We start from the raw sequence: 72,089 nt of genomic DNA on the forward strand, positions 1-72,089 counted from the left end.
TCCAAGCTCATAAAACGTAATCATAGGCTGCTCCGGCTTACACCATTGACCTACATAATTGCAAACAACTTCTATAAATGGAAAAGCTGTTAGTTAAAGTATCTAGACAGGAACGTTTTTTCCCCCCCTCTTCACAACATCTGCGTCCAGAGGGAAAGAAAAGCTATGTTTGGACTGGCCTTTTTCCATAAAAGAAAAAAAATCTGTCTAAGGCGAAGCGAGTTACAAGTTACATAAACATTTTTTCTCTTTTCATAAATTGGCTGCAGTCTCTGAACAATAAGGTTACTGTGGAGGGAAAACCGCAGACACATCCCACATCTGCTGGACAAGCAGCAAATCTCAACTGTGGAATCATTCTTTGAAAACGCCAGAAAGGAAGTCCAGGGTCTTAAGGCGAGACCTTTCTATGTTATAGTTGGAGGAGGTCCCCGCTCTGCTTTCTGTGTAGCTGCTTATAATATTAACAGCCTTTATGGAGAAGAGTATTCCCAGGATGCCGATGCAAGTGAAGAGATCTCTCACTGCTTCCCTATCTGGAAATGTTCTGCAGGATTGAAAATTCCACGGATTTCACTTAGCATAGAAAGAAAATAAGACAATAAATTGTTGATGGAGCCATATTGCATGCATTGGGTTGTAAATGGCTTATGTATGTGATTATAATAGGCATGTCTGTTGTATAGACAGGTAATACAGGGCCTATACTGCACCTCTGTGAACGTCTTAGGCCTCATGTCCACGGGCAGATCGGATTCCGCATGCATGGTCAAGGACACTGTGGGTCTTCTGCTTACCCATCCAGGTCTTCTGTCTTCTTCACTGTGCATGTGTGTGGAAGCGCTGGCTTGTGCTGCCGCTGCCGCGCATGGGCAGTGGGTTTTAAAAAAAATTTTTAAACTCCTGCTTTCCCACAGAATCTGTGGCCCGTCCATAATTCAATTGTGGACAGGCCACAGATTGGACATTAAAGTCAGTGGAAGCCATCCATGTGGGATCAGCAATGAAATGGAGCATGCTGTGATTTGTTTTCTGTACCGAAAGGTCTGCAAATCAAATCTGCATGATTTATTTAATTTGCGGACGCCCATGTTTGCTTATGGGTAGTTTGATTTGCGCAAATCAACCCCGCCTGTGGACATTGGCCCATACTGGATATGGACACACCAGCAGCTTTTCTTTCATAGCTCCCTTATGAGGAGCAAGTGAGCGATTCTTGCTGAACGCAACGATGAGTCTGCCTGCCTAAACAGGCATTTACAGTCATTCCGCGGATTTCTCCCGATCGAGCAGCCGCCCGTGTGAACGGCAGAAAATACGCGGCTAAAGTTCAGGACTCGATTGCGGCAATTCTTCATTCATGTGATTTTACGGCACATATGTCTGACCATAAAAACGCATACGGTTGTGTGAAAGAGCCCTGAAATGAATGAAATCCACGGTGAAAGTCCAAGGCATACCGGCAACTGTTAGGGCTCATTCACATGGGTGTATGCAGTTTTGGTCTGTAAGAAATGCACTATTTTTTGCTGTGTAGGTGCGGGATTTTATGTCCATGTGGCATCCGTGCGGCATCTGTTTTTCACCCGCAAAAAAAAAATGTAGGGAGGCCCAAGTGATGTCAGTTTTGTCACAACCCTCGGAAAATCTATCTATCTTTACCTACTTAAGCCGAGGCCGACTCTCGGACACTTTATAGATCAGTACGGTCTGCGTGGTTCTGTTTTGTACGGCCTCTTTCATTTTGATCATTTCCACGTTGGTGTCGGCTTTGATAGTATCAAGCCAGTGCGTTCTTTGCCAGTCAGGTCTTCTTTTGCCGCTGACCACTCCAAGCATTATGGTTGTTTCTAATGAATTAGCTCATATTGTGTGACTGGAAAATATACCCATGTGAATGAGTCCTTAGAGCAGGCGGGCACAATATGCAGCCCAGCAGAGGATTCCTAGCGGCCCACAAACTGTGAAACAACTAGGCTAGTCGCTAACCTCTTGACATCATAGTGATGTCACAGTCCACACCACAGTCATGTCATCCTAGCCGCTGCTAGCGGTAAAGCCTAAACTTTACAGCTAGTGTCTAGCGCAGTCAAAACGCTACGGTAATCGCAGTGAAAACCGCTTGTTTGAGAGCCGGCTAAGAGGTTCATGTTGGTAACTATGTGAATGACATGTGCAGAGGAATGGAATACATATTTATGTTTGGCGCATGTGTCAGAACATCTTCTGCCTTTCACTGATTGTTTCTGGCCTTTTTAGCTCAGTTTGTTTCTTGAACTGCTGTATAAAAACTCATAGCAACATGTAGTTGTCATCATTACTTTGCTGTCCCTACTTATAACGCCTTTTTTCATATGTGCCAGAATAGCCCATTGGCCTTATGCTCCATCTTATGGCCCATGGTGGTTGTGCCGCTATCCTGGAGGCATTTCTAAGCTTCCTGTTTTCCCCCCTTGAAGGTGATTATTTGCAGAACAAGAAAATGCTGCAGTCATTATGTCATGCAGTAACAAGGCGACTCTGATAAATGTACACGTTTATCTTCGTTTGCAGTACAGCTATGTGGTGTTTTACTGTGTAACCTGCAAATAAGGGGGAGATGGAACAATACCTCTGCAGCGCCACCTATTGGAAGGCAAGAATAGGTGGCGCTGCAGAGGTATTGTTCCATCTCCCTTATTTGCATATCACCCAGAGGAGCATGAATGGCCTTATAAGTCTCCTCACTCACTCAACTTCTAGGTGCTCTCCCTAAGGAGAGATAGCGTTCCTGACTGTGTAACCTGGGATGTCATCTATACTGCTGCCACCAATGTACATTGACACAAAGAGGAACATTGTGAGACATATGTAGGGAAATGTTACTTCTTGAGAGGCAATATAGTCAGGGTCTAGTTAAAGTTGATGGGCAGAGGTACAACATGAAACTGCTGGGTCCCAAAATCTGTAACATGCTCCCCCCAACTATAATGCTTCATTTATAGTACTGGTCTCATTATATGGTGGAGAGAAACTTTATAGGCCCCAATGCTCCATGGCCTGAGTGCAACTTCAAGTAGGGATCCCAGAGGTGAGCAGTATATACACTACCCATATATAATATATGCCTGCAGCATAACTAGAAAATACTGGGCAGATACATGGAGGTATCTGGTGGAGGCCTCAGGGTACATGCCACACATATCCTCCTTATAATCTGGTCCTGGCTGTTCAAGTCACTGAAGAAACCTGGACAAAACCATGTATAGGATCCCCCATCCTGCCTGCTGCAGGAAAAAATAAGTGCACCTCTTGGAATTACTTGGATTTATGTCTTTAACCCTATCAAAATGATGTGGCATTTTTGTAAAGAGGGCTGTGAAAACAAGGCATCCTAGAAATATTGAAAAACTGAAACACATTACTAGAGGGAAATCTGACCATTGGCAACATCTGCATGGAGCTTGTATGTTCTGTGTTTGTGTAGGTTTGCTCCCACACTTCAAAAACATAGCAATAGGTGAATTTAAACAGTGAGCCACCATAGGGACAGGTGAGTGATGACTTGGCTGTGTTTACGCTGAACGATTCAAATTCGTTATCGTTCAAATTCGAATCATCCAGCGATTTTTTTGAATGATAATTCGTTCCATATAAAAACACCATATAAAAGGGGCCCCTAGGTGGCGAGGGCTGGTGGCAATATAAGATTTACTCAACTCTGAGAGGGAATTTTTGTGTTTCAGTTTATCAATATTTCTAGGATGCCTTGCTTTCACAGCCCTCTTTACAAAAATGCCACATCATTTTGATAGGGTTAAGGACATAAATCCAAGTAATTCCGAGCCCCTAGGTGGCGAGGGCTTGTGGCAATAGTTCACTTTGTTGGTGCATACTGAAATTCTAACGAACAGCAAGCAAGATAACACTTACCAGCCAACTTCATAATATACTAGCAATATAGCCACAATACCATGCGGTGGAGGTTGAGAAGGATCACACACCTTCTTCTGTAGGGTGTACTGTTTTTGCTTTATGAGTAACACTCTTGTTTCAGAACATATGAGTTGACTTTTATCCCGTTGTCGGTGAATAAGCTAACCAGGACTCAATATATGGTTGGACTCTCATAAAAAAGAACCCTTTATTCAGACCTTTGGGATAAACCCCAAAAACTAGCTAACCATTCCTTTAAGTATCTGCAAAGGTTAAATTAGGTTTCAATCATTTTGACTGCCAGATTTCATGCCTGCCCACTCTTTAGTCCAACTTTCCGACCTCTGAGTCACTGTCTGAAATCAAAACAAGCAGCTGGACCTCATAGAAGTTAGCGCTGTGAGAAAGTATGGCTCAAAAATGGCTCCCATTGTTCAGGCGTAATTTTATACAGCGTGCTTAATATCCTCAGCAATTCACAGAATTCTCAGAATTGTGCTGCTCCGTCAACCCTGGGAAACACAAAACCCAATGTACATAGTAAGAGAAAGTGTTGCAAAGGAAAACGTGAATTGGCCATTGTACACATGCCTACACTAGATGGGACGGATGACCGAGGATATCTGTATCATATCTATACTATATGAGGAGTCGATAAATTTTAAAGTGACCTGACAGATTATGCCAAAAACTTGCCTCCTCGAACTAGAATATTGCCCTCTTGGGGCAGATGGATGGTACATAATGGCGTGGCAGCTATACATGGAAATGGAGGCAGACCATTTTTTCCAAAAACAAATTCTACTGAACGAAACTTTAAATGATTTCGCTCTATAGAGAGCTCCATATATCTAAACATTCTTGAATTTGGCAGCAGTTAGATATCTGATATACTTAAAAGCGCCCAAAACCTGCCTCATTATCTGCACCTAGACCTGTAACACCCCATTGGATGAAGGTTCTTACACCCAGGTTGACATGATGTAGTAGACGTCAATACTTACCAAGGACTCACATGCTACCCTACTTTCTCCTCTACATCAGGGGTCTTGCCGGGCCATTACATCCAACATATATAATTAATCAACAATTTCTATGTTCTCTCAATGCATTACGCTACTGACTACAATTGGCTAAACATCATAACTTGAGAATTACGTTGACCTCATAACCCTAGGGAATCTACCTGTCCATGTTCGAGCCAGCACTCAGTCCAATACAACAGGAGGTCTCCTGGGATAGTTTAGTCCTATGTCTCCTGCTATAAACCCTACAGCAGGCCTGTGGGTGACTATTTCTGGGATTTCTTGTGTGCACAGCACTCTTCAGGTCAGAGGCATAACTGAAAGCTCCTGGGCCCCAATGCAAACCTGTAACATGGCCCCCAAGTATAATGCTTTATTCATAGTACTGGGCTCCCTATATGAAGAAGAGAGGCCTTATGGGCCCCCTAAGGCTCCTGGGCCCAGGTGCAACCGCATCCCCTGCATCCTCTCTAGTTACGCCCCTGCTTCAGGTCATACAATACCATCTTGATATGGTTAAGCTCATAAATACAGCTAATTTCAAATTATTCTGTTCCGTTGAAAGGAACATAGGGGGACATTTATCTAAGACCCGTATTTTGCACGGGAGCAATGATCACTCAGTCAATGGAGGCGGAGCGGACAGGAGATCGCTTCCGCCCTCCTACCTCCATTCATAGTAAACAGACTGATCGTCATTTGATTTTTACGCTGCTGAAACTGAATGATGAATAAAAAGCAAACAAATTATTGTTTGTCATTCACTCACTGGCAGCATTTACTCTAAATGATTATTCCACAGCTTCACCCGATCCAGCAAGAATCTGAACGATAATCGTTTCATGTAAAAGGGCCCTAAGATGCGCCAAAATTAATAAGAGGCGCATCTTGTAGCAACTGTGCACCACTCTCTGAAATCCATGTCAGATCAAACTTGCCATAGATTTCCACTATAATTAGAATAAATTATAGTGAATTTGACCAGTTATGCCCCTCCAACCAAGCTCCACTCACTTTTTACAAGTGTATAAAAAATCCAAAAAGTTGCACATTTTTGTACAAGTGGGAATCTGCAACTATTCTACTCTAGAATTCTGGTATAAGCACTTTCATGCAGCCCCCCTATAGCCAGGAAACGCACTGCCTACACATTGCAGCCAGTATTACATTGTTCACTAGACAGTGCGTTATCTAAAGACTTACCCATCAAGTAATAAGTCTCTATGGCTAACTGCCAAACTAAGCCTGAGCCAAGAGCAGGAACCATCTGGCGCTATTCAAGCTACTTAGTCCCAGAGTCCTTAGGGTATTGACTACTTAGATGCCTATCGAAAAATTAAATGCATTCCACGAGAAGCTCTGCATTTCCAGATGTAGTAAAAAATGACAGTAGAGTGCATACGGCATAGTGCCATGGCTTCCATTGCAGTTGTGAACAAAGCCTTGGTAGTTTTGATTCTTGACTATATAAAAACCCATCATTATAAAATAATGAGTCGTTTTGCACAAGCCCATAGTGTTGAAATGGTTAAGCTCACTAAATGAAACCAAATCCTACGCTGGACTTGATGCTCTGAGACCCAAGATGAGCTTGTTCCATCTGGCCCAGCGCAGCAGGGTGTGGTGGAACATTCCTGTGGTCTATGAGCAACTGATTCTGTCCTCCTGGATTGTGCAAACTTTATTCCTAGAATTAACCAGTCACTTTTATGACATTAAATCAACATTTTGGTGGTGATCGTGAAAGATATCTTCAGTCTAAGAACTACCATATAAACCAAGTAGACAGGTGCCTGGCAGTTATGGGACCAATGGATTTTGGTGATCTTCAGTCCTCTTTTAGATACAGGAAGAGATGAAATTCCTGGAAAATGAACAGCATATACAGGGAAATGTATGTTATCCTCATCATGATAGCATTCTAAAATTGTAAAAAAGAGCCTTGTAGGCATCCTTAAAGAGGTGGAGATTAGAGATGAGCGAACCTACTCGACCACGCCGCTTTTTCGCCCGAGCACCGCGATTTTCTAGTACTTCCGTACTCAGGTGAAGAGATTCGTGGGGCGCCATGGGTGAGTGGGGGGTTGCAGCGGGGAGTGGGGGGAGAGGGAGAGAGAGGGCTCCCCCTGTTCCCCGCTGCTACCCCCCGCTCCGCCATGCCTCCCCCCGCCCCCCGGCACCCCCCGAATCTTTTCACCCGAGTACGGAAGTACTCGAAAATCGCGGTGCTCGATCGAGTAATTACTCGAAACGAGTATATTCGCTCATCTCTAGTGGAGATCTATTGTTGCACAGACCGTAGGAGGATCTGGAAATCTACTTGGTAACGACTTGTGACAGGACCATGCGGGAATGGTGTGTACATTTTTTTGGGTGTTGCTACGGTTCCTGAATGGATATTACTTTTTAAAGGGTAATGAAAATTTCAAAAAAGTTTTGACATGTCATAGTGCCTAGGTAGAAGTTTTGATCGGGGGGGGGGTTTCAGTAAAACATAGTGGCAGAAGCACTCATTGGAGCACTGTGTCTGATCATCTCTTTTTGGATCTCATCGGAGGGGTTTATGAACTCAGTAAAAAGCCTAGGAGTCCGTGTACTGCTCACCGATTAAACCCCTTGGTGATTTCAGTAATTATGGCATGTGACTGCTGAGGTGAGTGCATGGCTGCAACGGTCCCATGAGGTTAAAGCCAGTGTGTGTGCACCAGAGAGGCTCCGACAGCAGAGTGGCTGGCAATAGACGGTAAGAATACCCTGTCCGACGTCTTCTGACATTGCAGCTGTACAAGCTTCGATCAGAATGTAGGAAGATGTCAGATAGTGGATTGGAAAGGGGTAATGTTAAGGAGTATTTATTATCTCTTCTTAGAAAGTGTGAGAGTCTACAAGGATTGGACCTGCCCCTCTATTTGGACCGGGAGTGTCAGGTTTGCATTCCCGTGGTGTTTAACTGTAAGGGACTGATATACATTTTAAGTTGCTTAAAGCGCTAATAGTGCAGTTGTAGTATTATATTATTTGATAGAGCCTTGCTTCCCCATCACAGTTCCCTACACACACGGAACATGTCTAATCCAGCACAATCTTGTCCCCTGCATAGAACCATGTCTCCTCCATTACAATCTACCGCACGGAGCCTTTTCTCCCACATCACAATCTCCCTCTACAGAACAATATCTCTCAATTCTAGAATCCCCCTCACAGAGCAATGTCTCCTCCTAACAGAATCCACACAGAATTATGTCTCCCCATTATAAAAAATCCCCAATAGATGTCTGCCCATCATAAAATCTCCCACACAGAGACCATGTCTCCCTATAACAATCCCACCACCCAGCTATGTCAGCCCTCCCACATCACAATCTTAGCCCATAACACAAACTTTGCCCATACAGCCGTCTCCTCCATTCCAGCATATTGTTTACTGAGCTCTGTAGGTCAATGAGCACTCATTGGTTCCCAGTGTTTCCAAACTCCAGTCTTCATGGATGCCCACAGGCATAGGTGTAATTACAGGCAGGGGTGTAACTATAGGGGATGCGGTTGCAACCGGGCCCAGGAGCCTTAAGGGGCCCATAAGGCCTCTCTTCTCCATACAGGGATCAAAGTACTATGAATAAAGCATTATATTTGGGGGCCCCATTACAGATTTTGCATTGGGTCCGAGACGTGTCAACGTACGCCTCTGATAGGGGACGTAGAGTTACACCCGGGCCCAGGAGCCTTAGGGGGCCCATAAGGCCTCTCTTCTCCATATAGGGAGCCCAGTACTATGACTAAAGCATTATAGTTGGGAGCCACATTACAGATTTTGCATTGGGGCCCAGAAGCTTCTAGTTACACCTCTTCCACAGGTCAGGTTTTCTGGATTTCCTCAGTATTGCATAGGTGATGTAATTATTGGCGATGCCTCAGACATTGCCACAGGTGTTCTTACTATATGAGATCCTGAAAACATGACCATTCCTTCTAACTGTAGGCTCACAGTGAAGAGCAAAATGAATGGAGCGGTGGTCATGCAATATAAAGCACTTGGCTATTTCTGTCAATGAATGGAGTGGAGTGACGTCACTGCAGGTGGGAGAAGCCACCCGGGAGTGAGGAAGAATGAAGAAATGGAACCCCCTGTTTTCTGGATTGCTGGGTGTTTTAGCAATCGGTCGCCTACCAATGTATCAGAAAACTTGATAAGAAGCCCGTCTCTGGAATACCCCTTTAAACACCAATACATATACTTTGTAGAGTCCAGTATTAAGAATCTTCTTAAAAACACAAGTTTATTGAATTTCTAAACCATATAAAGAACCTGTCTGGGAAAGAAGCTACGCGTTTCAGGCATGCCATGAGAAAATACCGTGCCATGTGGTTCTGAAACGCGTAGCTTCTTTTTCAGACATGTTCTTGTAAATGGTTTAGATATTCCATAAACTTGTGTTTTTTAAGACGCTTCATGGTGCTGGTACTACTACTACGCTGATTGTATAAAATGATGTAGGTGAGCTGCTTCATACCTTCTCTCAGATTTGTTACTACATCTACATCCGAGGCTGTGGGCCTTTTCTGGCAATGGGCCATTGGGTACTAGCCTACAGCCCCTGCCCACTGTTAATTCATATTCCTTTTCTTTTTGGTCTCTTGTGGCGAAAAATGGCAAACTGAACCCGTTATATGTCCATTAACAAACACTGCAGGATCTGTGGAGAAGGATAGTCCTGCTAATGTTCAGACCACCCAAATGGAAAAAATAAGGAAGTCCAATTTCTCTGTGGACCCCCTGTATTTGATCAGTGATGATTTGACCAAGCGTGGGATATTGCCCTAAAATTGCAGTAACCCCGCAGACTCTTGGTTTCAGACAAGTTAATGGCTCACGCTGTTGGACACCATGAAAAATTATCTATGACTTTTCTATGCAGCTACTGTGTCCCCATGAACTCCGGAAATATGACGCTGCTAGCGAGAAAGAGATTCAATAGTTTCAGTAATAGACCTGATGTTTCATTATGTTCGGTCTGTGGGATTAGACTAACAACTGCTTTGCATTCAGTGAAGACAATGAAATAGCTGAAAACCATTTAAAAATCTAATTATTTTTTGCTTTACTTTTTTTCCGGTTCCTGCAGCTGCTGGATGGTCACGCTCCGAAATTGACATATTTCACATGTGTATATTCAGTCTGGACTGTGGGCAAAAAAAGACATCTGTCCAAAGGGCACTACAAGACATAGCTTTTAGTTAAAAGGAGTATTACCGGTACCTTACCCTACCTTAAAGGGCTTATCTGCTCACAGAAAATGTAATGGTAAATGTGGGTGACCAGCTGTAAATTATTGAAGGTCTATTTATAGGATAGGTCATCAAGAGTAGGTCAGCAGGGGGTCCACTGCTCAGGATCCCCATCGATCAGCTGTTTGTCAGACCAGTGCAGTCAATAAACTGTGCTGATTTCTGCCAGAAGCAGACTGCTCCGTTCTCATTGCAGTGGTCAAGCTAGGTATTGCATGCCTGTCGTAGTAAGAGTGGTCACTGCAGTGGGAACAGAGCTGTCTGCTTGCTGCATAAATCACCTCAATGTATTGACTGCACCGGTGGGGGTCCTGGGTGGCAGACTTCCCCCAATCTACTACTGATGACCTACTCCGCAGAGTTTACTTAGACCGGCATGTTAAATGCTGGCCTAAGTAAATAACGCCCACTGACAATTTTGTTTTTGAGTTGACAACACCTTTAAGGTTAGACATCTGACTTAACCCTTTCCAATCCAATTTGTATCCTGGTTTTCCTAGGGGGTTTACTCTTTTTCTGCCGTTATACAACAGCGCTATATGCTGGCTGAAGCCAGTACTGCATGAAGTGACACATTGGATAGGCTCCGACAGCAGAGAGGCTGGCAATATACAGTAAGAGAACCCAGACGGATGTCTTCCAAGATCGGAGCTGTACAGCCTTAAATCATAATGTCTTCAGAGGTCAGACAGTGGATTGGAAAGGGTTAAAATAACGTACAAACAATTAACAAGCAATATGGCTGGCTGAGGAGATTAGGATGTTAAACGGGTTCCTAGACATTAAGCTGATCACAAAGTATTCCCCCAACTGGAAGCCCCCTGCGATCAGCTGTAATTTGTGGGGAAACGTGGTAGTAGGTGTTCAGTTTCCCTGCAGCGCCACCACAGGGCAAACACAGCATTACACAGTGTCCAATCACATCAATGTGTATAACGCAAGGCAGGACAGGTCCTCCAGAGAAAGAGGAATGCTTTTGGTAATGCATCTCCACTCTGGCCTAGAGATTAGGACCCTGAACAGAGAAATCCCCTCTAGTAAAAGAGAATTAGGATGAAAATGAATTTTCTAACCTTGACATCCCATTTAATTTACCTCTTGGATGAGGCCTGAAGCACGGACTACTGCTTATGAGGTATTAAAGAGATCCTCTGGTTTTAGGACAAGATTCCGTACTGGGACAAGGGGGCAGAAAGGAGTATATTACCTGCAATCATTCTTCTCTGCTGCCCCTCTGACCTGACAGCTTTGAGCCATGTTTTTGGCCATTTAAGACTGCTCTCTGATTGGCCAGTTCAGCTCTGGCCAATCAGAGAGCAGGTATAGTGCAATAGTAGTCTAACACTACCAATACACTGTGAGGATTAGGTAGTCTGAAGATTTTGTTGGCAATCTTGGATGGCAGAAAACAGGATCTGGAACCAGAAAGGATAGCATAGCAGAACAACTGCAGGTACTATACCACTCTACCCCTTCAGTCTCAAGATCCCCAAACCAGAGGGTCACTTTAAGTATTCTTAACTTTTTCTTTTTTAAACAACAATCAGGTATTCATGCCTGATTTTATTTAAAGGAACCCCCCTTTAATTTTCACCCCAGTCATGGCAATATAATTAAATCCAGTTTACCTATGTGAGTATAACAAGCTACCTTGGAAAGTGGTAATAGAATTAGCTTTTATCCTTTTCCAAGGCCATACATACCACATTTCCTGTCACCACTCTACATAACTAATACAAAACACGTGTTCGAATGAAGACAGGCTCTAGAGGTTCCCAAAACCTTGCATCTGGATTAAGTTTTGTAATCTGAGGACATAAATGAGAAAAAGATGCAGCAAAACGCCTAGAAAACCCTTTCAGCACCAGAATCTGTGTGAACTCTGATGAGTGCTCAGAATGGTCTACAAACTTGTGGCTCTTTAAGCTGTTGCAAAACTACTACCCCTAGCATGTGAGCATCAGGCCAAGCTGGGGGACGAAAGCCGAAGAGCCACAGGTTGGAGATCACAGGCTAGTAGATAGTCTTTACCGAGTTCCTGGAAAGTATCCATGAGCCATAAGTTGCAGCATCTATGATGGTCTGGTAGGACTTTAGATCGACATGTAAAATTTTCCATCTCATCTTGTTTTTTGCCTTGGAGTAAGATGAATCATGGAATAGGTTAAGGATCAAGGAGCTGCCTAAGACTTTACTGCTCTCTATATAAATCACCACCCACCAGATGGATCGTGTTCCAAAACAGGTCTTTTGTGCTTTTCCAATAAGGTTACGCTTTATGATATTATCTAGGGATGACGGGGCCCAGAGCAAGGAGCAATGAAGTCTCTGCAGGTCACTTGTGAAGTGTATTGAGGAGGAGAATAATGGCTTTGCTATTTTGTGGCTTGGTCTTTGCCTTGATTTGCTCAAATGTGGCTTGAGGTCCACCAGTCTCACTTGACTTCACCCTAGATCAGTCACTATGTTATAATATGTAGGGCCTGTAATATACGGGGTGGACTTGTGTATGTCCCCTTTGGATTTTAAGGAAGAAAATTGAAAGAATTTTATCAGAAGCTGTAATACTCATTATTGCTCTCAGGGGCGTAACTATAGAGGATGCAGGAGATGCGGTTGAACCCAGGCCCAGGAGCCTTAGGGGGCCCATAAGGCTTCTCTTCTCCATATAGGAAGCCCAGTACTATGAATAAAGCATTATAGTTGGGGGCCCTGTTACAGTTGTGCATTGGGGCCCAGAAGCTTCAAGTTACGCCTCTGCTCCAGACCGTAATATTATTTTCTATATAGGGGTGCATTCACACGTAGCGGATTTGGTGCAGATTTTCCACAGCAGAAAATCTGCAGTAAATTCTGAATATAAATCCATACCATTGGTGCAGATTTTGATGTGGATCCACAGTAGACTTCACCCGTTCAATTACAAAGGTGAAATCTGAACTGAGAATTTTGACATGGATTTTGGTGCGTTTCTGAATCAAAATCTGTCACATGTGAATGCATCCTTAGAGAATCTGCAAGTTTTGAGGGCCTTTATGGTGTACATATCATGAAAGAACAATCCCAACCACTCTCATATTTGTGTATCAGGTAGAGATGAGCGAACGCGTTCGTCCGAGCTTGATATTCGTGCGAATATTAGGGTGTTCGGGATGTTCGTTATTCGTAACGAACACCATGCGGTGTTCTGGTTACTTTCACTTCCTTCCCTGAGACGTTAGCGCGCTTTTCTGGCCAATTGAAAGACAGGGAAGGCATTACAACTTCCCCCTGCAACGTTTAAGCCCTATACCACCCCCCTGCTGTGAGTGGCTGGCGAGATCAGGTGTTCGCCTAATATAAAAGTCGGCCCCTCCCGCGGCTCGCCTCAGATGCGGTGTGAGTTAGATGAGGGACAGTGCTGTTTATACCGGAGCTGCTGTAGGGAAAGAATTGGTAGTTAGTGTAGGCTTCAAGACCCCCCAAAGGTCCTTATTAGGGCCACTGATAGCTGTGTGTTGGCTGCTGTTAGCAGTGGCATTTTTTTTTTCTCAAAATCGGCTCTGCAGAGCGTTGCACCTGGCATTAGGGACAGAAGTGCTGCATAGGCAGGGAGAGTGTTAGGAGTGAGTGTAGCCTTCAAGAACCTCAACGGTCCTTTCTAGGGCCATATTTATCCGTGTGCAGTACTGTCCAGGCTGCTGTTAGCTGTGCTGCATTTTTTTTGGGCTTCTCAAAATCGCCTCTGCAGAGCATTCCACCCTCCATTGATACTGCAGGGAAAGAATTGTATAGGCAGGGCCACAACACAGTTATTATTCATAGAATATACGCAGTGCTGCCTTTTGGTGGAAAAACAAGTGAAAACAAATCTATTTGTCCAGCCTCTGTCCGTCCTAAGGGCTGTGGACATGTGTGAGCTGCGTGAAAAACATTGCTAAATCATACGCACCCAGCTACGCTTTACTGCTGGCTTCGCCATTTGCTTTCCTTAATTGGGAAAAAAAATACCTGCTCTGCCAGAGTTATAATAACTCTGCTACCCTCACGTTCTGTGACACATTAGCAGGGACACAGCACAGTTATTAAACTTCTCATGTTCATTGAATATACGCAGTGCTGCCTTTTGGTGGAAAAACAAGTGGAAACAAATCTATTTGTCCAGCCTCTGTCCGTCCTTACGGGCGGTGGACACGTGTGAGCTGCGTGAAAAACATTGCTAAATCATACGCACCCAGCTACGCTTTACTGCTGGCTTCGCCATTTGCTTTCCTTAATTGGTAAAAAAAATACCTGCTCTGCCAGAGTTATAATAACTCTGCTACCCTCACGTTCTGTGACACATTAGCAGGGACACAGCACAGTTATTAAACTTCTCATGTTCATTGAATATACGCAGTGCTGCCTTTTGGTGGAAAAACAAGTGGAAACAAATCTATTTGTCCAGCCTCTGTCCGTCCTTACGGGCGGTGGACACGTGTGAGCTGCGTGAAAAACATTGCTAAATCATACGCACCCAGCTACGCTTTACTGCTGGCTTCGCCATTTGCTTTCCTTAATTGGGAAAAAAAATACCTGCTCTGCCAGAGTTATAATAACTCTGCTACCCTCACGGTCTGTGACACATTAGCAGGGACACAGCACAGTTATTAAACTTCTCATGTTCATTGAATATACGCAGTGCTGCCTTTTGGTGGAAAAACAAGTGGAAACAAATCTATTTGTCCAGCCTCTGTCCGTCCTTACGGGCGGTGGACACGTGTGAGCTGCGTGAAAAACATTGCTAAATCATACGCACCCAGCTACGCTTTACTGCTGGCTTCGCCATTTGCTTTCCTTAATTGGGAAAAAAAATACCTGCTCTGCCAGAGTTATAATAACTCTGCTACCCTCACGTTCTGTGACACATTAGCAGGGACACAGCACAGTTATTAAACTTCTCCTGTTCATTGAATATACGCAGTGCTGCCTTTTGGTGGAAAAACAAGTGAAAACAAATCTATTTGTCCAGCCTCTGTCCGTCCTTACGGGCGGTGGACACGTGTGAGCTGCGTGAAAAACATTGCTAAATCATACGCACCCAGCTACGCTTTACTGCTGGCTTCGCCATTTGCTTTCCTTAATTGGGAAAAAAAATACCTGCTCTGCCAGAGTTATAATAACTCTGCTACCCTCACGTTCTGTGACACATTATCAGGGACACAGCACAGTTATTAAACTTCTCATGTTCATTGAATATACGCAGTGCTGCCTTTTGGTGGAAAAACAAGTGAAAACAAATCTATTTGTCCAGCCTCTGTCCGTCCTTACGGGCGGTGGACACGTGTGAGCTGCGTGAAAAACATTGCTAAATCATACGCACCCAGCTACGCTTTACTGCTGGCTTCGCCATTTGCTTTCCTTAATTGGGAAAAAAAATACCTGCTCTGCCAGAGTTATAATAACTCTGCTACCCTCACGTTCTGTGACACATTAGCAGGGACACAGCACAGTTATTAAACTTCTCATGTTCATTGAATATACGCAGTGCTGCCTTTTGGTGGAAAAACAAGTGAAAACAAATCTATTTGTCCAGCCTCTGTCCGTCCTTACGGGCGGTGGACACGTGTGAGCTGCGTGAAAAACATTGCTAAATCATACGCACCCAGCTACGCTTTACTGCTGGCTTCGCCATTTGCTTTCCTTAATTGGGAAAAAAAATACCTGCTCTGCCAGAGTTATAATAACTCTGCTACCCTCACGTTCTGTGACACATTAGCAGGGACACAGCACAGTTATTAAACTTAGATTATTCATTCACTAGAGGCAGTGGGGCCTTTCGTTTTCCAAAAAGGGAAAAAATTATATTTGGCCTGCAGTCTTGCGCCAATTTATTTCCTGCCTGTGAAATCAAATCACTGGTAATACAGCATGCTGAGGGGTAGGGGTAGGCCTAGAGGACGTGGATGCGGCCGAGGACGCGGAGGGCCAAGTCAGGGTGTGGGCACAGGCCGAGCTCCTGATCCCGGTGTGTCGCAGCCGACTGCTGCGCGATTAGGAGAGAGGCACGTTTCTGGCGTCCCCACATTCATCGCCCAATTAATGGGTCCACGCGGGAGACGGTTATTAGAAAATGAGCAGTGTGAGCAGGTCCTGTCCTGGATGGCAGAAAGTGCTTCGAGCAACCTATCGTCAACACGCAGTTCTGCGCCGTCCACTGCTGCAAATCCGAATCCTCTGTCTGCTGCTCCTCCTTCCTCCCAGCCTCCTCACTCCACTACAATGACACCTGCTCAGGAGCGGGAACACTCCCAGGAACTGTTCTCGGGCCCCTGCTTAGATTGGGCAGCAGCGGTTCCTCTCCCACCAGAGGAGTTTATCGTCACTGATGCCCAACCATTCGAAAGTTCCCGGGGTCCGAGGGAAGAGGCTGGGGACTTCCGCCAACTGTCTCAACAACTTTCTGTGGGTGAGGAGGACGATGACGATCAGACACAGTTGTCTTGCAGTGAGGTAGTAGTAAGGGCAGTAAGTCCAAGGGAGCAGCGCACAGAGGATTCGGAGGAAGAGCAGCAGGACGATGAGGTGACTGACCCCACCTGGTGTGCAACGCTTACTCAGGAGGACAGGTCTTCAGAGGGGGAGTCAAGGGCATCAGCAGGGCAGGTTGCAAGAGGCAGTGCGGTGGCCAGGGCCAGGGGTAGAGGCAGGGCCAGACCGAATAATCCACCAAGTGTTTCCCAAAGCGCCCCCTCGCGCCATGCCACCCTGCAGAGGCCGAGGTGCTCTAAGGTCTGGCAGTTTTTCACAGAGACGCCTGACGACCGACGAACAGTGGTGTGCAACCTTTGTTGCGCAAAGCTCAGCCGGGGAGCCAACACCAACAGCCTCACCACCACCACCATGCGCAGACATATGATGGCCAAGCACCCCACAAGGTGGGACGAAGGCCGTTCACCGCCTCCGGTTTGCACCCCTGCCTCTCCCCCTGTGCCCCAACCTGCCACTGAGATGCAACCCCCCTCTCAGGACACAGGCACTACCGCCTCATGGCCTGCACCCACACCCTCATCTCCGCTGTCCTCGGCCCCATCCAGCAGTGTAGTTCAGCGCACCGTTCAGCCGTCGCTTGCGCAAGTGTTCGAGCGCAAGCGCAAGTACGCCGCCACGCACCCGCACGCTCAAACGTTAACCGTCCGCATAGCAAAATTCATCAGCCTTGAGATGCTGCCGTATAGGGTTGTGGAAACTGAGTCCTTCAAAAGTATCATGGAGGCGGCGGCCCCGCGCTACTCAGTTCCCAGTCCCCACTACTTTTCCCGATGTGCCGTCCCAGCCCTGCACGACCACGTCTCCCGCAACATTGTGCGCGCCCTCACCAACGCGGTTACTGCCACGGTCCACTTAACTACGGACACGTGGACAAGCACAGGCGGGCAGGGCCACTACATCTCCCTGACGGCACATTGGGTGAATTTAGTGGAGGCTGGGACAGAGTCAGAGCCTGGGACCGCTCACGTCCTACCCACCCCCAGAATTGCGGGCCCCAGCTCGGTGCTGGTATCTGCGGAGGTGTATGCTTCCTCCACTAAAGCACCCTCCTCCTCCTCCTCCTCCTCTGTCTCGCAATCAAGATGTGTTAGCAGCAGCATGTCGCCAGCAGTCGGTGTCGCGCGGTGTGGCAGCACAGCGGTGGGCAAGCGTCAGCAGGCCGTGCTGAAACTACTCAGCTTAGGCGATAAGAGGCACACGGCCCACGAACTGCTGCAGGGTCTGACAGAGCAGACCGACCGCTGGCTTGCGCCGCTGAGCCTCCAACCGGACATGGTCGTGTGTGACAACGGGCGTAACCTGGTGGCGGCTCTGCAGCTTGGCAGCCTCACGCACGTGCCATGCCTGGCCCACGTCTTTAATTTGGTGGTTCAGCGCTTTCTGAAAAGCTACCCACGCTTGTCAGACCTGCTCGTAAAGGCGCGCCGGCTCTGCGCACATTTCCGCAAGTCCCACACGGACGCTGCCACCCTGCGCACCCTGCAACATCACTTTAAGCTGCCAGTGCACCGACTGCTGTGCGACGTGCCCACACTGTGGAACTCTACGCTCCACATGTTGGCCAGGCTCTATGAACAACGTAGAGCTATAGTCGAATACCAACTCCAACATGGGCGGCGCAGTGGGAGTCAGCCTCCTCAATTCCTTTCAGAAGAGTGGGCCTGGTTGGCAGACATCTGCCATGTCCTTGGTAATTTTGAGGAGTCTACCCAGGTGGTGAGCGGCGATGCTACAATCATTAGCGTCACCATTCCTCTGCTATGCATCTTGAGAAATTCCCTGCAAACCATAAAGGCAGCTGCTTTGCGCTCGGAAACGGGGGCGGGGGAAGACAGTATGCCGCTGGATAGTCAGGGCACCCTCCTGTCTATTTCTCAGCGCGTACAGGAGGAGGAGGAGGAGCATGAGGAGGATGAGGAGGAGGGGGAAGAGACAGCTTGGGCCGCTGCTGACGGTACACCGGCTGATTGCCTGTCATCCTTTCAGCGTGTATGGCCTGAGGAGGAGGAGGAGGAGGATCCTGAAAGTGATCTTCCTAGTGAAGACAGCCATGTGTTGCGTACAGGTACCCTGGCACACATGGCTGACTTCATGTTAGGATGCCTTTCTCGTGACCCTCGCGTTGCACGCATTCTGGCCACTACGGATTACTGGGTGTACACACTGCTCGATCCACGGTATAAGGAGAACCTGCCCACTCTGATTCCCGAAGAGGAAAGGGGTTCGAGAGTGTTGCTATACCACAGGACCCTTGCGGACAAGCTGATGGTAAAATTCCCAGCCGACAGCGCTAGTGGCAGAAGGCGCAGTACCGAGGGCAAGGTAGCAGGGGAGGTGCGAAGATCGAGCAGCATGTACATCCCAGGCAATGCAACAGTCTTTAAGGGCCTGGCCAGCTTTATGGCTCCCCACCAAGACTGTGTCACCGCTCCCCAGTCACGGCTGAGTCGGCGGGAGCACTGTAAAAGGATGGTGAGGGAGTACGTAGCGGATCGCACGACCATCCTTGGTGACGCCTCTGCCCCCTACAACTACTGGGTGTCGAAGCTGGACATGTGGCCTGAACTAGCGCTGTATGCCCTGGAGGTGCTTGCTTGTCCTGCGGCTAGTGTGTTGTCGGAGAGGGTGTTTAGTGCGGCTGGGGGAATCATCACAGATAAGCGTAGCCGCTTGTCAACCGACAGTGCCGACAGGCTAACACTCATCAAGATGAACAAAGGCTGGATTTCCCCAGACTTCTGTTCTCCACCAGCGGACAGCAGCGATACGTAAGCAATACGTAGGCTGCACCCGCGGATGGAAGCTACGTTCTCTCTCACCATCCAAAACGGGGACATTTCTGCTTCATCAATCTGTGTCTAATATTCCTCCTCCTCCTCCTCCTGCTCCTCCTCCTGAAACCTCACGTAATCACGCTGAACGGGCAATTTTTCTTAGGGCCACAAGGCTCACTCAAATAATTTTTCAGAACAATTTTTATAAGTTTCAATGCGCTTAAAAGCATTGGAACTTTAACTTGAACCAATTTTTCGTTACACTGGGCTGCCTCCAGGCCTAGTTACCACTTAAGCCACATTAACCAAAGCGATTAATGGGTTTCACCTGCCCTCTTGGCTGGCCATGGCCAATTTTTGGGATGTACATTAGTACTGTTGATACAGCAATTTTTGTGGGCCCTCGCCTACAGTGTAATCAAATTAATTTTTAGCCCACCTGCATTACAGCTGACGTTACCTCAGCTGTGTTGGGCAATGCAATGGGATATTTTTATGTACCGCCGGTGGGTTCCAGGGAGCCACCCATGCTGTAGGTGAACACTGAGTTTTTAATACATCTGTACACTTCTAAAGAACCCGTCTGACTGCGGCATGCAGTGTGGGCCGAAGCCCACCTGTATTACGCACGACATTACTACCTCAGCTGTGTTGGGCAATGCAATGGGATATTTCTATGTACCGCCGGTGGCTTCCTGGCACCCACCCAGGCAGTGGGTCCACAGGGAGTTTAACCTACATGTGTCCACTTGTAAAGAACCCCAGTCTGACTGGGGCATGCAGTGTGGGCCGAAGCCCACCTGCATTAAGCACGACATTACTACCTCAGCTGTTTTGGGCAATGCAATGGGATATTTTTGTGTACCGCCGGTGGGTTCCAGGGAGCCACCCATGCTGTAGGTGCACACTGAGTTTTTAATACATCTGTACACTTCTAAAGAACCCGTCTGACTGGGGCATGCAGTGTGGGCCGAAGCCCACCTGTATTACGCACGACATTACTACCTCAGCTGTGTTGAGCAATGCAATGGGATATTTCTATGTACCGCCGGTGGCTTCCTGGCACCCACCCAGGCAGTGGGTCCACAGGGAGTTTAACCTACATGTGTCCACTTGTAAAGAACCCCAGTCTGACTGGGGCATGCAGTGTGGGCCGAAGCCCACCTGCATTAACCCTTTCCAGTCCACTGTGTGACCTGTGAAGACATTAGGGTTTAAGGCTGTACAGCTCCGTTGTTGGTAGACGTCCGTCGGGGTTCTCTTACTGTATATTGCCAGCCTCTCTGCTGTCGGAGCCTATCCTACGTGTCAGCTCATGCAGTACTGGCTTTAGCCAGCATATAGCGCCGTTGTATAACAGCAGAAAAAGAGTAAGCCCCCTAGGAAAACCATATACAAATTGGATTGGAAAGGGTTAAGCACAACATTACTACCTCAGCTGTGTTGGGCAATGCAATGGGATATTTCTATGTACCGCCGGTGGCTTCCTGGCACCCACCCATGCTGTAGGTGCACACGGAGTTTTTACTACATCTGTACACTTATAAAGAACCCCAGTCAGACTGGGGCATGCAGTGTGGGCCGAAGCCCACCTGCATTAAGCACGACATTACTACCTCAGCTGTGTTGGGCAATGCAATGGGATATTTCTGTGTACCGCCGGTGGGTTCCAGGGAGCCACCCATGCTGTGGGTCGACAGGGACTTCACAATAGGGAGTTGTACCTGCCTGTGTCTATGAATTAAAAAGCCCGGTCTGACTGGGGCATGCAGACACCTTGACAGAATGAATAGTGTGTGGCACATAGGTTCCCCATTGCTATGCCCACGTGTGCAGCTCCTGATGGCGGTGGCACAGGATTCTATTTCTCATTGCTTCTGTACAGCATTGTGGGCTATCGCTCCGCCACTTTTAAAGAGGGTCGCTGCCTAGCCGTGCCAACCTCTGCAGTGTGTGCCTGCGGTCCCTCGTCATGGCAGACGCAATTCTAAATAGACATGAGCGTGGTGTGGCATGAGGGCAGCTGAAGGCTGCCCAGGGACACTTTGGTGTGCGCTGTGGGGGGGGAGGGGGGGCGGTTGGGCAGCATGTAACCCAGGAGAAGTGTCAGTGGAATGTCATGCAGGCAGTGATTGTGCTTTGTTGGAGGTAGTGTGGTGCTTAGCAAAGGTATGCCATGCTAATGAGGGCTTTTCAGAAGTAAAAGTTGTTGGGAGGGGGGGGGGCCCACTCTTGCCGGTATTGTGGCTTAATAGTGGGACCTGTGAACTTGAGATGCAGCCCAACACGTAGCCCCTCGCCTGCCCTATCCGTCACTGTGTCATTCCCATCACTTTCCTGAATTGCCCAGATTTTCACACATGAAAACCTTAGCGAGCATCGGCGAAATACAAAAATGTTCTGGTCGCCCATTGACTTCAATGGGGTTCGTTGTTCGAAACGAACCCTCGAGCATCACGGGAAGTTCGTTCCGAATAACGAACACCCGAACATTTTGGTGTTCGCTCATCTCTAGTATCAGGTAGAGTACAGCCATCATAGGTGTAACTTGAAGCTGTTCCAAGCCAATGCTTGATGTGCCACATGGCCGCAACTATAAGGGCACTTTCATACGAGTGCAATATTTCCGTAATCCATACCTAAGGGCTTATTTACACAAAGACATTTGCACTGCGTATTATACGTGCAAAATGTATGCAGTATATAAATCCCACGTGTGCATTTTTTGCGGGTGCATTTTGGTTGCACAAAAAACACAGGATGTCCTATTTTGGTACATATTGCGCACGGAAATATCACATACTAAACTTATTAAATTGAACTGCCAATTGAAATCAATGGGAGCATACTTGTATGTATTTTTTCTGCATACAGTGCAACTTGCACACATGTGCACAAAAACGCAATTCCCATCGTGCAAATGTGCGTATAAATACACTTTTGCTTGTGTGAAGCCAGCCTGAAGATGCATGCAAGCCTGCACTTGCAAAATTTGAATAAGCAATATGCAGAATATAGAACCCATAGATTTCAATGGGTTTGTACACATTTCCCAATTTTGCGTTCGCATTTCTGTAATGCAAAAAAAGGAACATGAGCACAGCGTATTTGTGGAATAAATATTGCTTTCTGGCGCATGCATCAGCATATAATTTGATGGTTTTTGCACACGCAAGGCATGTGTATTTGTGCACACAAAAAAATATGCTCCGATGCTCCCAGCCATTAAAATAGCTAATTAGTCTAATGAATTCATAAAATAATAAATCTGCCGGGACCAGGTGAGTTTATATATTTTTTTTATTTTTACACATTTCTGGATGAATTGCAGGGAAGGGCTTATATTTTTAAGCCCTCCCCGAAAATTCATCCCGCGCTCGCCGGCAGCCCATTGCTTTCAATGGAGCCGGCTGTATTGCCGGCTCCATTGAATTCAATGGGCAAACATCATTCTTCTCTGCCACAGCTGTTACAGCTGTGGCAGAGGAGAATGATTTGTCTACTATGTGTTCTCAATGGGCTCGGCGCTGCTGCCGCTGGCCCCATTGAGCGCATATAGAGAAGAGAACAGGAATCGCAGATCGCAGATAGGTTTTATAAAATCGCCGGACACATGCGCATGCGCAAATCGCGCGAAAAAACGCCCGTCTGACTGAGCCCTTACACAGCACATTACGCATCTCCAACTTATTGGCAAGCATTTGCGCATCCGCATTGACGTCTATGCGGACTTAATGATTTGCAAATGTGCAGGAAAATAAAGCATGTTGCATTTTTGTTTGCACAACTGAAATGCGCAGTAAAATAAGTGCTTGTGATTGAACCTATTGGAATCAATGGGTTCTGTTCTCTGCGTATTGCTCGCACAAATTTTCGAGTGAAGGAGCACCCTTATTTTCCCGACAGCTTTCCTAAAAGTTATGAAAACTCTGTAAATGTCCATGTTCTCTCTTCACTGCTGGCTTAGTTGGCAGGCTCTTCCTGATATGATGTAACAGCTTTACTGTGTGCTCTGGGCCAATCCGCTATAGCCAAGCTGCAGCTGCATTCCCCTCCTCGCACCTGCTCTTTGTCCTCTATTTACTCCAGAATGATTTTTTGGGGGGAGACTGAGGTTTCTGAACATTTTGGATATGTTCTCACGGAATGTAAATACTTCAGATCTTTAACAGCGTCGAAAATCATCCACATTTACAGTAGCAGCAGTTTGTAAAATCTAATCCACACACTGCAAAAAAAAAATATTGGCAGCATAAAGTGACCAGAGTTGTGGATTTCATATCCTCCGCATGTCAATTTATACTGCAGATTTTAACCACAGATTTCACCCTTTGCAATGCATAAATTAAAGTCCTTGGCAAATCGGTATGGAACATATGCGGATTTTGTCGGAGATTCGTTGCACAAACCAATATTTCATAGCACTATATGAAGAATTCAACAGAATATAACATAGCATGCAATATAAGCACGTATCCATGTATCTACAGTGAAACCTCTTTGACATGGCCTCCCCAAATTGCATTAAAAAGTGGCCTTCTAGGCAGGTGAGCTTGTCAAAGAAAATGGTAAGAGCATCTATATGTCTATCTATCTGTTTATCTCACACACATGTATTGTGACAGAAGGGGATTATTCAATCACTTGGGATCACCATCTTTTCTCATAAAATGGTTGGCACATGGAGTAAAGCGACTTCCACAATGAAGTTTCTTTATAAATCCAGCTTCTGCCAGCTTTATTTCTTCTTTACAGCAAGATTTCAATGTAGCACGTAACATCAACACAGAGCACAGGAACAAAACCAAATCCTGGCCATCTGGCCTCTGGCTACACATTAATACTGGCCTCTCCACATTTGGACTGGGTGCCCAAAGCTTCAAATCACCTACGATCAGTAATTTACCAGCACAGCATGCATCCTATACCCTGTCAGAAGGGAACACTGAGAGACTCATACCTCTTTTTTATAAAAGGGCTCTGAGCTGCAGCATAGTTAGGCTCATTATTAAGCTCAAAACCTTTCCTTCTCTGGGTTTCTGGTATCTATCTGTCTATCTAATCCACACGAGTCAAATTCAAGGCCTGTTGCATGGATCAGAGAGCATGTTGTTATACTGCTGCTTGACCCAGTGAGTAAGCACATTGCCCTAAGGATTTTTTGGGGAACCCTTCAACTGTTTCTGCTATCTGCTAATTTTTCCTTTTCTCTGACTACCTAGCAATTTAGAGACAAGTGTCTGTGTTGGGGGTTTGTGCCCTAATTTTTCTGGACTACATCCTTGCTTTGGTCTGTCTGTCCTCCCCCTCCCATATTTAATATATCCATTAGAATACAGTCTTACAATTACAGACAGCCCTTTGAAGGCAACCATAGCGCTGATGTAGCCCTTGGTAAAAATACGTTTGACACCCCCATCTATCTCTTATCAAGTTTATATCTATCTATCCATCTATCTTTCTATTTTTCTTTCTATCTACCTATCTATTTATCTCATATCTATATTTGTCTAATACATGTAGAGACAAATGACACTAGAAAAATGGACCTTGCCACTATCTTCAGAGACTTTGAAGACCTTGGAAAGAACGTGAAGGAACTAGGAGCACAATAAAGATGAAGAGGTCCTACAGCACCGCTTTCAATGCCCAGTCTTGGGGAAGAACTTCTGCACAGCTGATCAGAAAAGGTGAACCAACCTAGGAGCACAGGTGAACTAGGAGCACAGGTGGTCTTCTCATCCATCCTCCCAGTGGATGGCCATGGAATAAGAAGATGGAACAGGATTCTAGAGGTGAACAACTGGCTAAGGAGATGGTGCCATCAGCAAAGATTTGGATTTCTATGGGTTACATCTTACAAAAACAGGTAAGCATATACTTCTCAGGTGCCTTGCTACACTCATCAGGAGAGCTTTAAACTAGAACAATATGGGAAGGGAAGTAAAAGGCCGGGTAATAATATACAGCTAATTAATACATTTGAGAACCTTGCTATTACAAGTGGAAAGAAAGAACAAAGAAAAAATTCTGAAGGAAAGTAGAGGAGCAAGAGACACCGATCACAAACTAAAATGTTTTTACACAAATGCATAGAGCATGGGAAACAAACAAGGAGAATTGGAGCTCCTAACACAGGAAGAAAAATATGATGTCATAGGCATCACGGAAACTTGGTGGGATGATGCACATGATTGGAATACAAGGCTTGAAGGGTGCAACTTATTTATAAGAAACAGACCTAAAAAAGGGGAGGAGGCATTGCGTTGTATGTTAGGAAAACATTCATCTCCACCGAGATTCAAGCTTCAGAGCATGCTAGTGCTGTAGAAACTATTTCGGCAATAATACAAGGAGAGAACAACAGAAAGGACACCATTGTATGCATTTACTATAGGCCACCAACTTGCTGAAAACTTTATTTTTCAAAATGGAGAAAAGAAAACAAGGGGATCTGCTGTCTTGGACCTATTTCTTACCAACAGGGAGGGCATGGTTGAGGAAGTAAGGGTGGCTGGGACCTTAGGAGGCCGGGATCATGCTATCCTTGAATTTTGAATAAAAAGATGAGGAAGACCTGAGGAAACTCAGACCTCAAGGTTGGATTTCAGAAAGGCAGATTTTAATGAACTCAGAAAGAGGGTAGGAAGAATCCAATGGCTGGATGTTCTTAATGACAGAAATGCCCAAGAAGGTTGGGAAATATTGTGAAATGAGATTCTCAAAGCACAATCGTTAACAATCCCTAAAAGAAGGAAGAATGGGAAGCATTTAAAGAGTCCAGGATGGATGAACACAGAACTTGCACACACGTTAAAAACAAAGACAAATATGTTTATCAAATGAAAAGAGGGGGTAATATCTAAAGAAGAATATAATGCAGTCTGCAGAAACTGTAGGGCAAGTGTCAGAAAAGCTAAAGCTAGTAATACATTTAGGCTTGCAACAGAGGCCAAAAGCAATAAAAAATGATTTTGGGGGTATGTCAAAAGCAAAAGTCAAAGGGGCTATTGATTCTTACAAGATGAAAACGGTTATTTGTTAAGAATGATGTTGAGAAGGCCGAACTTTTAAAGTCTCAAGGTCTACATGAACCACTCACCATAATCTTTGAAAATTCCTGGAGAACAGAAGAAGTCCCAGAAGATTGAAAAAGGGTGAATGTTGTCCCTATCTTCAAAAAAAGGAAGATGGTGGAATTAGGAAACCACAGGCCTGTGAGCCTGACTTCTATACCGGGAAAGATCTTTGAACAAATTATTAAACAGCATGTATGCAAGTACTTGGATAAAAATGGAGTAATTAACCAGAACCAGCATGGGTTTGTAACAAGCAAGTCATGCCAGACAAATTAAATTTCCTTCTATGACAGAATCACCAACTGGGTTGATCAGGGAAATGTGGTAGATATAGTATATCTTGACTTTAGTAAAGCATTTGACAAAGTATCTTATACTATACTTACTGAAAAAATGGCCAAATATGGGATTGACAAGGTAACTGTTAGGTGGATTCACAACTGGCTGAGTGATCGTACTCAAAGAGTGGTCATAAATGGCTGCACATCTAAGTGGAGGAATGTATCAAGTGGGGTACCACAAGACTCAGTCCTAGGCCCAGTGTTGTTCAACATTTTTATAAATGATCTGGAGGAGGGAATTGATGGGAAACTGATCAAATTTGCTGATGACACAAAGCTAGGAGGGATAGCTAACACTAGGGAAGAGAGAGAGTATTCAAAAAGATTTAGAAAAGCTTGAACAGTGGGCGGTGACTAACAGAATGGTATTTAACAAGGAGAAATGCAAAGTCCTACATCTGGGCAAGAAAAATACAGAATAGGAGGAATTGGGCTAAGCAGCACATGTGAAAACGACTTGGGTATAGTAATACAGGGGTCCCCAACTACAGTTCTCAGGGACCACCAACAGGTCATGTTTTCAGAATATCCTATGCTAAGAACACCTGGGGAAATGTCTGAGGAACCGACAATAATTATATCACCTGTGCAACACTGAGGAAATCCTGAAAACATGACCTGTGGGCGGTCCCTGAGGACTGGAGTTGGGGAACACTGTACTAATAGATTATAGATTGAACATGAGTCAACAATGTGATGCAGCAGCCAAAAAGGCAAACACAATTCTGGGATGTATTAGGAGAAGCATAGAGTCTAGATAACGTGAGGTCATTATCCCCCTCTACTCTTCCTTTGTCAGTCCTCATCTGGAATACTGTGTCCAGTTCTGGGTACCCCACTTTAAAAAAAGACATAGACAAACTGGAGCAAGTTCAGAGAAGAGTTACCAAGATGGTGAGCAGTCTGCAAATCATGTCCTATGAGGAACGGTTAAAGGATCTGGGAATGTTTAGCTTGCAAAAAAAAAGACTGAGAGGAGACTTAATAGCCATCTACAAATATCTGAAGGGCTGTCACAGTGCAGAGGGATCAGCCCTATTCTCATTTGTACAAGGAAAGACTAGAAGCAATGGGATAAAACTGAAAGGGAGGACACACAAATTAGATATTAGAAAAAATGTTGTGACAGTGAGGGTGATCAATAAGTGGAACAGGTTGCCACGGGAGGGGGCGAGTTCTCCTTCAATGAAAGTCTTCAAATAAAGGCTGGATAAATATCTGTCTGGGATGATTTAGTGATCCTGCATTGAGCACGGGGTTGGATCCGATGACCCTGGAGGTCTTTACCAACTCTACCATTCTTTGATCTAGCTATCTATCTATCTATCTATCTATCTATCTATCTATCTATCTATATCTATCTATCTAACTAGCTCATATCTATCTATCTTATATCTATCTATGTATCTCATATCTATCTGTCTCATATCTATCTATCTATCTATCTATCTCATAGCTCTCTATCTATCTATCTATCTATCTCATAGCTCTCTATCTATCTATCTCATAGCTTTCTATGTATCTATCTATCAATCTATCTCATATCTATGTATCTCATATCTATCTAACTATCTATCTATCATCTATCTATGTCATATCTATCTATGTATCTCACATCTATCTATCTATCTTATATCTATCTATCTATCTCATATCTATCTATCTATCCTTTTTCATTTTTGTTGTGACCAGATTTCCTTTTCAGTCTGACTCTAGTTTCCAGGCTTCTGTTCTCCCCTTTCTGTTGAGTGTTTTTTTTTATATATAAAACCATTACCAGGGTGATTTCTAGCCAAGACATTATAGACCCGGAATGATTTTCCAGATGCCTAATGGTAATTCACTACTTTATGTGTTTTACTGGAAAAAACGACCAATCTGCAGTTTACAAACAGAGAGATAAACACCATGTTTGGAAATGATCTGTGCGGAGAAAGTAAAAGAAAGTCAATAATGAAAAACTATTACAGGGTAAAGGGATTAATGTTCAATATGATCTCAGCGGAGTTTCCTTGCACAATAGTCCTGATTCCTGAACTGTTCTACCATACGGAGGAGTCGCTTCACTACAGAGGAAGGAGGAGGGAATTGCACCGGAACCAGAAGTATAAAACTAAATGAGGAGAACGGTAAATGAGCCTTTGTTTGTTCTACAAAAATGTATTTCTAAGCTCCAGGGGAAATTTTAATGAAACTTTGAACCTGCTAACACTTCATGACGAACCACCGTCTCCTTGGCCAGCCTTAGCTATGAGCTATCTTTCCGGTCCACAAGCCACCAGCTTGTAGGAGGGGTACCAGGCAGGTATAGACTGGGCGCGATTGCTCCCCTTAGGTTCACCTCACCAGATGATCTTCTTCCTCTGTGTAGCAGTGTTTTGTGGAGTTACATGAATCCTCCTCCTCCTCCTCAGCTCTGCTACTGCATTTATGTTATGAACTTGGTTCTAAGGCTTTCTTTCTGTTATAAGCTTGACTCTGGTATTGTATCTATGTATTGTGGTTGGTTTGTGCTGTATTTATGCACTGAGCTTAGTTATGGTGCTGTATTTGTGTACTGAGGTTGGTTCTAGTGCTGTATTTATTTTAACAGCTTGGTTCTGGTACAGTATTTATTAAATGAACTGTTCTGGTGCTGTATTTGTGTATCAAGGTTTTTTTCTGGTGCTGTATTTATGTACTGAGTTGGTTTGGGGGCTGTATTTATGTTCTGAGCTTGATTCTGCTGCCGTATTTATATACTGAGCTTAGCTCTGGCGCTGTATTTATATACTGAGCTTGGCTCTGGTGCTGTATTTGTTATGAGTTTGGCTCTGGTACAGTATTCATTGAGATTTTCTGGTATGAATATGCTGTTATCTTGCTGCTTTCTGCACAAGCAGAATACGGGCCATTTGCTTATCCATGCAATATATATATTTTTTTCTTCTCAGGATGGGTTGGGAGTGCCAAAATAAATTCCGCACTGGGTGTCATCTAGTTCAAGGCCAGAGTCGATTGTCTCATTCTGAACATTTTTTCATACATTCAATTTATTTCCTCCATAGACCGTAACTCATTCTATTACTGGAAATTCAATATAGACAACTTTGATAATCGAGGATAATTGCCCTTCTACTGTAGGCCTTTTGAAAAGCATTACCAAATCCCGGGCCGTAGCTATAGGAAGAGGTACTGTAGGCATCACTGTTGTCATGCCCAGGCCTTGTCTCCAGTGGGACCTCAAAGGCTACATAAGAAAACACTACTATTATAAATGGCAAATGGTAGGTGGGAGCTCTGTTATGGGCTTTCAATAGGAGGCAAGGAGCTTTAAAGGGGCTTTGCCACTAAAACATATATTCCCTATTGAAAGTCTGTCCCAGGATGGTGATTGCAGTCTAGACCTATAACTATCCAGGCTCAGGAAAATTATTCAGTGGAATTAGGAATAATAGTTATAATGAAAGGCATTAGCTATTTCGAATACACAAAATACTCAAGGCAAACCAACGTGGAGGTCCCTTTGAGTGAGTGTCCAGCATAGCGTGTAGTTACACGATGCATCCACATGAGGCAGCAAGATTAAAAACATCATAATTCAGAAAACCCCTTTAGGCTAAAACCTTCAGTAAAATATTATAGGCAATGTAAAGCATCTCTCTTTTAGCTAAATGTATATGTTTTTTTCAATTAATGAAGCTTATTTCTTTTATAAATAAAAATAGATATAATTTTCTGTTATACTTTATGTATCAATGTGTCAGAATTTTTAAGATCTCTGCTTGCAGTCACTGAATGTGAACCTTCATTGTTTACTTAAAGTGGTGAAATCTGCCATAGTCATTACAAGAAAGACCTGATAACTGTACTGTGACTTTGGGTATCAGTTGGATACGGTTGTCAAGACCTCCGCTTGTAATCACTGAACCTTTTGTGTTCATGTCCAGAAGATAAAACTAATCTGTCCCGATCATGTGATGAGCACACCGGTCTACAGCTCGCTACAAGAGAGTGATCATCATGTGACTAGAACCATGTCATCCTCCGAATGTAAAGAATGAAGGTTCCTGTTCAATGGCAGCAAGCACAAATCTTGCAAATTGTTGCGTAACTTTTCATTATATAATGAATAACTCTTATTTATTGAAACTGTGATAGCCCTTTAACAAAGCACAGTCGTTGGCCCAGGTCAGACTACTGCTAGGAAAGATCAATCATCCCTTTTGTCTTCCTTCCCATCCCAGCAAGTTGTTAGACGATATATTCTAATATCTTTCTCTTGGGAACGTCTTCTATGTTTGTGCTGTTATATATAAATCCCATAATATTTCCATACCTTCCTGTATACAGCGCTGTACTATGGGTTTGTCATAGAGATGAGCGAGCATACTCGCTAAGGCAAACTACTCGAGCCAGTAGTGCCTTATGCGAGTACCTGCCCGCTCGTCTCTAAAGATTCGGGTGCCGGCGGGGAAGAGCGGTGAGTTGCGGGAGTGAACAGGTGGGGAGCGGGGGGGAGAGTGAGAGAGAGATCTCCCCCGCCATTCCTCCATGCCCCCCGCTTGTGACTTGAAACGAAGCCTGGTCATCAGTGCTAGACTAGCCAGGGCCAGGATTTCACTGCCAATCTTATGGGGTTTTCTCATACAGTGGTGTGTAAAAGATACTGAGAATGGTGTGATCGAGAAAAAACATCCAGCAAAAAGGGATACTGTGGATGGAAACAATTAGTCATGAAAAGGGGTCACAGGAGGATGTCAAGAACAGTTCTGATGAACAGACAGTGGGAGTATAGTCAAGAATATTGTAACCAAATATAATGTTGGTGCTGCAATTAGCATGCACAACTAATTCTTCTTCAGCACAGGTGGGCTAGAACAGCAGATAACCAGTTCTAGCACCATTACTATCTAAGGCCTCTTTCCCACAAGCATATATCAGGCGGCTGTTTTCACGTCCGGCTGATATAGGCTGTGATCTGATGCATTGGATTCCAATGCATCAGATCACGTGGGTGTATTCTCATGACGTAAAAGCGCCCAGCAAGGCCTATATAGTGCCGGGCATTTTCACATCGGGCCCAAAAGAAAGTCCTGGGTCTTTTGGGCTGGAATACGTCGGCCGCTGCATGAGCTCCTATGGGAGCCCATGGCAGTGGCCGTAGGTGGGAGGGAGTTTATCTCTCCCAACTTGGCGTATCTCGGCCGGACGTGAAAACAGCGTCCGATATACGCTCGTGGGAAAGAAGCCTCAGAGAAACAGAAAGGGAAAACGCCAGTGGGCAAAAGAGGGCAGAAATTGGATCCCAAAGCAGTGGAGAAACATTGCCTGGTCAGATCAATCCAGATTTCTGTTGCACCATGCTGATGGAAGGGTCAGAATTTGGCACAAACTGCATGAATCTATAAACCCTTCCTGTAAGGTGTCAACAGTTCACTCTTGTGGAGGTGGAATAATGATGTGGGGAATGTTTCGTTGGCAAACCCCAATATCCCTGCAGATCATTTTCAACACCTAATATAATCTTTCACATGAAGAAATGCTGCAGTTCTGGTGCCAAAGGCGGTCCAACGCAATAATACATGGGCGCCTCTAATGAAGCTTGGCACTTATTATATGTAAATGATATATATATATATATATATATATATATATATATATATATATATATAGTAAGTACCACCCTAAAGAGCATTGCTGTTAGTCTGGAGCTTCCAGCAACCACCCAGGGAGCTCACTGCCTCCAGCTGGGGGTATATCATAGAAATCAGATCCTGGACCAGCATTCTGGTCGCCTGCCAGAACTGCGCTACTTCTCTGGTCCCCACTGAGACAGAATAAAAGCCAGACCACAGGGATATAATGGGAAAAGGAGTTAGATTCTACTTTAAAAATGCACTTACATAACCTCCACATCTTGAGAATCTGAAACCGCACCAGTATTTTCCACTGCTCTCATATGTTTACTTTCATTGCAGATTTTTTTTTCCTCTGGACAATTTCTTTTGCTGCCCATTAACCGTCTCGGCTCCTGAATGAGACAAGAGAATGGAATGGATGATAGCACATATTTTGCTTCAGTGCTCCCTAGGCTGGGTTCAGATATATTCATCAATCTGTAGAGAGGTAACGCCAACCCGGATGGGGATTCCGGCATCTTTTCTGGCACCCCATAGGCTCAAATGGCTCACGACATTGACAACTAGCCAGACTAAAACACTACAGTCAACACTCCCACCATATGGGAGTGAAAATACATCAGATCGCTGGGCATGTGACATATAAAGTTTTTTTAACCCTTTCCAATCCACTGTCTGACGTCTTCCTACATTCTGTTTGAAGCATGTACAGTTCCAATGTCAGAAGATGTCCGACAGGGTATTCTTACCGTCTATTGCCAGCCACTCCGCTGTTGGAGTGTCTCTGGCGCACACACACTGGTTTTAGCCAGCAGAATGGACCGTTGTTTAACAGCAAAAAGAGAAAGCCTTTTAGGAAACCCTGAATCCAAAATTGGATTGGAAAGGGTTAAGTAACTGTTTTCGGATACCACAAAGGGCGGAGGACGTGTTAATGAATTGTGTGTTGAAATCCACGGTTTGACGTCCCACGTATTTGTGTTTGAATTCAAGTTGTTTTTTTTTATACCATGTGCTACCAGTATATTGATTACTTCATACTAAGTGTGACACAGTGGGCCTCATTTATCATAACTGTCTAACTGTAAGACTGTCTTTGTTACTTATAACAACCAATCACGGCGCAGTTTAGAAGAAAAAATCTTATTTGTATAGTGTCAACTTATTCCACAGCGCTTTCATGCAATTTTTATTTATTACCCCCTGACCAAACTGGGTACTCATTTTAACAACCTCGGAAGAATGGAAGGCTGAGTCAACGTTGAGCCGGCTACCTAAACCATGAGGGGGTTGAACCTGCAACCCTCAGGTCGTGAACGAGAGCTTAGGACTGCATTTTTGCTGCCTTAACACTCCGTGCCGGAGCAGTTTAAGAAATGTAGGCTGTGCTGTGATTGGTTGCTATGGGCATCAAGGATGGTCTGGTGTTAAAATAGTTAGATAAATGGGGTCCAGTATTCGTGTTACACTTATGTTAATATTTCTAAGCCTTAGTTATCTGTGGTCAGGACTGAGTATTGGTACCGTAAACGTTTCTTTGTTTTCTACATTGCATATTTGTTCTGTTTACAGATACTCGTTCAAAATAAAATTCCCTATTTTTGTAACTCCGTCGTCTGCATCGTACCCTGTAAACTGTGTAGCCTACCATCACCTGCGACATCTACATTGTTGCAACTACCACCTGTGATCTCCCCAACAGAAAGCCAAGATGAAGTCACATATATTGTACTTTACCACTTTAGTTCTGCAGTTATTCCTCCTAGAATGTATGAATACACTGACAACTGGGTGTTACTGTTTCCCTTGTGGTTCCTGTATTTGCTGCTACAGTATGATGTCTGCCTTGTAGCAGCTATGGCAGTTGTCTCCATAACATAACCAATATGAAGTGATATATGTATTTTACCCCTTAATTCCTCTGTTAGCTATATTTTGCACACATCAGCGTATTTTACTGGCTCCATGTGTTATCTTGCGGCACATTTGCCCACAGATCTTGCGACTGGGCCTCCTGCACTCTCATAGGCTGTTGAAGTTGGCGTCTGAGCATGACTGGCTAAGGAAGTGATTTCACAAGCATGCATTTTCTCGCACTGTTGCATCGCGGGAAAATCACGCAATTTTGTCGCTCGTGTCAAAGCGGCCTTAATGGCAGGATACGCAATGGGCTGATCGAATAAAAATCTCTACTGGTGATCTATCTGGGCTTCCCAGAACCTGTTCACCATGTGTGTGTGCCCTTATGTAACCACTGCTTCCAATACTTCCTACAGCAAAACGGTCTAGATGGAGAGCAACTCATCAAAAGGACTATCCTGCTTCTCTCATTCCCATGATGCGCCCCTCTGAAAGTCTGGTAATTGGGCAAAATGTCTTCGAATGCGTTATAGCGGCATGTCTAGTGGTCAATGACCTCTCAACAAGAGGTGACCTACACAAAAGTAGCCCTTGCTAGGGCTACAGGAAAGCACCTTTATGACCTCTGTTGACGACACCCAGTGTCTAGTCACACCACAACTGTAATCCTTTACATATCTGCCTGAGATATATATAACTGGATGTCGAGTTTTGCAGCAATCGGGCATTTCTATCTGGGTGCATTCTTTTTTTGTCAATGAGGGAATATCACTGGTTATTCTGAGCTCAGAGGTCCAGTGGGCGGACCGATCAGTGATCAGTATCACTGATCGCTCCGCCCATTGGACTGTTCAGCTCAAATGAGCAGAAATATAAATGAATACAATAGAAGTTATATTGAATCTTTCCCCACAAGACTATTCAGCAATCTGCTCAGCCCTGCTGTATAACACGATGCCTGCAGGATGGACTGCGTTTTCATGGTGACAGGTTTCCTTTTAGCTATTTGCAGCCATTGCCATGTGTAGGTGACTGGTTAAGGAAAGAAAATGCAAATGAGCTGGGATTTTCATCCGTCACATATACATTCTTGACAATTATCAGTCCAAACAACTTTTATTTTTACCCATGTTAATGTGCGAACAGATCTTTGGTTTTTCACAATGCCAGATGATTACACAATACAGTACCTCACTGACAAGTCTTTCTACTATAAGAACACTGATGGCAGCCATAAATATCAACAATTATGCGCTATTCTGCTCTATAGACAGATTGATGGAAGCAAAACAGACTTGACTGGATCCTCGAACACAGAAATTACCAGATTATATAAATACACTGCACATTTATTTCTGGGAGGTGAATTCTGGGGTGAAAAGAGACAGGGAATTTAAAGAGCACAGAAATGTAGTGTGTAATCTGCATATTGTGGTCTTTAAATGAGTGGACGGTCTCTTGCTGGTATCGAGCGGGAAAGTTATGTTGCTGACCAGCCAATCAGGTGTATCCACTTGCAGCTCCTTCCCCCCTCTCACAGCATGGGTCCTCCTCCATTGTCAGCAGAGAACCAGCTGACATAGTTGGTCATGGTCGAACCATTGCTAGTGGCCTGTGTAAGGGGTATGCCTAGGAGGGTTCATAAGCAATGGGCTCACAGTATTTTTCATAGTGTTATGTACAATGCCTGTTACGTTCTTGCATGTATTCCTGATAACAATTGTCTTTCTGCTGTTTGTTATATGAGTGCGAACTCTAGTGATCCTGTAATGTAACCCTTTTAAGTCTCACACATGGAGTTTCATGGTCTGGACTTTTAGTGCAGTGGGTCACAATGGGTGGGACATCATGTCAGCTCGTAGAGCTAAGGCCGGGTTGACATCTGAGCTGGAGCCACCATGCAGAGGTTCTGTTGCAGATTTGGCACAAAATACTGTAAAATGCCGGGCAGCTGAGTGGAAACCGAACAGACCTCATATAGTCAATGGGATCTGTTCGGCACTGTTCAGTTCTGTAATAAGCCGGACCCGTTCGGCCAGGGCCTTTCCTGCTGCACGAACGGAACAGATAAAATGGAACCCAAGGTGCAGTTGTGAAAGCTGGCTTAATAAGACGTCTAGGGCATGTAGGCACCAGAAATAGGTGCACTGCACTGGGTGTGGTGTAGTCCACACCAGATGTTTTTGCAGAGAGGGTGTGGCTGCCAGTTGGCTGCTACCGTGTTTGCCCCAAAATAAGACCCTGTTGTATATAAATTTTTGCCCCAAAAGAGGTACAGGGTCTTACTTTCGGGAAGTGTCTTATACTTACCTAACAGGCTCTGCTGGGTGATTGGTTCATCAAGTGCTGGCTCTGATTGGCTGAGTCATGGTGCTCGAGAACCAATCAAAGCAATCGCTTGCTGGAGGCGAGGTTTACAAATCCCATTACTAGCAAGCGATGTTCTTTTGGCGCTGATAGCTGCAAGCAAGCCAGCCAGAACAGCGGAGAGCAGCGTAGTGTAGTTAGAGCTTATTTTCAGGGTAGGGCTGATATTTTTAGCCCCCACCACCCCCTAAAATCAGGGTAGAGCTTATTTTATGGGGTAGGTCTTACTTTCGAGGAAACACTGTATAACAGACTCTCTGACATGGCCTACAGCTGTTTGGGTATAGCCTGTAAGAAGCTAAAGAAGCAGATTTGAAGGTCCCAGAGTACCACCAAACCATTGGAATTGACTGAGTTTCAGCCCCAGACATCTGTGACTAACTGCATGCCCTACCATTGCCATCACCAGCACATGTATCACATTCTCAATGCCGAGGACTCAGTTGCCAATGTGAGTGTACTTTTCTGCATTCATTAGTAATAAAATGTGGTCTGATTGTTATTTAAGTTATGGACAAAGAAAATGTAACTAATAGAGATGAGCGAGCACCAAAATGCTCAGGTGCTCGTTACTCGGGACGAAATTTTCGCGATGCTCGAGGGTTCGTTTTGAGTAACGAACCCTATTGAAGTCAATGGGCGACCTGAGCATTTTTGTATATGGCCGATGCTCGCTAAGGTTTTCATTTGTGAAAATCTGGGCAATTCAAGAAAGTGATGGGAACGACACAGCAACGGATAGGGCAGGCGAGGGGCTACATGTTGGGCTGCATCTCAAGTTCCCAGGTCCCACTACTAAGCCACAATAGCGGCAAGAGTGCCCCCCCCTCCCAACAATTTTTACTTCTGAAAAGCCCTCATTAGCAATGCATACCTTAGCTAAGCACCACACTACCTCCAACAAAGCACAATCACTGCCTGCATGACACTCCGCTGCCACTTCTCCTGGGTTACATGCTGCCCCCCCCCGCGCACGACCCAGTGTCCACAGCGCACACCAAACTGTCCCTGCGCAGCCTTCAGCTGCCCTCATGCCACACCACCCTCATGTCTATTTATAAGTGTGTCTGCCATGAGGAGGAACCGCAGGCACACACTGCAGAGGGTTGGCACGGCTAGGCAGCGACCCTCTTTAAAAGGGGCAGGCGATAGTCCACAATGCTGTACAGAAGCAATGAGAAATATAATCCTGTGCCACCGCCATCAGGAGCTGCACACGTGGGCATAGCAATGGGGAACCTATGTGCCACACACTATTCATTCTGTCAAGGTGTCTGCATGCCCCAGTCAGACCGCGGTTTTTTATAAATAGTCACAGGCAGGTACAACTCCACAATGGGAATTCCGTGTGCACCCACAGCATGGGTGGCTCCCTGGAACCCACCGGCTGTACATAAATGTATCCCATTGCAGTGCCCTGGACAGCAGAGCTAACGTCAGATTAAAAGCAGGTGGGCTTCGGCCCACACTGCATGCCCCAACCTGACCGGGGTTTTTAATTCATAGACACAGGCAGGTACAACTCCCTATTGTGAAGTCCCTGTGGACCGACAGCATGGGTGGGTGCCAGGAAGCCACCGGCGGTACATAAATATATCCCATTGCATTGCCCATCACAGCTGAGGTAATGTCATGTTTAATGCAGGTGGGCTTCGGCCCACACTGCATGCCCCAGTCAGACTGGGGTTCTTTAGAAGTAGACACATGCAGTTACAACTCCGTGTGGACCGACAGCATGGGTGGCTCCCTGGAACCCACCGGCGGTACATAAATATATCCCATTGCATTGCCCATCACAGCTGATGTAACGTCAGCTTTAATGCAGGTGGGCAAAAAATTTATTGGAATACACTGTAGGCGAGGGCCCCAAAAAATTGGTGTACCAAAAGTACTAATGTACATCAGAAAAATTGCCCATGCCCAACCAAGAGGGCAGGTGAAACCCATTAATCGCTTTGGTTAATGTGGCTTAATTTGTAACTAGGCCTGGAGGCAGCCCAGTTAAAATAAAAATTGGTTCAGGTGCAAGTTTCAACGCTTTAATGAGCATTGAAACGTATAAAAATTGTTTACAAAAATTATATGACTGAGCCTTGTGGGCCTAAGAAAAATTGCCCGTTCGGCGTGATTACGTCAGGTTTCAGGAGGAGGAGCAGGAGGAGGAGGATGAATATTATACACAGATTGATGAAGCTAAAAGCTCCACGTTTTTGATGGTGATAGAGAACAATGCTTCCATCCGCGGGTGCAGCCTACGTATTGTTTAGGTATCGCTGCTGTCCGCTGGTGGAGAAGAGAAGTCTGGGGAAATCCAGGCTTTGTTCATCTTGATGAGTGTAAGCCTGTCGGCACTGTCGGTTGACAGGCGGGTACGCTTATCTGTGATGATTCCCCCAGCCGCACTAAACACCCTCTCTGACAAGACGCTAGCCGCAGGACAAGCAAGCACCTCCAGGGCATACAGCGCGAGTTCAGGTCACGTGTCCAGCTTCGACACCCAGTAGTTGTAGGGGGCAGAGGCGTCACAGAGGACGGTCGTGCGATCGGCTACGTACTCCCTCACCATCCTTTTACAGTGCTCCCGCCGACTCAGCCTTGACTGGGGAGCGGTGACACAGTCTTGCTGGGGAGCCAGAAAGCTGTCAAAGGCCTTAGAGAGTGTTCCCCTGCCTGTGCTGTACATGCTGCCTGATCTCCGCGCCTCCCCTGCTACCTGGCCCTCGGAACTGCGCCTTCGGCCACTAGCACTGTCGGATGGGAATTTTACCATCAGTTTGTCCGCCAGGGTCCTGTGGTATAGCATCACTCTCGAACCCCTTTCCTCTTCGGGTATGAGAGAGGAAAGGTTCTCCTTATACCGTGGGTCGAGCAGTGTGTACACCCAGTAATCCGTAGTGGCCAGAATGCGTGTAACGCGAGGGTCACGAGAAAGGCATCCTAACATGAAGTCAGCCATGTGTGCCAGGGTACCTGTACGCAACACATGGCTGTCCTCACTAGGAAGATCACTTTCAGGATCCTCCTCCTCCTCCTCCTCCTCAGGCCAAACACGCTGAAAGGATGATAGGCAAGCAGCATGGGTACCCTCAGCAGTGGGCCAAGCTGTCTCTTCCCCCTCCTCCTCATCCTCCTCAACGCGCTGAGATATAGACAGGAGGGTGCTCTGACTATCCAGCGACATACTGTCTTCCCCCGCCTCTGTTTCCGAGTGCAAAGCGTCTGCCGTTATGCTTTGCAGGGAACTTCTCAAGAGGCATAGCAGAGGAATGGTGACGCTAATGATTGCAGCATCGCCGCTCACCATCTGGGTAGACTCCTCAAAGTTTCCAAGGACCTGGCAGATGTCTGCCAACCAGGCCCACTCTTCTGTAAAGAATTGAGGAGGCTGACTCCCACTGCGCCGCCCATGTTGGAGTTGGTATTCCACTATAGCTCTACGCTGCTCATAGAGCCTGGCCAACATGTGGAGCGTAGAGTTCCACCGTGTGGGCACGTCGCACAGCAGTCGGTGCACTGGCAGATGAAACCGATGTTGCAGGGTGCGCAGGGTGGCAGCGTCCGTGTGGGACTTGCGGAAATGTGCCCGGCGCACCTTTCCGAGCAGGTCTGACAAGCGTGGGTAGCTTTTCAGAAAGCGCTGAACCACCAAATTAAAGACGTGGGCCAGGCATGGCACATGCGTGAGGCTGCCGAGCTGCAGAGCCGCCACCAGGTTACGGCCGTTGTCACACACGACCATGCCCGGTTGGAGGCTCAGCGGCGAAAGCCAGCGGTCGGTCTGCTCTGTCAGACCCTGCAGCAGTTCGTGGGCCGTGTGCCTCTTCTCTCCTAAGCTGAGTAGTTTCAGCACGGCCTGCTGACGCTTGCCCACCGCTGTGCTGCCTTGCCGCGCGACACTGACTGCTGGCGACGTGCTGCTGCTGACACATCTTGATTGCGAGACAGAGGTTGCGTAGGAGGAGAAGGAGGAGGAGGAGGAGGAGGAGTAGGCTGGTTTGGTGAAGGAAGCATACACCGCCGCAGATACCACCACCGAGCTGGGGCCCGCAATTCTGGGGGTGGGTAGGACGTGAGCAGTCCCAGGCTCTGACTCTGTCCCAGCCTCCACTAAATTCACCCACTGTGCTGTCAGGGAGATATTATGGCCCTGCCCGCCTGTGCTTGTCCACGTGTCCGTTGTTAAGTGGACCTTGGCAGTAACCGCGTTGGTGAGGGCGCGTACAATGTTCCAGGAGACGTGGTCGTGCAGGGCTGGGACGGCACATCAGGAAAAGTAGTGGCGACTGGGAACTGAGTAGCGCGGGGCCGCCACCGCCATCATACCTTTGAAAGCCTCCATTTCCACAACCCTATACGGCAGCATCTCCAGGCTGATGAATTTGGCTATGTGCATGTTTAACGCTTGAGCGTGCGGGTGCGTGGCGGCGTACTTGCGCTCCAACACTTGCGCTAGCGACGGCTGGACGGTGCGCTGAGAGACAATGGTGGATGGGGCCGAGGTCAGCGGAGTTGAGGGTGTGGGTGCAGGCCAGGAGACGGTAGTGCCTGTGTCCTGAGAGGGGGGTTGGATCTCAGTGGCAGGTTGGGGCACAGGGGGAGAGGCAGCGGTGCAAACCGGAGGCGGTGAACGGCCTTCGTCCCACCTTGTGGGGTGCTTGGCCATCATATGTCTGCGCATGCTGGTGGTGGTCAGGCTGTTGGTGGTGGCTCCCCGGCTGATCTTGGCGCGACAAAAGTTGCACACCACTGATCGTCGGTCGTCAGGCGTCTCTGTGAAAAACTGCCAGACCTTAGAGCACCTCGGCCTCTGCAGGGTGGCATGGCGCGAGGGGGCGCTTTGGGAAACACTTGGTGGATTATTCGGTCTGGCCCTGCCTCTACCCCTGGCCACCGCACTGCCTCTTCCAACCTGCCCTGCTGCTGTACTTGCCTCCCCCTCTGAAGACCTGCCCTCAGTAGGCGTAGCAAACCAGGTGGGGTCAGTCACCTCATCGTCCTGCTGCTCTTCCTCCGAATCCTCTGTGCGCTCCTCCCTCGGACTTACTCCAATTACTACTACCTGAGTGATAGACAACTGTGTCTCATCGTCATCGTCCTCCTCACCCACTGAAAGCTCTTGAGATAGTTGCCGGAAGTCCCCAGCCTCATCCCCCGGACCCCGGGAACTTTCCAAAGGTTGGGCATCGGTCACGACAAACTCCTCCAGTGGGAGTGGATTCGGAACCATTGCTGCCCATTCTGGGCAGGGGCCCGAGAACAGTTCCTGGGAGTCTGCCTGCTCCTCAGAATGTGTCATTGTAATGGAGTGAGGAGGCTGGGAGGAAGGAGGAGCAGCAGCCAGAGGATTCAGAGTTGCAGCAGTGGACGGCGCAGAATTCTGGGTGGTTGATAGATTGCTGGATGCACTTTCTGCCATCCACGACAGGACCTGCTCACACTGCTCATTTTCTAATAAAGGTCTACCGCGTGGACCCATTAATTGTGAGATAAATGTGGGGATGCCAGAAACGTGCCTCTCTCCTAATCCTGCAGCAGTCGGCTGCGATACACCTGGATCAGGAGCTCGGCCTGTGCCCACACCCTGACTTGGGCCTCCGCGTCCTCGCCCGCGTCCACGTCCTCTAGGCCTACACCTACCCCTCAGCATGCTGTATTACCAGTAGTGCAGAAACAGAACGCTGTAATTAAATGTGCCGCTTATTGGCCTGTGGTTGGAGGCTGACTTCACTTACGGAACGCACAGCAGAGGCAGGAAAGAATTTTGCATAAGCCTGCTGTAACACTTAGCTGGCTGCGTATGAATTAGGACAACTACCCCCAGCAGAGACGCAGTACAGTCAGGACGGTCACAGGCAGCCCAAATAGATTTTTTTTCCCAAATTTTTTTGGAAAAGCCCACTGCCTATATAGACTGGATATGTCTTTCACTGTCCCTGCCTAACCACCACTACTGGCCGTGGACTATGTAAAATCACTGCAGGACGCAATGCTCTGGACGCAATGCTCTGCACGGCCGATATACAAAAAAAAGAAAAAAAATGTGCAACACTGCAAAAAGCAGCCTCAACAGTACTGCACACGGTCAGATATGGGCCTAAGAAGGACCGTTGGGGTTCTTGAAGCCTAAAATCAATCCTAACGCTCTCCCTATAGCAGCTCCGGCATCAGCAGCACTTTCCCTGATCTCTGTCAGAATGCATCTGTGGAGAGCCGCGGGAAGGGCCGATTTATATATTCGGGTGACACCTGATCTCGCCAGCCACTCACTGCAGGGGGGTGGTATAGGGCTTGAACGTCGCAGGGGGAAGTTGTAATGCCTTCCCTGTCTTTCTATTGGCCAGAAAAGCGCGCTAACATCTCAGAGATGAAAGTGAAAGTAACTCGAACATCGTGTGGTACTCGTCACGAGTAACGAGCATTCCGAACACGCTAATACTCGAACGAGTATCAAGCTCGGACGAGTACGTTCGCTCATCTCTAGTAACTAATAATGCACAGAAAATCGCGCTGTTCATTAATTTCATTGAGTACACTGAGTAATGCAGGTAGGACAGTAAAGTCCCATTTACACGGGTTGCACTGTAGGGCAAACTATATCCAACAGCGTGTCCCATTGAAGCTCGTTCCTGTGCTGTTACACATGAGTGAGTATCGCTGGCATTGCTATCAGCGTGGGAAGCATGGAGGAGGGGTGGCCGGAGAGAGCTCTCCCCCTGCCCGCCTCCATTCACTGAACGACTGCTGTTTACACTGGCAGGCTAGTTCTTCAGTTTTCTCCGTGCAGAAACTGAACAACTCTCGTTCAGTCTCTGCATGCACTTACACGGTACGACTATTGTTCAAAATTTCCCCGAGAGTGTGGGAATTTGAACAACTCTGATTGATAATCGTCTCGTGTAAACGGGCCATAAGTGAACCTCTGTGTAAAAGACTTTTCCAAAAGCTAATTGGCAAAATGTGTATTAAGGAGAATATATTGCAAGTTTCACAGGTGATTTGCCCATTAAATAAAACACAGAAAGCCTGGTTACTAAATCTGTTCTTCTCAAGAAAGATCGGTTAATGTGAACCATGCCTGGATGTAACAACTTTTAAAAGATCTCAGAAGATGTGTTGTAGAGACACAGGAAGCTGGGAAAAACCTACAAAAGCATTGCTTAAGACCTGGGTGTACATCAATCCTCTCCCTAGAGTATGCATCCTGCAAAGATCATCCCAAGAGCACAACAGGCAATCCCAAAAGAGGTGAGAAAGAACCCAAGGGTAACAGCAAATGACCTTCCGTATTTAAGACTCTATAGACTGCAAAATCCTTTGTTCATGTGTCCACTACTAGAAAACCACTCAACAAGAATGGTGTTCATGATGGAAGGACACTGCTGCTGTCCACCTGGAGAATCTTTTTGCAGAGTCCACATCCCAAAAGGAGTGCTTTATTGTAAAGAGTGAAGAATGCCAGACTTCATTACCCGCTTCTTTTACTCTTTAGTACTATGTTAAACCTCACAGTGATGCAGCGAGTCCACCCTCTGGCCAGTGGCCTGTCGGTGACAGTCTATACATGGGATTTACAACTTTGCATCAGTCAAGCCTGAGTGGTTATTGTTATTACTGATCACATTTCATAGAGATAGAAGAAAAAGGATGCAAATGACAGTTGTCAGGTCCTCAGGATGCAAGTGATTTCACATTACCTCTAGTAATAATGGAGACCATCAGCATACTATATCATGCGCGTGAATTCTAAAGATGTCATATGTAGATACTACAAAGTAAAGGGGCTCGGATGAATATACCCTTTCCCAATATAACAAAGCACACCCCTCTCCCTCCAGCCATGGATATATCATTCAGTCACTTACTAGGCGGTGAATCACATCTTGAGTTTGACTTGGGTCCATTGAAATTCATGATGTCGTTGAGTAAATCAATACAATTATGCACACAGCTCACAATCAGCAGCGGGAGAGCGCACTCCTCAGCAGACCTTTGGTACTTTGCAAATCAACTTATACAGTAGAAAAAATGACAATAAGCATATATTACTCCAGGCTGAGAAGTTGCTACTGAACAGGATTGGTACTTGGGTTCATAGATAGGGCCACTGCAGTGTACAGCTAGTGATGTACTGCTTCTGAAATAGTCAATTCATATAGTGAACACTGGATGGCGCTAATCTCAATAAAAATAAATAAAATTATTAGATTACATACTATGTTACTCTATATTCCTATTCTGCGCACTCAAATGTTACTCCACCGAGCCATAACTTTTAGGCCTCTTTCACACGAACGTTGAGATCTTCGACCGCCTGCATCGCGACCATTCGTGGCTAAATCTTGGTTTTCTTGCTCATTCATATGGCAGGGTGCAGTATATATATGCTGTAGCCCGGAATTCCTTCCGTCAGGAGAAATCTTCGAAATGACTTCTAATGGCTCAATAGAGCCAGCTCACATGTTTTAGATTCTTGCAGTGGAATCGCCAAAAATGATGACATGCTGAGATTTTTTGATTTCGCGCTATCCGTGTGAGCAAAAAAAAAATTGTAACTTAACCATCCATTGGGTTATTTTCCCATGCAAGTTCTGTCCATATCACAATGAGGCGAAACTCGTATAGGAAAATTGTTCATGTAAATACACCCTAAGACCTCTTTCACATGAGCATTTTTACGGGGCTAATTTAGCCGCGATAAAAAAATCGACACCATGGGAAGCGTTGGATTCCAATGCATTCATTCCCATGGCCGATTGTTAGCCCCATAGATACGCCAGGCGATGTTTTGACGTGGCCAGAAAAGATAGGTCTACCCCTATCTTTCAGCCGCGATCAGCTAGCAGCTCCCATAGGCTTCTATAGGAGCTGCCGGTAAGAGGAGGGGGAGGCTTCTGTCATAAGAAAGACCCGTTCGGCCACGGAGATTCCTATTTCAGCTCCCACAACAGAGCAGGAAAGCGGAACCCTGGCGAGGATGTGAAAGCAGCCTAATAGAGCTACCGATACCCCCATGGACTCTGACACTGTCCAATCAGTGCTGACAGCACCAGACCCTGTAGGACACACTGTATTGACACGGCTGGGTTTACCTGTAGCAGAAGTATGTGGTACCGCTATTTACAACACACCAATGATGCACATATTTTACTACGAATTGCCGTGGTTTTGAACACCAATCAGGTCAGTAAATATGTGCAGATATAAGGGGTGCCCCCTATAGGTCATTTCCTGTTTTGTTTTTATGTATACTGTTTCTTTAAGGGCGGATTCCACGAAACAGAAGATCAGCTAGCACCATAATGTGGTGCAACTGAGTGCCAGAGATGGAGCGCAAGGGCAAGAGATGGGAAGCGGAGCTTCAGCCGGTGTACCTAGAAGGGCATTCAAGGCTCAACTTTCTGAGGGCCATCAGAGAGGACAAACGGAAAGAAAGAGTCCGGTACCTTTAATCCGGTTTGGTTAGAGAGGCGGCTACTGCAGCCACCGCTTTCTGAAGGCACTGGCCCACCACCACCCACATGGTTCAAGTTTATTGATGGCTGAAGAAAAGTTTACACAGTATTAAAGGGGTTTTCCAGGCAAAAACTACTAATGACCTATCCACAGAATAGGTCCTCAATAGTCAATCACCAGGGACCTACCGCTCAAGATCCTGCGTAATTCAGCTGGGAAAAGAACACAACTGGCGTTTGTTTGCAGTAAGAGTAAGATACGCCAATATGCAAACAAAAAAGCCTCGTTCCGTGTGCAAATACGTTGTGCTGCACTTGCAATTGCACTTTTGCTCGTGTGAAGCCCGTTTACACGTAGCGCTTGTCGCTCAAAATTTGCTCAAACAAACGAAAGTGAACACGATCTAACGAATGAATGACTAACGAGAATCGTGCACTTCTCATCAGTCGTTCAGTTTTAGCAGAACTAAAACTCATCATTGGTTCGTTCGCTTGTCATTCAGCTTAAACAGCGCTCGATCAGTCGGTCAAGTAGCAAAAAAAAAAGTCTTGCAGGTGGTAGCCATTACAAACGATCTGATATATCCACAAGGGGCTGCCGCCTGCGAGACATTTTTGTTTTCTGCTTCAAGGACTATTTGGACCTACAAACGTGTTGCTAACAATGCAAAGGGCAGCTTGCTTGCTTGCTTGCAGGTTCGTAGTGTTATAGCACTGACCTTGTGTAACCAATCCCCATTTAGGCCGGATTTGCATTGCTGAATCCGGAGCGGGCGTCCACCTCCTGATTCTACCGCCCATAACATGCTATTGAAATACACTTTTTCCTGCACACGAGCGGAAATCAATTGCTATTTTCCGCTCGCAGAGGGAAAAATCACAACGTGTTCTATTTTTAAGCGGACTTCGCGCGGACGGTTGCCAATGAAGTCAATGGAAACTGTCTGACCTGTAGCCCTTCCGCAATTGATTTTGTGGAAAGTTTGCGAGAAAAGCAAGGGTTTAAAAAGAAAATCTATACTGCGCATGTCTGACGGCTCACTGTGCGGACCATCCGCAGGACAGAAAAGAAGAGGAAATGACAGGTACGCGCGGATGCCGCTGCGGGCTCCCGCATGCGTAATCCGACTCGGTCATTTGCAGCTAGTCTTAATGTACCTGGTTTGTTTATCTACAATTGTTGATCAAGAGGAAGATCGTCACTTCGAGAGGCACCATGCTTACTTGGGCCAAACATCATCTGGCAGCAAAAAACACGAAGCGCGGAGAACGTCCCCCTGAGTGTTGGTCCAAACAGTGGCTGCAGCAAAGAGACAGCTTGTCACACATGGGCCTTTTAACAAAGATAGACTTCAGAAATCTTTTGCATCTGTCCTAGGAGTCATTTTCTATTTGGCATCTGTGAAACCATTTATTGAGAAGCCATCTCAGCAGAGCAGCGGTTGGCGGTGGCTTTACGGTTCTTGGATCCCGGCAGATCACTGCAAGACCTGAATTTCTCAGTTGCCATCTCGGTTCCTTCTCCGAGTGCCATTATTCCAAAAACTTTTGAAACAATAGCCAGAAGCCTGAAAGCAGAGTATTTCAAGGTAGGTGGTTGTAGTTACTTATCTGGTCTGAAGAACACTTGGCAGCTCGTTAGAGTCACAGGTTCCTATCACTAACCTGGCTATCAACAGTCATCTATAGGACATTATCTAAACGCTTCGTGCTGTCTGAAGTTTTCCCAGTGCAGGCAGCCAGTGTAATTGCCACGTTGATTGCAAAGCATTAATTATTTCCAGTGTGATTGTGTGTGTCTAATCATATCTATAACACGGAAATAAAGGGATTGAAGTAATGCAGCCCACTGAGTGCAAGTGCAAGAAATCTTGATTTAACCGCCAGCATGACGCCAAAGATGATAATTACCGGTTCATTTCCAGAACAATCTAAGAGTGAAAAGAAAAAAGAAAGATTCGCCAGGTGTTACTATCACCTGTTTCTAAGGAGAACCTGTGCTTAAAGGGGTATGTCAGTAGAAAATATGGCTACTTTCTTCCAGAAACAACACAGCTATAATTTGCACAAGTAAAGACTAGACTCAATGGGATGAAGCTGAAAGGGAGGAGACACAGATTAGATAGTAGAAAAAAAATTCTGGCAGTGAGGGTGATTAATGAGTGGAACAGGTTGCCACAGGAGGTGGTGAGTTCTCCTTCAATGGAAGTCTGCAAACAGAGGCTGGACAGACATCTGTCTGGGGTGATTTAGTAAATCCTGTATTGAGCAGGTGGTTGGACCCGATGATCCTGGAGGTCTTTTCCAACTTTAGTATTTTATGATTCATTGGTTATGTCTGGTTTTACATCTTCACCCCATTCCAAGTGGTGGAGCATGCATATGTAATTGGTCAAAGTAGCAAATAAACAGGGAGTTTAATTCTGTTTATTTATTTTCCCCCAACCGCCACACTTGGTCTGTATCCACGCACCTTACTGCAAGGATACAGGCCAGTATTATTTGTCAATCAGGCTGCATGTACATGATACTTTCCCCTATCACCTGGCTTAGTAGCTGCCTCCAATCTAGGCCATGTCCGGTTGCATTTTGCAGCTTCCACTGCCACCCTTCTCCCCACCGACGTCTACTGATAGCTCATGTATACAAGGTCCATGTGCAGCAGATATGCGAAAGCTATGAGCGAACATGTTCCCTCAGCGAGCAGCTGAAGTTCATAAATCACGTGCAGCTCATATGCGAAAGCAGCGTAACAGAGCTGTGTGTGTGACGTGCATGTAACAGAGCTGTAACCCCCACAGAAGCCCCAGCGATAGCAGTGATCCCCGCAGAAGCCCCAGCAATAGTGGTGACCCCCACAGAAGCCCCAGCAATAGCAGTGACCCCCACAGAAGCCCCAGCAATAGCAGTGACCCCCACAAAAGCCCCAGCAATAGCAGTGACCCCACAGAAGCCCCAGCAATAGTGGTGACCCTCACAGAAGCCCCAGCAATAGTGGTGACCCCCCCCCCCAGAAACCCCAGCAATAGTAGGGACCCCACAATATCACCAGCAATAGTAGTAACCCCCACAGAAGCCAAAGCAATAGTAGAGACCCCCACAGAAGCCCCAGTAATAATAGTGACCCCTACAGTATCCCCAGCAATAATAGTGACCCCCATAGAAGCCAAAGCAACAGTAGTGACCCCCACCGAAGCCCCAGCAATAATAGTGTCACCCCAAAGAAGCGGCAGCAATAATGGTGACCCCCACAGAAGCCCCAGCAATAGTAGTGACCCCCACAGAAGCCCCAGCAGTAGTAGTAACCCCCACAGAAGCCCCATAGTATTAGTGTTCCCCTATTCTCGCCCCAGCAATAATAGTGACCCCCACAGTGACCCATAGTATTAGTGCTCTGCTGTTCCAGCCTAGTGACTCCCACAGTTACCCATATACTTACCCTCCTCCTGGTCTTCATAGTGCCAACGATCCTCTCAGTGCTGCTGCTGGTGGGTGCAAGTGTGTGTGCACCTGCAGCAGCGCCTTCTCCCTTCTGCTCTCGTTTCCTCTCTAGTAGAACCAAAGAGGAGTGCTGAGGGGAGGAGGACCCTGGATGCACATACTGCCATCAGTGTATGCATCTGGTCAGCGGCGCTGCATAGTGATTACCGGGCAGGGAGCTACGGCACCTCATCCGGTAATCACTGGGGTCCCAGCTGAAGGCGACACAGAGGGTCCCAAAGTGGGACTGTCCCACCTAAATTGGGACATCTGGTCACCTTAGTTAGGGCAAGTCCTATCTTTTCTCAGGTGTAGTATTTATCCCCGAGAATAGAGCTAGTTAAAGCGAAACTATTGACATCAATGGTTTAGTTTTATCCCGTTATGCGGCCGTGGTTTTTAGAGCTACATAACGGGAGGAAAATGTTTGTCTGTTTAAGCGCCTAGGGAGGGGAAAAAACACCTAGAAATGCAGGACACAGAAATATACATTGTAGGTTACTCTGAAGACCAGAAACACCACCGAGGTTCTGTCTGGTTGCTTCTTTATTTTCTATGTACCATAATGGCTATTGACTGCAAATGTGACACTAGAGATGACATGTAATGTGTGGACCTTGTATGGAGATAAGGGCCACTCCTTGGGTAGATCCATATAAAGACTCGAATAGACTGCTATGGAATACACATTGACTTCTTTATTAACTTCATTCAAGGTGTGAAATAAACAGTGGCAGTTCCCAAAGTCATAGCAATAGTGTTAAATGTGGCTCTGATGAAGAAGATGGGCCTTTGATTCACAGAGTCAAAACTTCAGCACGCAGGAGGGGAAGAACCCTAATGTAGGAAACATCTAGGGAACCAAGGTTGATAAACGGCCTTTTCTTAGGCTGTTGGTGTCCATTGGTGAGAACAGAGACCATTCATGTATGCAAGTATTGGGATAAAAATGGAGTAATTAACCAGAGCCAGCATTGGTTTATAACAAACAAGTCATGCCAGACAAATTTGATCCAATGGATACCGGTGATCACATGAGGGAAAATGAAACGTAAACTCTTTAAACTTTTTTCTTACACTTTTTTGTTATTTTACATGATTATTCATTGGATAATGCCGATAATGTGACCTGGATCCAAATACCGTGGTGCCCAGTGACTACTCATGCTAGGCGGGACCGCACACACGCCTGACACTTTACGTCTGGCACACATGCGCAGAAGACTGCGTCAGGTCCTGGAAGCTAGGTCCTGAGTAGTTTCAGCTCCCCTCATGGATCCGATCTGTAAGGCCCCCTGTCCACAGGTGAGGCAGAATATCGCTGGCCATATTCCGCCGCCGAGGAGCAGGGGAGAGAACTGATAGGCTCACCGCGGAGAATCTCAGCAAATCCCGCGAGCGGAGAATCGCTATGATTCTCCGCTCGTGGATGGGGGCTGCGCTTTCCATACTTAAGTCTATGGAAAGCATGCACTGCGTTACCTCGCGACCGGATTATCGCCGCGAGTAACGCAATGCAATATTGTCTGTTGACAGGCGTCCTAAGGGGAGCTGAAATTTTAACTTTAGTTAACTTTTTGCTTACGTTATGTGATCATTGTCATCCATTGGGTAATGGCGATCGCGCTCCCCCCATGACAGCTCCAGGTTGTCGGCTACCTCCGCCAGCTGACAGCAGGGAGCTGTCACATCCACAGCCCCCGCGGGCTTTAATTCACAGAACAAGCGTGTTTTTATGTCCCTATGGATTAATGCCCAGCCAGGCCGTAAAAAGGCATATGGTTGGTCACTAACGGGTTAAGGTTAATTAGTCCTGCAGCTGTTAGCTGAGTTAGTGACTAGTGATTGACAGCTCTATCAGCCAATCAGCTTCCCCCCTTTCCTTATATAATCCAGCTCTACCTAGCTGGAAGTGCCAGTTATATTTCAGTGTTTCTTGTCCAGTCAGCTTGCTCAGTTTCCCTGTCTGTTGTCTGGCTCCTGTCTTCTGGTCAGTTCCCTGTGTTTCTATTTGTTTTGTATTCTGTGTATACTCATCTTTTATTTGTTGTCTGTTACTATTTGTTCCCGGTCTCTGTACTCTTGTTCCCCTCTGACGCTAGGACTGGCCATGTGCAATTAGTGGGGTCATCCCTTTCAGGATGGGTGCTCCACTTCGAGGCAGGACCTGTTCGAAGGGTTCAGAGTGCCCCACTTTGACTGATACCTCTTGGTTCTGTCTGCTCCTGCATCTAGTCACCTGAGTAGCAAACATACATGCCTGTCCTAACTGCTGTGGTACCAAATCACCCCATGGTTTTGTCAGCAATCTAGAACTAATGTGACAAGTACATACAAAAGCAAGGGGCTTGGCATGTTCACATTATATACCAATGCTCCCCTCTCCTCCCACCCACATAGTATTAGGCTACTCCAACACTAAATATTAACAGAAAAAAGTGAAAAGAGTATGAAGTCAAACAATCACTTTGTTGAAGACATACATATTACAGATCACACAAACAACGCAAGGAGACTATATAATAACCATTGAGCCAATGGATAAGGAATTATAGTGCATAACAGGTCTTGGTATTAGTATACATAACTCAGTACAAGACCCAGAAACTCTGATTAATTAATCCCAAATACATGTTAAAGATAAAACTACAAAAAATAACATGTTTTTGAATTTAATATAAATAAGCCTACATACTTTTTCCTGCAGCGGTCTTTGCCTACTTTGCCTCATCTTAGGGGAATGATTTTGGTGTCATTCTATTCCTTACATCCTCACCAGGTAAAATGCAAAAAATTGAGGTGGGTACATGGAGTGACCCATTGAGCCCCGTCAAATTCCCCATGGTAAGTATAGTGGAGAGCACCGTTTAGGAGATTCAAGCATTGCTATGCAGTTAATAGTCTCGCTACGTCTCTCTCCCTCACCGCCGCGAGACTGTGAACATCAGGGCTAGCTGAAGGCCGATGATAGAAAAAAAACACATAAACGCAAGCACACACAAACACACTCACACAAACGCACTCACACACAGACACACCGGAGAGGATTCAAGCGTATTAGTGCATACCCCATATGCTGTTTTCCCTTATCAGTGAGTAGTCAGGTATTGCGTGTCTGCTCTATTCAAGTGAGTGGAGACGAACTACAATCTTCATCAGCTGTTGGAGAAAGGCGCTGTCCTGGTAGAAAGTATAGATTTTTGTTTGTATTTTCATTTATGATATTTTAAAAATAAGACAGGAATAAGACAGCTGAATAAAGGCTGTAAGTGAATTAAAAAGATCTATTTTTTAAAATATTTGCCATACACTACTGTTTATAGAAATCATAACAAACAAGCTACATTTACGTCCTGTAAATGAAGATCTAACTAGTTGAAATGGATCAATAATCTTAAGTAAAGGACATGTCCACCTTTGCAACTCTTTTGTTATGGTCCTATGCATCTAAAATAAAAAAAAATATATGAAAACTTTGAAAATAGTCCTTTTTTTGTCTTCAGCTTGTATGCAGACCTACACATCTACAAACCAAGCCTGTGTGGTATACATTTTACAAGGAAAAATCCTGCCAGATGAACACAATACTCAAGCATGGTCCTGCTCCAAGGAACAGCTGACGAGCTAACAAAAATGTTGCTACGCAAGATAGCAGGGGTAGTGCTTATTTCAAAAGCAATGTCATAAAGTTTGCAAAGAACAAATTCTACCAGGGAAACAGAACAGCCAAGCATGGGCCTCCTCCAAGGAAAAGCTGTTGTTCTGCAGCTGTTTGTGATTCACATGATTCCTATTTTGGGAGGAGAAGGGGGAAACATGGTGGAAGCAGAAGAAGGAGAGCAGCAGCTCCACCACCAGCAGCAACAACCTATTGAGGGCCATGGGGAAATGCTCTGCTCAAGCTGCTTAACAATCTGTCCTGATACTGCCGCATTTTACAGTGCTTCTCCACTGCCAGAATATTTGTCATTTTGGCCTTAGTTGTTAGAGGCAATTTAAATGTTTCCCTCAACATGCTCCTAGATACGTCCCATCAAAAGTCACTATTTGCTTACTCTGCTCTTAAAAAACTGAAACAGCCCCTGTCTGAATTGAAGCTAGTAGACTTCTGCAGCATTCATCACCCGATGAGCAAAGACTTTGCTTTTTTCTCACAAGTCCATAATCATACCATAGGCCTGACTATTTGTTCATCAATGAGAGATATTTGACCCTCACGCACTCCCCTCAAGCATACTGATGCAGTAAAGGTGCCGGAGGAATTAACAGCACGTAGAAGGGAGTTGAAAGACTAGATATATGTCTACTCAGCTAGTCTTTACCAAAGACGTTCCTTTATATTTTACGCAGGGCTTCTAAAATTATGTATGCCCTGAGTAAAAAGCATAGGGAATACTCTTTTATCACTTCGTTACTCGAGCCCTAGAAGCCCACTTTTCACTCATCCATAAGGAAGAGAAGGACAAAAAAGATTGTGGAAGTTAGAGAGGAATGCACCCCCCCCCCCCCTTACTCGCTCAAAAGCCATCCTCCTTGCAGGATTGAGTATTCACAGTCACACTTGAAATTGGTATCTCTTACTTTTCAGCCTCCTACTGAAACCCTGATCATAGTCATCACTATGTCATTACAACTGACTATTTTTGTCACTTCATCAAAGCAGGCTAAAACAACACACACATCCTTGATCTGGGGCCACTCCACAGGTATCAAGTGCCCAACCTCCTTGCAGCATCTATTAGCTGCATATAACATCTGGTATTGCGTGATCATATTTTGTTGCTGGCTTAGCCTTTGCAACATATGTAAAATGGAACTCCACCATGTTGGCATATCACATATGAGGTTGTTGGTTGGTAGCCCGAACTGTCGCTGCACCTCCACCAGACGAGAGGCAGCTGAGTGTGATTGCTGGAAGTGCGGGCACAGTCTCCTGGCCTTTTCCAGCAGTGGATGTAAACCTAAGTAATTGCTTCGGAATCATTCAACTATCAGCTTCATCAAATGGGCCAGGCAAGGTACATGTGTGAGATTTCCAAAGGTGAAGGTCTACCAGCAAGTTGACCTCTTTGTCACACGTCTTGCCTGGCTTCAGCTTGTGTAGGATCAGCGATGTGTCAGCCGGGGCTTGCAGAGTAATCAACAGCTTTTCAGCGGTGTGCTGCGTTCCAGAAGACAAATGAGTTTTAGCACTGCATGGTGGTGATTCCTTGGTGCAGCACTATATGGAGGCTGGGTTTTGTCACATAGAGATATCTGTGCCAATGTTGAGAGTGTTGAAAGGTGATAGGAAGAGAAGGAGGAGGGAGAGGACATACATGGATTTGACATCAGGTAGAGTGGTAATGCTCATGGCCATGTGGTGAAGACTCACTGCTGCATGCTTGTGAGTGGGAGGAAGAGGAGGTGGTGGTAGTTAAGGCATGTTGTGTCATCCACCCTACGACCTGTTATGAGTACTGCAGATGTAACTCATTCCTACTACTACACTAATACATGTAGGGACAAATTAGATTTGAAAAATGGACCTTGCAATATTGCAGAGACTTTGAAAACCTAGGCAGGAGAGTGAAGGAACTAGGAGCACAGGTAGTCATCTCATCCATCTTTCTAGTGGATGGCCATGGAATAAGGAGATGGAACAGAATTATAGTTGTGAACAACTGGCTATATCAATGGTTCTTTCAGTAAGTATTGGGATTTCTAGATCATGGAGTGAATTACCTATGAGATGGAATCCTTGCTAGAGACGAGTTGCATGTTATGAAGATAGGAAAGCATATATTTGGCAGGTGCCTTACTAGGATACTGAAGGAAGCAGCAAAGGTAAGATAAGTGGTAGAAGATTGAAAAAGGGCAAATGTTCTTCCTATCTTCAAAAAAGGGAAGAATGTGGATCCAGGAAACTACAGGCCTGTGAGCCTGACTTCTAAATCGGGAAACATTTTTGAACAAATTATTAAACAGCATGTATGCAAGTACTGGGATAAAAATGGAGTAATTAACCAGAGCCAGCATGGGTTTGTAACTAACAAGTCATGCCAGACAAATCTAATTTCCTTCTATGACAGAATCACTGACTGGGTTGATTACAGAAATGCGGTGGATATAGTATATCTTGACTTTAGTAAAGCATTTGACAAAGTTCCTCATACCATAGTTATTGAAAAAATGACCAAATATGGGATTGACAAGCTAACTGTTAGGTTAATTCACAACTGGCTGAGGGATTGTACTCAAAGAGTGGTCATAAATGGCTGCACATCCAAGTGGAAGAATGCCTCAAGTGGGGTACCACAAGGCTCTGTCCTAGGCCCAGTGTTGTTGAACATTTTTATAAATGATCTGGAGAGAATTGATGGGAAACTGATCAAATTTGCAGACGACACAAAGCTACGAGGGATAGGTAACACTAGGGAAGACAGAGAGAGTATTCAAAAAGATCTAGAAAAGCTTGAACAGTGGTCAGCAACTAACAGAATGGTATTCAACAAGGAGAAATGCAAAGTCCTACATCTGGGCAAGAAAAATGGAAAAAGCACATACAGAATGGGAGGAATTGGGCTAAGCAGCAGCACATGTGAAGAAGACTTGGGTATACTAATAGATTATAGTCTGAACATGAGTCAACAATGTGATGCAGCAGCCAAAAATGCAAACACAATTCTGGGATGTATTAAGAGAAGCATAGAGTCTAGATCATGTGAGGTAATTGTCTCCTCTAGTCTTCCTTAGGGTGCGGGCAGACGAGCGTAGGCGTATTTACATTCGCACGAGCGCAACGTATAATCGCCCGAGCGATCGTTTTTCACCGATCACGACCAGAGCTAGAAAGCGTATTTTCGTTTGTTCCTACTTTGCAAACGGTCTTTTCGGCGATCGAATATGCGTTGGCGCGTATTTCGGTCGCATATGTTCCGTTTTTTTTTCGGGTTGCCGTTTTTACGCGCCGTAAAATCGCCGATGTGAACGAATACATTCAAAACCATTGCCTCAGATGGTCACGTATATACGTTTGGTCGCAAAAACGCGCCGTTTATGCGCTCGTGTGAACGCACCCTTAGTCAGACCTTATCTCAAATACTGTGCCCAGTTCTGGGCACCTCACTTTAAAAAAGACTCAGACAAACTGGATCAAGTTCAGAGAAGAGTTACCAAGATGATGAGTGGTCTGCAAATCATGTCCTATGAGGAACGGTTAAAGGATCTGGGAATGTTTAGCTTGCAAAAAAGAAGGCTGAGAGAAGACTTAATAGCTGTCTACAAATATCTGAAGGGTTGTCACAGTGCAATGGGATCAGCCCTATTCTCATCTGCACAAGGAAAGACTAGAAGCAATGGCATGAAACTGAAAGGGAGGAGACACAAATTAGATATTAGAAAAAATTTTCAAACAGTGAGGGTCATCAATGAGTGGAACGGGTTGCTACGGGAGGTGGTGAGTTCTCTTTCAATGGAAGTGTTCAAACAGAAGCTGGACAGACATCTTTCTGGGATGATTTAGTGATCCTGCATTGAGCAGGGGGTTGGACCAGATGATCCTGGAGGTCCCTCTAACTCTATCATTTTATGATTCTAATTTTTTTGAAAATTCATGAAGAACAGGAGAAATCCCAGAAAATTCGAGAAGGGCAAATGTTGTCCCTATCGTCAAATAAGGTGGATCCAGGAAACTACAGGCCCATGAGCCTGACTTCTATACTGGAAAAGTTCTTTGAACAAATTATTAAACAGCATGTATGCAAATACTTGGATGAGAATAGAGTAATCAACCAGAGCCAGCATGGGTTTGTAACAAACAAATCAAGCCAGACAAATCTAATTTCCTTCTATGACAGAATCACCGACTGGGTTAATCAGGGAAATGCAGTAGACATAGTATATCTTGACTTTAGTAAAGCATTTAACAAAGTATCTCATACAATCTTCATTGAAAATGTGTCCAAATATGGGATTGACAAGGCAACTGTTGGGTGGATTCACAACTGCCTAAGTGATCGTACTCAAAGAGTGGTCATTAATGGCTGCACATCCAAGTGGAAGAATGTCTCAAGTGGGGTACCACAAGGCCCCGTCCTAGGCCCAGTGTTGTTCAACATTTTTATAACTGATCTAGATGAGGAAATTGAGAGGAAACTGATCAAATATGTTGACGCACCCCAATTTAAAAGAGACATTGACAAACTGGAACAAGTTCAGAGAAGAGTTACCAAGATGGTGAGCGATCTGCAAACCTTGTCCTATGAGGAACGCTTAAAGATCTGGGAATGTTTAGCTTGCAAAAAAGAAGGCTGAGAGGAGACTTAATGGCTGTCTACAAATATCTAAAGGACCTTCACAGTGCAGAAGGATCAGCTCTATTCTCATTTGCACAAGGAAAGACTAGAAGCAATAGGATGAAACTGAAAGGGAGGAAACACAAATTAGATATTGAAAAAAAACTTTATGACAGTGAGGGTGATCAATGAGTGGAACAGGTTGCCATGGGAGGTGGTGAGTTCTCCTTCAGTGGAAGGCTTCAGAAGCTGGACAGACATTTGTCTGGGATTATTTAGTGAATCCTGCAATAGCAGGGGGTTGTACCTAATGACTCTGGAGATTCCTTCTAATTCTTCAATTCTTGATCATAGTTGGACTGAAATAAAATAATGGAACAGTTCCCAGAACACTGTGTAGTACACCAGAGTTAGGGTCCCAGAGCACTAATACTGTTATCTCATGTGTGTGTACATATGTGTCTATAGTTGTCATGGTGTTATGTGTATTGACCTGCTCAGGTTACCCAGAGGTCAACTGTCTGGTGTCGATGTCAACCAACTTGTTTATCTCTGTACTAGAGATGAGCGAACGTACTCGTCCGAGCTTGATATTCGTTCGAGTATTAGCGTGTTCGAGATGCTCGTTACTAGAGGCGAGTACCACGCGATGTTCGAGTTACTTTCACTTTCATCTCTGAGACGTTAGCGCGCTTTTCTGGCCAATAGAAAGACAGGGAAGGCATTATAACTTCCCCCTGCGATGTTCAAGCCCTATACCTCCCCCCTGCAGTGAGTGGCTGGTGAGATCAGGTGTCACCCGAGTATAAAAATCGGCCCCTCCCGCGGCTCACCACAGATGCATTCTGACAGAGATCAGGGAAAGTGCTGCTGATGCAGGAGCTGCTATAGGGAGAGTGTTAGGAGTATTTTTGGCTTCAAGAACCCCAACGGTCCTTCTTAGGGCCACATCTAACCGTGTGCAGTACTGTGGAGGCTGCTTTTTGCAGTGTTGCACTTTTCTTTTTTTTGTATATCGGCCGTGCAGAGCATTGCGCCCTGCAGTAATTATACATACTCCAGGGCCAGTAGTGGTGGTGAGGCAGGGACAGAAGACATATATTGTGAGGCAGGGACAGAAGACATATATTGTGAGGCAGGGACAGACATATATTGTGAGGCAGGGACAGAAGACATATACAGTGTATATAGGCAGTGGGCCTTTCCAAAAACATTTGGGGAAAAAAATCTATTTGGGCTGCCTGTGACTGTCCTCAGTGTTCTGGGTCTGTGCTGGGTGTAGTTGTCCTCCTAATTCATACGCAGCCAGCTAAGTGTTACAGCAGGCTTGCACAAAATTATTTCCTGGCTCTGTGTTGGCTGTTACATCACATTCCAGTCCACAGTGCAACAGTCTGCAGTTATTTTACATACTCCAGGGCCAGTAGTGGTGACGCAGGGACAGAAGACATATACAGTGTATACAGGCAGTGGGCCTTTCCAAAAACATTTGGGGAAAAAAATCTATTTGGGCTGCCTGTGACTGTCCTCAGTGTTCTGGGTCTGTGCTGGGTGTAGTTGTCCTCCTAATTCATACGCAGCCAGCTAAGTGTTACAGCAGGCTTGCGCAAAATTATTTCCTGGCGTTCCACAAGCGAAGTCAGCCTCCAACCACAGGCCAATAAGCGGCACATTTAATTACAGCGTTCTGTTTCTGCACTACTGGTAATACACCATGCTGAGGGGTGGGGGTAGGCCTAAAGGACGTGGACGCGGGCGAGGACGCGGAGGCCCAAGTCAGGGTGTGGGCACAGGCCGAGCTCCTGATCCAGGTGTATCGCAGCCGACTGCTGCGGGATTAGGAGAGAGGCACGTTTCTGGCATCCCCACATTCATCTCACAATTAATGGGTCCACGCGGTAGACCTTTATTAGAAAATGAGCAGTGTGAGCAGGTCCTGTCGTGGATGGCAGAAAGTGCATCCAGCAATCTTTTGTCCACCCAGAGTTCTGCGCCGTCCACTGCTGCAACTCTGAATCCTCTGGCTGCTGCTCCTCCTTCCTCCCAGCCTCCTCACTCCATTACAATGACACATTCTGAGGAGCGGGCAGACTCCCAGGAACTGTTCTCAGGCCCCTGCTCAGATTGGGCAGCAATGGGTCCTCTCCCACCAGAGGAGTTTATTGTGACTGATGCCCAACCTTTGGAAAGTTCCCGGGGTCCGGGGGATGAGGCTGGGGACTTCCAGGAACTGTCTCAAGACCTTTCAGTGGGTGAGGAGGACGATGACGATGAGACACAGTTGTCTATCAGTGAGGTAGTAGTAAGGGCAGTAAGTCCGAGGGAGGAGCGCACAGAGGATTCGGAGGAAGAGCAGCAGGACGATGAGGTGACTGACCCCACCTGCTTTGCTACGCCTACTGAGGACAGGTCTTCAGAGGGGGAGGCAAGGGCAGCAGCAGGGCAGGTTGCAAGAGGCAGTGCGGTGGCCAGGGGTAGAGGCAGGGCCAGACCGAATAATCCACCAACTGTTTCCCAAAGCGCCCCCTCGCGCCATGCCACCCTGCAGAGGCCGAGGTGCTCAAAGGTCTGGCAGTATTTCACTGAGAGTGCAGACGACCGACGAACAGTGGTGTGCAACCTTTGTCGCGCCAAGATCAGCTGGGGAGGCACCACCACCAGCATGCGCAGGCATATGATGGCCAAGCACCCCACAAGGTGGGACGAAGGCCGTTCACCGCCTCCGGTTTGCACCACTGCCTCTCCCCCTGTGCCCCAACCTGCCACTGAGATCCAACCCCCCTCTCAGGGCACAGGCACTACCATCTCCTGGCCTGCACCCACACCCTCACCTCCGCTGTCCTCGGCCCCATCCACCAATGTCTGTCAGCGCACCGCCCAGCCGTCGCTGGCGCAAGTGTTGGAGCGCAAGTACGCCGCCACGCACCCGCACGCTCAAGCGTTAAACGTGCACATAGCCAAATTTATCAGCCTGGAGATGCTGCCGTATAGGGTTGTGGAAACGGAGGCTTTCAAAAGTATGATGGCGGCGGCGGCCCCGCGCTACTCAGTTCCCAGTCGCCACTACTTTTCCCGATGTGCTGTCCCAGCCCTGCACGACCACGTCTCCCGCAACATTGTACGCGCCCTCACCAACGCGGTTACCGGCAAGGTCCACTTAAAGGGGTTGTCCCGCGCCGAAACGGGTTTTTTTTTTTTCAATAGGCCCCCCGTTCGGCGCGAGACAAACCCAATGCATGTGCTAAAAAAATACAAAACATGTAGTACTTACCCGAATCCCCGCGCTGCGGCGACTTCTTCCTTACCTTAGCAAGATGGCCGCCGGGATATTCACCCACGATGCACCGCGGGTCTTCTCCCATGGTGCACCGTGGGCTCTGTGCGGTCCATTGCCGATTCCAGCCTCCTGATTGGCTGGAATCGGCACACGTGACGGGGCGGAGCTACGAGGACCAGCTCTCCGGCACGAGCGGCCCCAGTCACCAGGGAGAAGACTGGACTGCTCAACCGCGTCTAATCGGGCGATTAGACGCTGAAATTAGACGGCACCATGGAGACGAGGACGCTAGCAACGGAACAGGTAAGTGTATAACTTCTGTATGGCTCATATTTAATGCACGATGTACATTACAAAGTGCATTAATATGGCCATACAGAAGTGTATAACCCCACTTGCTTTCGCGGGACAACCCCTTTAACAACGGACACGTGGACAAGCACAGGTGGGCAGGGCCACTATATCTCCCTGACGGCACATTGGGTGAATTTAGTGGAGGCTGGGACAGAGTCAGAGCCTGGGACCGCTCACGTCCTACCCACCCCCAGAATTACGGGCCCCAGCTCGGTGGTGGTATCTGCGGCGGTGTATGCTTCCTCCACTAAACCACCCTCCTCCTCCTCCTTCTCCTCCTACGCAACCTCTGTCTCGCAATCAAGATGTGTCAGCAGCAGCACGTCGCCAGCAGTCGGTGTCGCGCGGCATGGCAGCACAGCGGTGGGAAAGCGTCAGCAGGCCGTGCTGAAACTACTCAGCTTAGGAGATAAGAGGCACATGGCCCATGAACTGCTGCAGGGTCTGACAGAGCAGACCGACCGCTGGCTTGCACCGCTGAGCCTCCAACCGGGCACGGTCGTGTGTGACAACGGCTGTAACCTGGTGGCGGCTCTGCAGCTTGGCAGCCTCACGCACGTGCCATGCCTGGCCCACGTCTTTAATTTGGTGGTTCAGCGCTTTCTGAAAAGCTACCCACGCTTGTCAGACCTGCTCGGAAAGGTGCGCCGGCTCTGCGCACATTTCCGCAAGTCCCACACGGACGCTGCCACCCTGCGCACCCTGCAACATAGGTTTCATCTGCCAGTGCACCGACTGCTGTGTGACGTGCCCACACGGTGGAACTCTACGCCCCACATGTTGGCCAGGCTCTATGAGCAGCGTAGAGCTATAGTGGAATACCAACTCCAACATGGGCAGCGCAGTGGGAGTCAGCCTCCTCAATTCTTTACAGAAGAGTGGGCCTGGTTGGCAGCCATCTGCCAGGTCCTTGGAAACTTTGAGAAGTCTACCCAGATGGTGAGCGGCGATGCTGCAATCATTAGCGTCACCATTCCTCTGCTATGCCTCTTGAGAAGTTCCCTGCAAAGCATAAAGGCAGACGCTTTGTGCTCGGAAACAGAGGCGGGGGAAGACAGTATGTCGCTGGATAGTCAGAGCACCCTGCTGTCTATATCTCAGTGCGTTGAGGAGGAGGAGGAGGAGCATGAGGAGGATGAGGGGGAGGGGGAAGAGACAGCTTGGCCCACTGCTGAGGGTACCCATGCTGCTTGCCTGTCATCCTTTCAGCGTGTATGGCCTGAGGAGGAGGAGGAGGAGGAGGAGGATCCTGAAAGTGATCTTCCTAGTGAGGACAGCCATGTGTTGCGTACAGGTACCCTGGCACACATGGCTGACTTCATGTTAGGATGCCTTTCTCGTGACCCTCGCGTTACACGCATTCTGGCCACTACGGATTACTGGGTGTACACACTGCTCGACCCACGGTATAAGGAGAACCTTTCCTCTCTCATACCCGAAGAGGAAAGGGGTTTGAGAGTGATGCTATACCACAGGACCCTGGCGGACAAACTGATGGTAAACTTCCCATCCGACAGCGCTAGTGGCAGAAGGCGCAGTTCCGAGGGCCAGGTAGCAGGGGAGGCGCGGAGATCAGGCAGCATGTACAGCACAGGCAGGGGAACACTCTGTAAGGCCTTTGACAGCTTTCTGGCTCCCCAGCAAGACTGTGTCACGGCTCCCCAGTCAAGGGTGAGTCGGCGGGAGCACTGTAAAAGGATGGTGAGGGAGTACGTAGCCGATCGCACGACCGTCCTCCGTGACGCCTCTGCCCCCTACAACTACTGGGTGTCGAAGCTGGACACGTGGCCTGAACTCGCGCTGTATGCCCTGGAGGTGCTTGCTTGTCCTGCGGCTAGCGTCTTGTCAGAGAGGGTGTTTAGTGCGGCTGGGGGAATCATCACGGATAAGCGTACCCGCCCGTCAACCGACAGTGCCGACAGGCTTACACTCATCAAGATGAACAAAGCCTGGATTTCCCCAGACTTCTCTTCTCCACCAGCGGACAGCAGCGATACCTAAACAATACGTAGGCTGCACCCGCGGATGGAAGCATTGTTCTCTATCACCATCAAAAACGTGGACCTTTTAGCTTCATCAATCTGTGTATAATATTTATCCTCCTCCTCCTGCTCCTCCTCCTGAAACCTGACGTAATCACGCCGAACGGGCAATTTTTCTTAGGCCCACAAGGCTCAGTCATATAATTTTTGTAAACAATTTTTATACGTTTCAATGCTCATTAAAGCGTTGAAACTTGCACCTGAACCAATTTTTATTTTAACTGGGCTGCCTCCAGGCCTAGTTACAAATTAAGCCACATTAACCAAAGCGATTAATGGGTTTCACCTGCCCTCTTGGTTGGGCATGGGCAATTTTTCTGACGTACATTAGTACTGTTGGTACACCAATTTTTTGGGGCCCTCGCCTACAGTGCAACCCAATTAATTTTTTGCCCACCTGCATTAAAGCTGACGTTATATCAGCTGTGTTGGGCACTGCAATGGGATATATTTATGTACCGCCGGTGGGTTCCAGGGAGCCACCCATGCTGTGGGTCCACAGGGAGTTGTAACTGCATGTGTCTACTTCTAAAGAACCCCAGTCTGACTGGGGCATGCAGTGCGGGCCGAAGCCCACCTGCATTTAATCGGACGTTACCTCAGCTGTGATGGGCACTGCAATGGGATACATTTATGTACAGCCGGTGGGTTCCAGGGAGCCACCCATGCTGTCGGTGCACACGGAATTCCCATTGCGGAGTTGTACCTGCCTGTGACTATTTATAAAAAACCGCGGTCTGACTGGGGCATGCAGACACCTTGACAGAATGAATAGTGTGTGGCACATAGGTTCCCCATTGCTATGCCCACGTGTGCAGCTCCTGATGGAGGTGGCACAGGATTGGATTTCTCATTGCTTCTGTACAGCATTGTGGGCTATCGCCCCATCCCTTTTAAAGAGGGTCGCTGCCTAGCCGTGCCAACCCTCTGCAGTGTGTGCCTGCGGTTCCTCCTCATGGCAGACGCACTTATAAATAGACATGAGTGTGGCGTGGCATGAGGGCAGCTGAAGGCTGCGCAGGGACACTTTGGTGTGTGCTATTGACACTGGGTCGTGCGGGGGGGGGGGGGGGGTTGGGCAGCATGTAACCCCGGAGAAGTGGCAGCGGAGTGTCATGCAGGCAGTGATTGTGCTTTGTTGGAGGCAGTGTGGTGCTTAGCTAAGGTATGCATTGCTAATGAGGGCTTTTCAGAAGTAAAAGTTGTTGGGAGGGGGGGGGAGGCACTCTTGCCGGTATTGTGGCTTAATAGTGGGACCTGGGAACTTGAGATGCAGCCCAACATGTAGCCCCTCGCCTGCCCTATCCGTTGCTGTGTCGTTCCCATCACTTTCCTGAATTGCCCAGATTTTCACAAATGAAAACCTTAGCGAGCATCGGCGATATACAAAAATGCTCATTTTTGTATGCTCGCCCATTGACTTCATTGGGGTTTGTTACTCGAAACAAACCCTCGAGCATCGCGATAATTTCGTCCCGAGTAACGAGCACCCGAGCATTTTGGTGCTCGCTCATCTCTAGTCTGTACCCTTGTCACCCTAACCTGCTCTGTATTTTGTCATTGGTGAAAGTTTAGGTTAGGTGTGGTTAGGGGGCGGAGTTCCATTGCATGTTTTCTGATGCATTTTTTAATTATGTGCAAAGTGTGCAATTATATACAGGAGATACCCAGGTTATATCAGCATGGTACATATCACTGTTTACAGGGAGAAATATATATATCTCCTGTATACAGTGATATCAACCATTCTTTTGTAACTGCTCCTCCGCTCTCCTCCTTGACTCCCAACACTATCACTGCACCACCGGCCAGACCAAACACACAGCCATCAGTGTAGTGACAGACTGCAGTTCTGAGCAATCACAACTGCAGTCTCTCAGTGGAAGGGAGGAGCATGCAACCAGGGGAGTAAATGGCTGCCAGCTCCCTGGGTAACAGTCCCTCCCCTCCCTCAACACCAGGCCATGGTGGTGAAACGGCTTGTGGCGGGGCCTGTACACTAAGGGGCCGGGTCAGAATTGCAACCCCTGTGACCCCTAGCAGTACACCATTGGTGTGTATATTTTGAGGTGCCCTATCATAATGAATTTCTATTGACAATTTTACATTCATATGACTTTTCCTCTAATATCACATTCTATCTTTTGCAGATTTCCTTGTTCTTCATTTCTATAAAGATATCTTTCAACAAGGAAGATAAAGTCTTTTGTTACGTATTTAGATGTGGAACCACTGTATCATCCCTCCGAGCAGGGAAAACCACCCGGGAAGGGCTGACAGCAGACCCAGAGGCCTGATGCTCACTCCTCGGCATGTAGCTTGGTACGAGGCAGAGACTGGGACTGAGCTAACCCTGAACTGGAGTGGGGTAATGAAGTCCCTGCCTAACAGAGCAGAGTAATCGTCCCGATAAGGACGGCCCCGAGCTGGAATCTGGATGCTAAATAACCCTGTCAAGGCCCTAACTGGAACAGGACGTACCAAGCTTGAACAGGAACTGAAGATGTGAGCAGGAACAGTAGATCAGGATAAAGAACAAGTAGCTTACAGCTACAGCAGAGTTGAGATCAGTAGTCACATGGATACTGCAGGAGCAGCAGCCACGAGTGTAAAAAAAGTTAAAGATTCAGCTGCCCTCATAGATCGGATCCATGGAGGCAGCTGAGAATACTCACCCCCGTCCGCCGCACTGCTCCCCGCTGTCCTGGTCCTCCGGGTCCCAAAGCCGGCCTTCTGCACATGCGCGCCAGGCGGCATTACGTCAGCCGCATGCGCAGAAGGCCCGGAGCCGCGGGAAATTCAAAATCTCCTGGCTCCCGGCTCCTGTAGGTAGGGAGAGGCAGGAGATGTCAGCGGTGACCGCGGTGAGCGGTCCCCGATACTGCGATCGCTGTTATCCAATGGATAACGGCGATCGCGGAAAATTGAAAAAAAGTTTTAAAAAAGTAAAGTTTCTCCTCCCCTCATGGATCAGATCCATGAGGGGAGGTGAAAATACTCACCTCGGTCCTCCCCGATGTCCCGGTGTCCCCTTCTGCGCATGCGCGCCTGACGTCAATCATCGGGCGCGTGCACAGAGGGGCTCGAGCCCGGGAAATTTAAAATCCCTCTGCTCCTGGCTGCCATGTGTAGCCAGGAGCAGAGAGATTTCACCGGGGACATGATCACTGTTATCCAATGGATAACAGTGATCATGTAAAGTAAAAAAAAAAGTGTAAAAAAGTAAAAAAAAAAAAGTAAAAAAAAGTTTTAAAAAGGTTAAAAAAAAGTTTAAAAAGCTTATGTTTCTTCTCCGTGAGGGAGGATGAAAGTACGTACATAAGGCCCCCAGACCTTACCCTAGCTTCTGCGCACACGCCCTTCGCCAAAATGGCGGACGCATGCGCAAAAGCTGTAGATTGCCAGAATAATTTAAATTCTCCCTGCTCCTAGCTACAAAACTGAGCCAAGAGCTCGGAGATTTCACGGGGGGCCGCAGTGAGTGGTTCCTGGTCATGCGCTCGCCATTATCCAATGGATAATGGCGGTCACGTAAAAGTAAAAAAAAAAAAAGAAGTTTCATCTCTCCTCACCGATGCGATCGGTGAGAGGAGATAAAACTTTTTACCGGAGGCCTCCGTATTTGCACCCCGACGCAATCCTCCTTCGTGAACCTTCCCGAATTCTGCACATGCGATTGCCGGCAAAATACTGGACACATGCGCAGGAGTCGGGGAGCCCAGGAAATTTAAAATCTCCTTGCTCCCAGCGACCAATGGTTGCCGAGAGCCTGGAGCAGTGACAGGTGGCCTCGTTGAGCGGTCCCCGGTCACAAAAAAAAAAGTAGCGATCTAACATAGGTCGGTCTCACATGACCGGATAGGAATTACGGATTCTGCATGCGTCTGATCCACGGTAATACGCAGATCAATCGCATTGGATTACACAATTCCGCTCACATTAGTGGGTCGGAATTGCGTAATCCACTCGCAGAAAAGAGAACGCAGCAGGTTCTATTTTACTGCGGATATCCATGATATAGAGCCCATTGTGCTCCATGGTCGTGGATATACCCGCAGCCCATACGCAACTACATTGTGTACGGGCTGCAGGTACCCGCGTCATCACTAGGCGACGGTGCGGGAAATACAAGCAAAAAAAAAGGTGTACTGCGCATGACCGCCCGTGTAAGTACGCAGTTATGCGCAGTACATTACGCGGCCATACGCAGGGTCATAGCCAGGTTCACAGCCGGGATCCACTGCGGGCCTCCGCAAGCGGATTCCACCTATGACTGCGTGAGCCCGACGTTATTCAGACCGCTACCTGTAATACTTATTTTACAAGAAGCCCCGGGAAAGCTCGCCTTCATGCAGTTCCAGGAGCAGCTTGTTGAGCGCCTTCTGTGTGAGACCGCCGCACCTCTGCAAGCTTACGAAGACTCACGGAGTGCCACTTTTTACACCGCATCCCTGCCACTGAGGTCAAGAAATGACCCCCAAAAAGCATTAGAGGAGGGGGGATACCCGGTTTTATGGACCCATGGGCCCATTCCAGCCAGCCTCCGTAATTACCCCTGTCTTCGGAAATACCACACATTATTACTTTTATCTAAGATTGGGGAACTCTGAAAAGGGCGCGGAGGGGGGGGGGGGATTATTAGGGAGTTAATTTTTATTCCGTACAAATGAGCAATGGGGTCTGGAATTTATTCAGTTGTGCCCTGCAATCCAACGGGTGTTCCCTCCTTTATAGGCCTTGCCATGGGTCCTGTAAGTAGATTAGGGCCACAATGGGTATGTTTCTGAACATGAGACATATGGGGGTATCCATTTTGGGGTGAACGTCTTCATTTCTTTGTACACTGTACAAAAAACTGTTTTTAAATTTAAAAAATTGCCAAAAAAATTGAAAATCGTAATTTTTTCCTTCTGCTTTGCTTAGATTCATTTAAATACTGTGGGGTCAAAATACGCAGTACACCCCTAGATAAATTTGTTAAGGCGTCTAGTTTTCAAAATGGGGTCATTTGAGGGGGTTACTTATCGTTTTGGCAGCTCAATGGCTCTATAAGTGGGCGATGGGGCCTGGAATTTATTCAGTTGTACCCTGAAATCCAACGGGTATTCCTTTCATTGTAGGCCTAGCCATGTGTCCTGTAAGTAGATTAGGGCCACAATGGGCATGTTTCTGAACACGGGACAAACAGGGGTATCCATTTTGGGGTGAAAGTCTTCATTTATATGTGTGCTGTACAAAAAAAAACCTCTTTTTAAATTGACGCAATTGCCCAAAAAATGAAAATCGTAATTTTTTTCCTTCTGCTTTGCTTAGATCTATTCAAAAATTGTAGGGTTAAAATACACAGTACACCCCTAGATGAACGCGTTAAGGGGTCTAGTTTTCAAAATGGGGTCATTTGTGGGGGTTCTCTATGGTTTTGTCCGCTCAAGAACTCTAAAAGTGGGCAATGGGGCCTAAAAGGACTTCAAGCAAAATTTCTGTTCTGAAAGACATTGACTACTCCTTTCATTTTGGGCCCCGTTGTGCACTCAGATATAAGATTAGGGCCACAATGGGTATATTTCTGAACACAGGACAAAAAGGGGATCCATTTTGGGGTGTAAATCCTCATTTTCATGTATACTATAGGAAAAAAATATGTCTTTAAAATGACATATTTGCAAAAATATGAAATTTTACTTTTTCTCCTCTAAATTGAATTAATTCCTGAAAAAAAACTGTGGCGTCAAAATACTCATGACACCCCTCAGTGAATACATCAAGGGGTGTAGTTTTTAAAATAGGGTCATTTGTAGGGGTATCTATTATTTTGACACTCATGAGCCTTTCCAATCTTGGCTTGGTGTAGGAAAGCAAAGTGTTCCTCAAAATGCTGAAAAATAATGTTAAATTTGTATGTCTCCTAAATGGTTAAAAAACACGAAAGTTTTTCAAATGTGCATCCAGAATAAAGTAAACTGATGGAAATATATACCTTAGCAAAAATTTGTACAGTATGTTTTCACATATTTGCGTAATTACAGTTGAAAAAATGACAATTTTTTCAAAATTTTCCCAATATTGGCACTTTTAATAAATATTCATCAATACTATCAGTCTATTTTTTCCACCTATATGAAGTACAATATGTGGTGAAAAAACAGTGTCAGAATCAATTGGATATGTAAAGCCTTTACGGAGTTATGCTATGTTAAGTGACACATGTCAGATTTTCAAAATTTGGCTCCGTCACTAAGGCGCAAACAGGCTTCGTCACTAAGGGGTTAATCGACCAAAATCTATTAAGGGCTCCTTCACACAAGTGTAGGCGCAGAAACGCTCGCGATAATGTGACTTTTTGCGCTGTGAAGGTTGTGCTATCACGAGCGTATCTGGGCTGTTTACTGTACTTTCTGCGCTGCCGGGGACCGCTCACATCAGCACGCCGTGATTGCAAAGATTCTGCAGCCCAATTAGTCCCTGATGTTATCGATTTTCTGCGAAATTGCACAGTTCATTGTACAATTTCATAGCAACCAATCACAGAACAGCTTTCATTTTACCTCAGCTGTATAAAAAATTAAAGCTACGCTGTGATTGGTTGAGATGAGCAACAAAGACAGATTTTGTTTTAGATAACTTTCCTAGGAGTGTGGTGTTGGCTACTTTTCCATGGCCCACCCTTCAAAAAAATAGGATGTTTTCTTCTGAGCTGGACAATGACATCAGTGTAAATGAGGGTGTGTAACCCTATCCTTAGTTTATATTATGGACGGATGACCACACTTACTGGGCTCTGCTTGTCATTGCAATTTTTGTGGCTTGGGAACATGCCAAAGATTTTTTATTTGCATGAAATGGAAAACATTTGAAGTATACAAAGAAGTGCAAGAGTGGAAACATCCAGTCTATCCACAGGGCTACCACCGCCTCCGAACAGCCAAACCGCGAGAACCAGAAAAAGCCTCTGTCACTGGAGAGCTATGGGTCATCTGATATCAGTCCAGGATTGGGACACATTCACTAATATTATTGCGCCCCCAAGTGGTGCACTTGTATTTATCTCCCTTGGACAGTGCACATGGTTTATGAAAATGACACATTTACTTTTTTGATTCCACCCCATTTACCACTCATCTTCAGGGCCCCTTCACATGGACATATTTGCGTGCGCAAAATTTGCACATACAATATGCAGTGAATAGAACCCATTGACTTAAATGGGTTCGTTGACATAAGTCTAGTTTGCATGGCCGCACCAAGAATGATAAAACATGATCTATCTGCGCATTTGTGAACCAAAGGTCCTCTGGGAAGTCAATGGGGGGTGCACGTATGTGCGCGCAATATGTTAGGAGATGCATTTAACACTGCACAATTCTGCTAGAAAAAGAACACATCTGGAATTAGCCATTTTAATCAGTGCAATCGTTTGCCACACACAAATGAACATGCCTTGCGAACAGAATAAGTGCAGAAAAATACTCCGAAACGCATGCATACATACTACAGATAATGGGGTGATACAGAAGGTAAAGGGCTGGAGATGTGCACGGTATGGTGAGGTGGAGAATGAGGGATGCTATACACATAGACAATAGTCAGGCCGTATAGTGGCTGAATCAGTGTAACTGCAGGGGGTGGTTGATTACGGCTAGCAGGAACTGCAGTTGGTAGGACAGGGAGCATGTTATCAGGTAGAGTATATAGGGGTTTGGTTTAGTGGATACGCCTCCCTGAAGAGGTGCATTTTTAGGGCACGCAGAAGGTTGTGTGTGTCAGTGATTGCTTGGATAACTTTTGGTAGCACGTTCCAGAGGACAGGTGCTGCTCTGGAGAAAACTTGGAGGCGGGAATGAGAAGTTCGAATTAAAGGGGCACTTGGCCTGATTTCATTAGCAGAGCGGAAGGTGCGGGCTGGGCGGTGAATTGAGATGAGGGAGGCAATGTAGGGCAGTGCAGCACGGTGCTGTGGAGAGCTTTATGGATGAATGTGGTGAGTTTAAATTGAATTCTATATTTGACTGGCACAGGGCAGAGGCGTCCGAGTAGCGGCTGGACAGGAAGATGAGCCTGGCTGCCGCATTCAGGATGGATTGGAGAGGGAAAAGTCTGGCGCTGGGAAAACAGATCAACAGTGAGCTGCAATAATCAAGCCGAGAATGGATGAGGGCAACAGTGTGCGTTTTTAGCATGTTCACTGTGAGAAAAGTGCAGATTCTTACGACACTCGAGGTTGTCCATATTATAAAGAAAAATATCAGCCCTGACAATTGCAATATTGGGGCTGGCCAAACAATTGACGAAGGGAGCCATCTTCCTTTGACAGCACCACAATGAGCACTGACTATTATGGTCAATGGTTTAAAAATTGGGATCTGCATTTTCTCCAATCTCGGTAGTGTAGTACCCCAGAGTTGGGGTCGCACAGTACTGCTATAGCCACTT

Source organism: Eleutherodactylus coqui, chromosome 3 (assembly GCF_035609145.1).
Source record: "Eleutherodactylus coqui strain aEleCoq1 chromosome 3, aEleCoq1.hap1, whole genome shotgun sequence".
NCBI lineage: Eukaryota > Metazoa > Chordata > Amphibia > Anura > Eleutherodactylidae > Eleutherodactylus > Eleutherodactylus coqui.